The sequence below is a fragment of the Anabrus simplex genome, chromosome 3, assembly GCF_040414725.1.
Source record: "Anabrus simplex isolate iqAnaSimp1 chromosome 3, ASM4041472v1, whole genome shotgun sequence".
NCBI lineage: Eukaryota > Metazoa > Arthropoda > Insecta > Orthoptera > Tettigoniidae > Anabrus > Anabrus simplex.
The window spans coordinates 20,697,199-20,769,287 of record NC_090267.1 but is presented as its reverse complement, the minus strand read 5'-3'; the positions used below and the strand labels follow the sequence as shown (position 1 = coordinate 20,769,287).

Below are 72,089 nucleotides of genomic sequence, written 5' to 3'. Positions count from 1 at the left end.
TGGGGAGAAAATAAACAGAAAAACGGGGTAAGGGCCCACTCCACTCCTTGTAAACGGCACGCCGGAGTCCACCTTCCCGGCAAAGGCTGAAGTTCGGCGACCCTACCGCCAACTCAACTGGGGACTGTACATATACTTCTAATCTGCGGCGACGATCACCACGACCACCCCTCTCACAATAGCGGGAGAGGTGCATGTCAGAGTACTTGAGGAGTCCGGGCGACCTCAGCTGGTTGTCGGTTGCGGCGGCAGGACTTGCCATCAAACCTATCAACGTGTATTCAACTTTCTACAACAACAAGGACACTCTAAAGCTGGAGTTAAAATGTTTCTACCTATCAACTTCATAAAACTTAGAAATTGTTTTCCTCAATTGAAAATGTTTTCTCGAAATTCTTCTGCGTCACCCCAAGGAAGGACATTTGGGGAGGGGTGAGGTCTGTACCGGGAGGTGCACCTCAACGCCGTCCATTCAAATTAGCGCCTAAATGAACCCTTCTATCGAACTAAAGTGGAAACTAATACAAATGGAACTTAGAACTTTAATCAGAAGATGTCACCACCGAAATATTATGTAATTTCGTTATTGTGCAGTTTCCTAAACTGAGTGAATTTCTCCTTGTTTCGTTTTGATATTCATCAAGAAGTTTGAACATTTTTCTACAGATGGCAGAACTAAAAAACTATGATCATGCACCATGGTGCGAGATGTAAGAACTTATAATTTAAAAGTTTTATTTCTAGGTTTTTGTAGCTGATTGATGATCATTTATTTTTGGGTTGGGAATATTTCCTTTTTCTTTCCGCCAGTTTTGAATCTAGCCAATCACTAATTCATGTAATTAATTTTCAACCTATCACAGGCTTCTTGTTCTATTCTGAGTGACATTTTTGAATTTAACCAATAAAGTTAAGAGGGTGTGTGCTGATTAGTCTTGAATGATCTCGAACCTTCCCTGAGCGTTTACAAACTGTGGCTCTTTACGTTTCTTGGCCAATTGATCGTCATCTTTCCGAGTGTGTGTGTTAAGAAAGAGGCGGGCGGCCTCTTTCTTCAGCAGCTAGAACATCTATAAGATAATGGCCATATAACTTTATTCTTTCTTGCTACCTCTGCAGTTCAATCCGAGGAAAAGGTCCGAATCTTTAACTATTTAACCTACCTTTCTAAAATGTATATCATCTTTCGGCTGATGTAAAAACTTCGTAAACCCTTTAATTGTAAATCGGGGATAGAGAGTGATGTACTCTCTCGAGCTCCCCTTCATCCTGGTTTGAGGCGACTTCGTTTTGTGACGGTTTCCTTCTGTAATGTGTTAAAGACATTTCTATACGAGTCACTTCAGTAGTTTGGGAATAGCTCCTGTTTCAACGGCCCAGAGCCCTGTGGGATTTTAAGTATTCATTATCTTGGAACGCAGTGTGCGTGTAAGTTCAATTTGTAAGTGGTGGTTTCGGAGGCAAGTGATTGATATAAGGTTCTCTTGAGTAGGCCGAAAGGAAATGAGAGCCTGTTTGCTCTTTTTCTAAGTTTTTGTAAGGTGTACCAGTGCCACTGGAAGGCTAGAAATTGTATGTTTAGGAGCGAGTGCTCTGTGAATTAAGGGATTTCTGCCCTTGAATAAATTTGTGCCCTTTTGTAAATTTGAGCTGGGAGCTCAGGAATTTGTTAAAGCGAGGGGCGTGAAGTCCAGGATTTGTAAAGTTCTCTAACCTTGTATTTTCCTTGACTGGTTTCAAGTTTTGAAATTATTTTGATATTGTAGATAGGCCCATTCACCCCGGCACCTTCTTTAACCTCTTTTGCTCCACGGGCAGCACCGTAACATTTTCAATGGATGGTGGATGTCTCGTTACCATGATGTTTTAATGGAAGGTAGAATATTATATATCTGTTCACCGTCCTGTCCTTAATGCAATGTAGAAAATCATGTCTGGTGAATGAATATTGAATTTTCACGACCGCATTGTAATCGAAACCGACTTTCAACCTATTAGGTCGTGTTACGTACATTTAGTACGTGTTCAAGAGATGTTAAGTATAGAACAAAAATGGCCAACCAGACACCAGTGGGATCCGAACCCACAACCTCCCGATTTCGCGTCGGTTGCTCTACCAATTGAGCTATGGTGGCCTAGGCCATCTTTGTTCTGTTGGAAAGGATCTGAGCTACAGGTCTGGTACTACTACCATCACACTGTAGAGTGCGTTTAAGTTGCCCGTTGAGGGCCAAGTCAATGAATATTGAATTTTCACGACCGCATTGTAATCGAAACCGACTTTCAACCTATTAGGTCGTGTTACGTACATTTAGTACGTGTTGAAGAGATGTTAGGTACAGAACAAAAATGGCCAACCAGATACCAGTGGGATCCGAACCCACAACCTCCCACTGGTGTCTGGTTGGCCATTTTTGTTCTGTACTTAACATATCTGTCCGCCTCTGTGGTGTAGTGGTTAGCGTGATAAGCTGCCACCCCCGGAGGTCCGGGTTCGATTCCCGGCTCTGCCACGAAATTTGAAAAGTGGCACGAGGGCTGAAACGGGGTCCACTCAGCCTAGAGAGGTCAACTGAGTAGAGGTGGGTTCGATTCCCACCTCAGCAATCCTGGAAGTGATTTTCCGTGGTTTCCCACTTCTCCTCCAGGCACATGCCGGGATGGTACCTCACTTAAGGCCACGGCCGCTTCCTTCCCTCTTCCTTGCCTATCCCTTCCAATCCTCCCATCCCTCCACAAGGCCCCTGTTCCGCATAGCAGGTGCGGCCGCCTGGGCGAGGTACTGGTCATTCTCCCCAGTTGTATCCCCGACCCAAAAGTCTGAAACTCCAGGACACTGCCCTTGAGGCGGTAGAGGTGGGATCCCTCGCCGAGTCCGAGGGAAAAGCCAACCCTGGAGGGTAAACAGATTAAGATAGAAGACTTAACATATCTTCAACACGTACTAAATGTACGTAACACGACGTAATAGGTTGAAAGTCGTTTCGATGTCTGGTGAACATTTTATTTTTAAAGGAATGTTGAACATAACATGTCTGATTACCTTTTTTTCTTAAAGGAACGTAGAACATTACACGTCTGATCACCTTGTTATTTATTGTGGAAAGTAGATCACTATAAATCAGATTACTTCTTGTTTTTAAAGTGAGGTAGAACACTACAAGTCTGATTACCTTGTTGTTCTAATGGATGGTAGAACATTACATGTCTGATTACCTTGTTGTTTATAATGGAAGGTAGACTATTACATGTCTGATCACCTTGTGGTTTATTATGGAAAGTAGACCATTACATGTTGATTACCTTGTTGTTTATAATGGAAGGTAGACCATTACATGTCTGATTACCTTGTTTTTTAATGGATGGTAGAACAGTACACGTCTGATTACCTTGTTGTTTATAATGGAAGGTAGACCATTACATGTCTATCACCTTGTTGTTTATTATGGAAAGTAGACCATTACATGTCTGATTACCTTGTTGTTGATAATGGAAGGTAGACCATTACATGTCTGATTACCTTGTTGTTTTAATGGACGGTAGAACATTACATGTCTGATCACCTTGTTGTTAGCTGCCTCTGTGGATCCGTGGTAGAGTGTCGGCCTCCGGATCCCAAGATAGCGGGTTCAAACCCGGCAGAGGTAGTCGGATTTTTGAAGGGCGGGAAAAAGTCCATTCGACACTCCATGTCGTACGATGTCGGCATGTAAAAGATCTCTGGTGATACATTTGGTATTTACCCGACAAAATGAATTAAATCTCAGCCATAGACGCCCAAGAGAGATCCGGTTTACTCTGTCTGCCATCTAGCGGACCTAGAGTAAAACGGAACGTCGAAATTGACGAGCAGACAGCCAGATGGCGTCAAATCGAAATGTCTGCAAACGGTAGCTGAGGCCATACGATTATTATTATTATTATTATTATTATTATTATTATTATTATTATTATTATTATTACCTTGTTGTTTATAATGGAAGGTAGGCCATTACATGTCTGATCACCTTGTTGTTTATTATGGAAGGTAGACCATTACATGTCTGATCACCTTGTTGTTTTAATGGACGGTAGAAAATTACATGTCTGATCACCTTGTTGTTTATAATGGAAGGTAGACCATTACATGTCTGATCACCTTGTTGTTTATTATGGAAAGTAGACCATTACATGTCTGATTACCTTGTTGTTGATAATGGAAGGTAGACCATTACATGTCTGATTACCTTGTTGTTTTAATGGACGGTAGAAAATTACATGTCTGATCACCTTGTTGTTTATAATGGAAGGTAGACCATTACATGTCTGATCACCTTGTTGTTTAATATGGAAGGTAGACCATTACATGTCTGATCACCTTGTTGTTTAATATGGAAGGTAGACCAGTATATGTCTGATAACCTTGTTGTTTTAATGGACGGTATAACATTACATGTCTGATCACCTTGTTGTTAATTATGGAAAGTAGATCATTGCATGTCTGATTACCTTGTTGTTTATAATGGAAGGTAGACTATTACATGTCTGATCACCTTGTTGTTTATTATGGAAGGTAGACCATTACATGTCTGATCACCTTGTTGTTTATTATGGAAAGTAGATCATTACATGTCTGATTACCTTGTTGTTTATAATGGAAGGTAGACTATTACATGTTTGATCATCTTGTTGTTTATAATGGAAGGTAGACCATTACATATCATATTACCTTCTTGTTTTTAAAGGAAGGTAGAAATGTCTGATTACCTTGTTCTTTTAATGGAAGGTAGAACATTACATGTCTGATAACTAGAGACCAGAATTATAGGCACTAAAAACAGTCAAAATAGACAGGCATGTAGGCTCTTAAATCAGACAAAATAGGCATTTAAATAGGAACTAACGTGTAAAATAGGCAAGAAAATGGGCGTGAAATAATTACTTATAATTTGACAACACAATCAATTACAATAAAAGGAATTTAAAAGCAACGTTTCAAAGTTTTCCGGTAACAAACTTGTTCTCCTCTCATGCATAATGTTTTTGAACTGAGAGAAAGATCTCTCAACATCACAAAAGTTGACTGGACAAAACTTCAATGAAGTCACTTCATCTGGTTTGATTTCGCTGACAGCGGCTGCCTTCCCAGAGGTTTGGTCAAAACTTCCCTTGACTTCTTCCAAAATATGAAATGAAAATATGAAATATGAACTTTTTGATTGCTCCGGGCAGGTTGTTGAATTTTGAAGATCCTCCGGTTTATGCAGGGGCATATTAACTCCCAACATTGCAGTGCATAGGTCTGAAGAAAATGGTTGTTGGTCGAAGGCCGAAGTGGACTGGTAGAAAGGCTGCGTTATACAGATTTCTGTGCTCGTATCAGATGCATCGCAGTATTTCCAAGTTGATCTATGTGGTATTTTTCTCACATTTAATCTGAAAAATAACAACAATTTCCACTAAGTACATTCTCTCTATAGCTTAAATTTCTAGAGTTGGGCTAATTAGCAATAACTCTTAGTATTTATCATGCATTTATTCCATAAAGAAAGACTATTAGAGATGATGTTTCTAGAAGTACAGAACTTTAAAGTAGGAACACGGAAATTGGTAATTTACATGGAAATATGTCCTCAAGGATTTTCCGTTATAATTTGACAGTATCGTGCTGAGTTCACTATAAATCTCAGATTTGTGAACATTTTATTTGTTTCTAGTCACCGGCTTTGGTCAGCCGGGTCAGCTGTCATGAAAACTATTTTCTGTTGCCTGCAATAGATCCTGCATCATGTGTGCCCACAAGGCCGCCACCCTGGTTAAAAATTAAAAACTGCATAATTTGAAATTATAACATGCGCCCACAACCTTATTTTTGTCACAATTTAGCAATACTCTAGAGGGGATGCTAGAGGCTTCTCAGACTAATTAGTAAGCACAAAGTTTACTAACCGGACCTCATCAATCCAGACCAACTGTTTTTTCGCTGGCCTGGTCTTGTAAAGGTAGCCTTGGCAACCGCGTAAAACACGCTGTGGCATCGTCCTAGCCGGGCTACATTGGATCTGCAACCTATGTTTCGCGAAGGCTTAGCGAAAGTGTAACAGAATTCACGACTTTTAAAGGGAGTTTTAAAAATTACATTTTAGTTGTAAATCCCTATTTTCACAGGAAATGAATCACAGTTCAAACTGCCGATATAATATTCATCCATTCTGTGACAAGAGACCACCGTCGTTCTAACTCCTCATTCAGTAATTTAATGATAGCAATATAAATTATTGAAAGTTCACGACTAATACAGCATTGAAACAAAACAACTTGCCACAATACATACATTAATAGGCCTATATTTGCTACAATGAAATGCGATCATAAATCTCAATTACAGAGAAGATATCAAGTAATCAATAATGATCTGCATTTACTGCAGTCGCCCAGGTGGCAGATTCCCTATCTGTTGCTTTCCTAGCCTTTTCCTAAATGATTTCAAAGGAATTGGAAATTTATTGAACATCTCCCTTGGTAAGGTATTCCAATCCCTAACTCCCCTTCCTATAAATGAATATTTGCCCCAGTTTGTCCTCTTGAATTCCAACTTTATCTGCATATTGTGATCTTTCCCACTTTTATAAACGCCATTCAAACTTATTCGTCTACTAATGTCATTCCACGCCATCTCTCCGCTGACAGCTCGGAACATACTACTTAGTCGAGCAGCTCTTCTTCTTTCTCTCAATTCTTCCCAACCCAAACATTGCAACATTTTTGTAACGCTACTCTTTTGTCGGAAATCACCCAGAACAAATCGAGCTGCTTTTCTTTGGATTTTCTCCAGTTCTTGAATCAGGTAATCCTGGCGAGGGTCCCATACACTGGAACCATTCTCTAGTTGGGGTCTTACCAGAGACTTATATGCCCTCTCCTTTACATCCTTATTACAACCCCTAAACACCCTCATAACCATGTGCAGAGATCTGTACCCTTTATTTACAATCCCATTTATGTGATTAACCCAATGAAGATCTTTCCTTATATTAACACCTAGATACTTACCTAGATATAAGGAACAAACGACCTACATCCTTACAGAAAGCTTGTCAGATCCGTAGTGAAAGTGGGATCGCCTGCGAAACACTGCTTCAGCTAGTAGGACTTCGAAGATTATTTTCGGGCACTGCCGCACACACACACTTCTTATTCTTCTTCTTATCCCACTTCAGAATAAATCATAACACGTTCTGAACATAAGGGGTACGCGTACAACAGTTCGCATCAAAAGGGAGGTACAGGGCACATGGGTTATGCAACATAGTTCGCCGTTGACTGGTTCTCGGATATGTCTTAGGAGGTTGGAGGGATTGAAGGCTTCGCGTCAAATTGTTCCTTGTTCCTCCTGATGGAAATTTCCTTAGAATAATTTCTGGTGACTTCTGAGAATTCCGATTTTTGTTCGAGGGGTAAAAGGATATTGAGAAAAGAGAAAACACTTCTGTCGAGCACATTGGAAGAAAATCGGCTGTTTTAAAGTGCAGTCAACAGGCATAAAATATGCAATTATAATCGAAATAGGCACAAACCCCTGGATTGGCATGTATAAACATTATAAAACAAATGAAATATGGCCAAAAAGACACTAAAACGGATTTATGCCTCAAAAGTTTATGTTTCTGAATACAGGAATAAAATAGGCAAATTCCCGTGTCTACTGATAACCTTGTTGCTTTTAAGGGAAAGTAGTGCACGCATTGAATTAAGCCTCATTTCATTGTAATATATTTTAATGGATATCATACGTGAATTATTTCCACACAGAAGAATGCTGTCGTTCTCACAGCTCTGTATTGACAAAGCCCACTAAGTAGCATCTTTAAGCTACACAAGTCTTCGTAAGGCACGTTACGTTGTGGGCAATAAAACAACACTTCACCACCACGCCAAACCTAGGGGAAAATTGAGGTCACGGTTGAGTATTTGTCCGCTGTTTGCTAGAGAGAGACCCACGGAGGAGCGCAGAGAGGAATCATCCAAGCTGTCATGTCTGAAAACGTCTCAGCCAATCACCGGCCACTATACTGAGTATTTCTAAACTAGCGCTCTATATTATTCAGTCATTCTAAGACATCCTACAGTAGTTACTGATGTTTTTGTGGAAATTATACTCCGATTTATATAGCGTCAATAGTGAGTAAAGAAAATGTATTAGATGAGTAGGTGATAATTAATAAAGGGAGGATGCGCCATAAGATAAGTGAGAGTGAGTACGCCCACCATACGGTCCGCGAGGCAAAATATTCCTACCGAAGCCATCACAATTATGTAAAATTCTGCGATTAATTTCGCAATCATAATATGATATCGGAATTACCGCCAATTTATGTGTTACAAGTGATATCAATGAAGTGACAAATGGTGGTGCATAAATAAAAGACGCTCTGATAATCATAAAATCTCCGAAAAAGCCAAGTAATATTACTCCGCACAGATGTCCGGTGCTTCAAACAGACGCTAACTCTGGGAGGACACTCGTTCTTTGGAAATCGTGAGAAGACGTGAAGTGAAGACGCTCGTGTACGGTCTTATAGTCAGGGGACTCTTTAAAATATTTGTGCAGTATGTAAAGCATTGAATAAGTCCATGTGCTTGTATAATGGCATTGTAATAGACATAAGGCAAATATTAAGCGCAAGTAGAGGAACATTTATTAATTTTGATATGATAAGAATTGACAGTAACATTGATTTCATTGTAAATCACTTCAATATACTTATGAACAGCAGGCAGTTCGTAAAAGAGGGAACTTTGTCAATGGCGATCAGACAGTAAGCTAATTGGTGAGCAAATAACCATCATTTTCAGTTATTGAGACCACATAATTAGCGAACTAATGGTAAACAAACAGTTGTACTACAAGGAGACCATTACGAGAGGGGTGACTAACATTTGTAACAGGATTAACGGAACTTCGCCGAGAGCAGGTAGCCGGTGAAACACATTCACAAGACGACAGCAGTCCTGCTTACAAATATTCACCACGCATGATATTTCAACTCGTGTGGAAAACATACGATCTGTGATAGGAGGAAAAATGTGTAGAGATAATTTAAGTTTAAAGTAATAAAGTGTGTGCTAGTAATAAGGCAGCAAGAGATTGTGAAAGTGTGAAAATGGATACGCCAATATTGTGCTAATCTGTGAAACCAAAGCTAATATGTTCTAATTCACCAGCGACGGACGCCCGTGGCGCGGGCAAAACTTCATTGTAATAATGTGAGTAGACCAATTATAATGATAAATCTAAGACGTAGTTTACTGTTTATTTAGGCTAGTTGCGCGAGTTGTCAGTTGGATGTGTAGTTATTGTTGTTTATTCTAACGTATAGCACAGAGGATATCTCTAGATAGGATGTTTTGTTCACGCACAATGGTGTCAGTACTACATATTTTATTATTATTAATGTTAATATTATTATTATTATTACCGGTATTATTATCAGTTTTACTAATTTGGATTGGTGTTAAGGCCTGCATTCAATCTAAATTAGAGGCCGTTAGAAGGAATTCTGCGAGATTGCACGTTATAAAATCACATTTTGTAGCTGTAATAAAGTAGATTAAGATTTTAATTGGTGATAAAATGTTACCATAACATAGTTATATGTTCAGTTTCCGATATATTTCTTCAGTCAGAGTATGCGTCACCTGAATACTAGAAACATGGACAGGTCAGGATAAATGAAATTTTCAACAGGTTTTCAACAGGCGATATTTGATATTGAGCATCGTCTGGTAATTAAGTGATGAGTAGTTCAGTGGAGTTATTATAAATACTGTATTGCAAGATAACGATTTGAAGCTGCCAGTTGGGAAGTGAAAAATGATGTATTGAAGTAGTATGGGAAATGGATGCAAGGAAACGATGTTGTGTTATAAGGCTTTAGTTTCAGAGAGAGAGAGTGATAAAAGTGATAAGTTGATAATAATATATGCCAGCCGCGGAGCTGAAGAGAATGGATTCCAGCCAAGAGCTGATGTAATATTATTTCAGAATATCCTAGCCGTTAGAGCTGAGGTGACAAACGCCGGCAATGTTTGCCGAGGATGTCATGTAACTGAGCGGGAGGACAAGTCTCCTAGTGTAGCTGTGGTGCACAATATAATTTGTGATTATCACAAATGAAGAATATGAGGCAACATGACACACCAATGTTAACTAACGTAATTGTACGTCAGCCATAGAAATTGATTATGATTAGTATTTATGGATGTAATCTGAAAAACCAAATGACATGCGAAGATCGTGTTACAGTAATTTTACTTATGATTTTATATTTAATTTGATATTTGGTAAGTCAGTATTACTACACGTTTCCAGAATTTTGTTTTATTGCAAGTTGATTCTTGTTTAAATTATTCCTGATTTTTATATATTTATCTATTGCTGCAAAGTATTAATGAAGCCATGAAAGACTGTTATGATCATGGAAGAAAAATGTCTGCACTCAGAGATTTGTTATTATTGGACTCTGAGCCGGATAACTTGTTTTTTATCTTTTATGCTTAACGGTGGAATCTGAGGCCAATTATATTTTACTTATAAACTGGATAATGTGTGTGTGAATAAAAATTCGTGTGAATATGGTGAAAATAGGTAGGACTTAGGATGCTGTTTTTTTTTTAGCCATGGCGTTTTTTCCTTAGTGTTTATGAGTATAATTAGGTGGTATTCCTCTGTGACTATAATGTAATGTAGTTATTTTATTAATTTCTCTTTTAATTTTGTGTGATAATCATCAGACACGTTTATGTTAGAAAAGGAAATGATAGCTCGCGTAACAATAGGTAAACAACGTAATAGATTTACTATTTCTTTTCACACAACAATGCACAACAGAGTTATAGGAGTTACTGAACTAAGAATTATATTATATTATATTTTGTTACTAATTATATGATTAATGAATAATTAATGTTTATAACAGTAAATCTTTGAGAATATTCAAATAGGATGTTATAGATCCCACATTTTTGTGGAAACAAAAATAATAATAATAATAATAATAATAATAATAATAATAATAATAATAATAATAATAATAATAATAATAATAATGTTAAAAATAAAGTTCAGTAATTTCCCAGTTTTTCATTAATAACAGTTTCGGAAACCTGTTGTCAAATGATGGAAAGTTATACAGTGATTTTATTTGAGTTTATTTTATATTTATATATTTTGATCATCATTTTTAATGAAAATTTACCATAAAAATAATAAACAAAGGTTAAGGAGAAATGACGCCAGAAATCTAATTGGAATGTTCTAAGGTGTTGAAAAGCTAGTAACCCATGGTGTAAAATTATAAACTTATTATTAGACCACAATTGGTGAAATTAGTGTCAGTCACATATTTTAACTGGTAGTTATTAAGCCAGTGTAATGCACTTGAGATCATTGATGGTCATAATAATTGTACCGGTTGGTACACCTATACGCCGCACATTTGAATTTCGCGCCTTAAAGTACTCCTCTACAGCTGAAACTCTGAACTTTGAAACTGAATTAATTCAACCGTTTATCAAAAGATGTCGCTGTGTTAATTTCGAATTACTTTTGTTTACTAATATGGTTCATGTTTGTTCATGTTTGTGGGTTACTGTAGTCGTCAACCATGGGCAACGGCTGAGTGGCCTAGTAAGTGGTCCTGAGAGTCGGGATACCAGTTACTATGGAATGGGAGTGGGCATCTCGGACATATTCTGAGTCCTGGCCCTCCTGGCCCTCCTGGCCCTCCTTGTGCTCAGGCGGCTAGGACTATACAATCCACCGGTGGTCCATAACCCGTTAGAGGAGAGATCCTCACTTGGACTATGTGTAAGTAGGGTAGCATCCTGCTTCATGAATCTACCGAGCTCAGAACAGTTTAAGCAAGCCTCGGACCTATGGGAGTAATGGAGTCCCACTCCCATTTGACAGGCGAGGGACTCCTTGGAAACAACTTGGCGAACGAAATGGAATTCGATGGGGAGCTATCAATATTAATGGGGCTTATGGAAGAAAAAAAGTAGAACTGGCTGAGTCAGCAAAGGGGATGCATCTGGATGTGTTAGGAGTAAGTGATATTCGGGTAAGGGGAGATAACGAGGAAGATATAGGATATTATATAGTGTACTTGACGGGTGTTAGAAAGGGTAGGGCAGAGTCTGGGGTAGGGCTCTTTATCAGGAATACCATTGCATGGAACATAGTTTCTGTTAGGCACGTAAATGAGCGAATGATGTGGGTATATTTGTCAGTTGCAGTAATTAGGACTAGAATTGTGTCCGTGTATTCACCATGTGAGGGTGCGAATGAAGATGAAGCTGACAAGTTTTATGAAGCATTGAGTGACTTCGTGGTCAGGGTCAACAGCAAGGATAGAATAGTGCCAATGGGCGATTTCAATGCGAGAGTTGGGAATAGAACTGAAGGATACGAAAGGGTGATTGGTAAATGTGGGGAAGGTATGGAAGCTAATGGGAATGGGAAGCGTTTGCTGGACTTCTGTGCTAGTATGGGTTTAGCTGTTACGAATACATTCTTCAAGCATAAGGATATTCACCGCTATACATGTGAGGCTAGGGGTACCAGATCCATAATAGACTATATCTTAACAGACTTCGAATTCAGGAAATATGTTCGGAATGTACGAGTTTTCCGCGGATGTTTCGATGACACAGACCACTGTCTGATCTGTAGTGAACTAAGTATCTCTAGGCCTAGGGTAGAGAAAGTGAAATCCGTCTGCAAACGAATAAGGGTAGAAAATCTCCAGGACGAGCAAATTAGACGGAAGTACATGGATATGATTAGTGAGAAGTTTCGAAAAGTAGACATTAAGCAGGTTCAGGATATAGAAAGTGAATGGGTGGCATACAGGGATGCTGTAGTAGAAACAGCAAGGGAATATCTAGGAACAACTGTGTGTAAAGATGGGAAAAGGCGAACATCTTGGTGGAATGATGAAGTGAGAGCAGCTTGTAAACGTAAAAAGAAGGCTTATCAAAAATGGCTGAAACAAGGGCCGAGGCAGACAGGGAGTTGTGCGTAGATGAAAGAAACAGAGCGAAACAAATAGTTGTTGAATCCAGAAAGAAGTCCTGGGAAGATTTTGGTAACAACTTGGAAAGGCTAGGTCAAGCAGCAGGGAAACCTTTCTGGACAGTAATAAAGAATCTTAGGAAGGGAGGGAAAAAGGAAATGAACAGTGTTTTGAGTAATTCAGGTGAACTCATAATAGAACTGGAGAGGTGGAGGGAATATTTTGAACATCTTCTCAATGTAAAAGGAAATCATTCTGGTGGTGTTGTGAACAGCCAAGCAAATGGGGAGGAGGAAAATGATGTTGGTGAAATTATGCTTGAGGAAGTGGAAAGGATGGTAAATAAACTCCATTGTCATAAGGCAGCAGGAATAGATGAAATTCGACCTGAAATGGTGAAGTATAGTGGGAAGGCAGGGATGAAATGGCTTCATAGACTAGTAAAATTAGCGTGGAGTGTTGGTAAGGTACCTTCAGGTTGGGCAAAAGCAGTAATCGCACCTATCTATAAGCAAGGGAACAGAAAGGATTGCAACAACTATCGAGGTATCTCATTGATTAGTATACCAGGCAAAGTATTCACTGGCATCCTGGAAGGGAGGGTGCGATCAGTCGTTGACAGGAAGCTGGATGAAAACCAGTGTGGTTTCAGACCACAGACAGGCTGTCAGGATCAGATTTTCAGTATGCGCCAGGTAATTGGAAAATACTACGAGAGGAATAGGCAGTTGTGTTTATGTTTTGTAGATATAGAGAAAGCTTATGCCAGGGTACCGAGGGAAAAGATGTTCGCCATACTGGAGGACTATGGAATTAAAGGCAGATTATTAAAAGCAATCGAAGGCATTTATGTTGACAATTGGGCTTCAGTGAGAATTGATGGTAAAATGAGTTCGGTGTTCAGGGTACTTACAGGGGTTAGACAAGGCTGTAATCTTTCACCTTTGCTGTTCGTAGTTTACATGGATCATCTGCTGAAAGGTATAAAATGGCAGGGAGGGATTCAATTAGGTGGAAATGTAGTAAGCAGTCTGGCCTATGCTGAATATTTGGTCCTAATGCCAGATTGTGCCAAAGCCTACAGTCTAATATCTGGGAACTAGAAGATAGGTGCAATGATTATGGTATGAAAATTAGCCTCTCGAAGACTAAATTGATGTCAGTAGGTAAGAAATCCAACAGAATTGAATGTCAGATTGGTGATACAAGGCTAGAACAGGTCGATAATTTCAAGTATTTAGGTTGTGTGTTCTCCCAGGATGGTAATATAGTAAGTGAGATTGAATCAAGGTGTTGTAAAGCTAATTCAGTGAGCTCGCAGCTGCAATCAACAGTATTCTGTAAGAAGGAAGTGAGCTCCCAGACGAAACTATCTTTACATCGGTCTGTTTTCAGACCAACTTCGCTTTACGGGAGCGAAAGCTGGGTGGACTCAGGATATCTTATTCATAAGTTAGAAGTAACAGATATGAAAGTAGCAAGAATGATTGCTGGTACAAACAGGTGGGAACAATGGCAGGAGGGTACTCGGAATGAGGAGATAAAGGCTAATTTAGGAATGAACTCGATGGATGAAGCTGTACGCATAAACCGGCTTCGGTGGTGGGGTCATGTGAGGCGAATGTAGGAGGATAGGTTACCTAGGAGAATAATGGACTCTGCTATGGACGGTTAGAGAAGTAGAGGTAGACCAAGACGACGATGGTTAGACTCGGTTTCTAACGATTTAAAGATAAGAGGTATGGAACTAAATGAGGCCACAACACTAGTTGCAAATCGAGGATTGTGGCGACGTTTAGTAAATTCACAGAGGTTTGCAGACTGAACGCTGAAAGGCATAAGAGTCTATAAGGATGGTGTATGTATGTATGTACTAATTATCAAGAAGTGTGGACATTCTCTCACAGATGTCTCTAACAAAAACTATGATCATGCACCCTGGTGCGAACTGAAGGAACTTTTCTTGAAGATATTTTGTATTCATAAGTTTGTTCTTTACTAAATGTTGTTCTTTCATTTGTGGGTTGGCAATATTAATCTTTTTTCTGCCAGTTTTGAAATTAGCCAGTCAATAATTTCTGTCATTTAGTTTCAGCCAATGGCGTCTTTCTTCTCCAATGTTGATGTGTAACTGTAAGCTACCCAATAAGCGACTGTGGGTGTGTCTTAATCATTCCTGAAAGGTACAGAATCTTCCCCGAGGGTATAAAAACTGCTGATTTTCCTGGCTCTCCGCCACTCGTACAACATCTGGTTTAGTGTGTGGAAGTATAGCAGGAGGCGGGAAGCGCCTCTTTCATCCGCCAGCAGCTCTTCTACAAGGTAATGGCCTTTTAACATCTTTATTTCTTGCTAGCTCAGCAGTTTAGCCCTCGGGGAAGGTCCGAATCCTTTTGAATGTAAACCTACCTTTCTAAAAATGTAACTTAGTGCCGGCTTATGTAAAAGTTTCTTATTACTTTAACTGTAAATCGGGGATAGAGAGTGCTTTACCCTCTCGAGCTCTCCTTCATTTTGAGTTGAGGTGACTAGGTTTTCATAACCGATTTTCTACTCTTACTGTATTAAATTTTTCTCATACGAGTCACCTCCCTAGTTTGGGAATAGCCCCTGTGTCATCGGCCTAGTGCCCCTTAGGTTTTATAAGGTTTCATGTAGGAGTGCAAGCAACGCCTCCATCTTGGTATTTTGGGCCATTTAATTAACCTATTATTTTTCTTTTAAGGCCCTGTAGGCTGGGTACGAGATACCTCTGTTTAATTCTCATAAGTTGTGCCTCGATGGCAAATTATTGTAAAGTCTGGTATTGCCTTTAAGAGGCTTGAAAAATTGAGAGCGGGTCAGCTCTTTCTTGTGTTTGAAAAGTTCCTCTGTGAGGCTTGAGGTTAAAAGTTGGGAGCAAGCGCTCCTTGAATGAAGGGGTTTTCTGCCCTTTGAATAAATGAGTGTACGTTGGTAATGTTGGGCTAGTAGCTCAAGGATTGTGAACCTGAGGCTCGAAGCCAGAACTTGTAAAGACCCCGAAACGTGTGCTTTCGTTTTTAAAGTTATCATTGTACCTGTGTTTTACTGTTATTTCACCTAGTGAAAATTAGTTAAATCTTGTTGTCTACTGAAAATGTAACCTGCATTGAAATTTTAATTCATCTTTCGGACTTGTAGTTAGACCCATTCCAGCCCGCGCCTTCTTTCACCTCTGCAATCCAGGGATAACTCCGTAACAAGTGGTAGCAGAGCGTGGTTCAATGGGTCTCATTTAAGCCACTTTTGACGGCTAAACATTGCTTTTGTTTTGAACTCTAACAATTTTCTTCGTCGCTGGAATTTTCTTTCTTATTTTCTAAATTTGTCAATCTTTTGCCATCATGTCCGGCCCTCGCGATGTCCTCCATCCCGGCTATTTTCGCAAGGAGGAATTAATTTATGAATTAGCTATTAGAAATTTTCAATCTGGAGGCACAGTTGTGGCCGATACCACTAAGCTTAAAAATTCTCTTGATTTGCTGATTAGTATCCCCAACTTGGGGGAGAAAGATATTGACGACGCTCTCTCCACGATTACTGATAATACTACTGAGCTAACATCTGTAGTTAGGTTTTCTGAAGGGGTTGATCCATCTACTAATCAATTTAAACGTGAGCAAGCTAGATTGTACCATTTTTATAATAGGGTGAGTGATCTATTGTCTGTTAAATTAAGTGACCTTCAGGGGAAGGAGGCTAGCGCTCTTGTTGAACACCTGTATAAAATGTCCAATAAGATTAATCAGTTGTTAACTGGGGCAGCGGCTCCCAAAACCGACCAGCCCACTGTGGTAAACATCGCTAGCGAGGAGGGTTCCCAAAAGGGGAAGAAAGTACTACGTATGCGGTTACCCAACAGAAGTCCGCACCTTTCGAAAAGGAGCCTAATCGTCGAACTTCTATCCCACCCTTCTTTGTAAATAATGTAGGCAGTGAATCAGCTTCTACGCCCGTTAGGCCTTTACCTACTATGTCACCCGGGTTCAGTAGTTTGCCTCATCCTTTAGCGATGTTGCTTAGGGGTATATCCAAGTTTTCCGTTAACTCTACTAGTGATGTAATTTCATTTCTAAGATTTTTGGTCGAGTTTCAGGATCATGCTCTTGTGTTTTCGCCTTCCCCGTGTCAGATTCTTCAAATTATTTAACCCTACGCCATAGGTGTCCTCTCGGACAAAATAGTAAGAGCAATTGCTGAACAGTCAACTATTGAAGATTTTCATGCACACCTCCTGGCAAACTTCATTCCCGCCCAGGCTAGGTCATCTCTAATTCACAAGTACTATTACCGTGTACAGCGTATGGATGAAAATCTTGCCGACTTCATCCAAGACATTAAGTTCTATACTACGGTATTTGCTCTCCATTTCCCAGAAGATCAAATTGTTCACACCTTTGTGGAAGGAATTTCACCATCCTATATGTCATACTTGTGTTTTGCGTCGCGTCCGCAAACTTTTGCCGAGTTAGAAGCGATGGCTGTCTCAGCCGAAGGGGTTAGATATGCGGACACACTACGTGTCGCGAGGGAGCCCCCTCCTTCTTCAAGTAATCTTCGGCCTCCACCCCGCCGAACCATCGCAACTCGCAAATGTTATGCTTCTGGGTCCGCAGATCATCTCCGGATCAAGTGCCCTTTGATCAAATCCAACGGGGCAAAGAATGGAGCAGGGTCATCTCGAGGCTGTGTTAAATGCGGTGCTTTTTCCCATATTGCTAAGAATTGTCCTAATACTAATATCACCCCTTCCTGCTCAACTTCTGGTGCACCTTCCAACAACAATCAAGAATGACTAGCGGCATCGGCTGAGTCGGCGTGCCCACCTTCTTCAGGCTCAGCCCTGTTAAATCCGACAAAAACTCAGGGAAAAGTCAGTTTTCTAATTTATCATTTGAAGGTCCCAAATAATGTCTTAGGATTGCGGCGGATTCCCCCGATCCCGTACCATTTCTCAAAATTGAATTGAATAATGAACCTGTAACTGCTCTATTACACTCAGGCAGTGTTTGTTCCATTATTTCGGCTGAATGGTGCTCTAAATTAAAATCTGTTTGTAAATCTTCTGATTTTTGTTCGTCTTCGGTTCAATGTGTTTCGGCTAACTCATCTCCATTGGAAATTTTAGGTTCCCAGTATGCCAAAATTCGAATTTTGAAATTCACTTGGAAAATTAAACTGTTTGTGGCTAAGTAATTGTCTTGCCCCTTTATATTGGAGGCGGATTTCATGTCTTACACCGGTCTAGTGCTCGATATTCAGAGCAAGTCGTGCACTTTCAAATTTGCAGGTAATTGTAAAATTCCTTTGTTAAAATGTAGTTCTGTGTCATGTTCATCTGTTTTGCCTACCCAGGATATGATGAGCAGTCTAATAGTATTCGTAAGTTGTATCAGTCATTTCCAGAGGTCTTCTCCGAAACTCTTGGCGTTACTGACCTTATCGAATACAAGATCGAGGTTACGGATTCGATTCCTGTCCGATTTCCTCCTTATAGGTTATCTCCACCTAAAATGAAGGCTCTGAAAGAGATCATAGATCAGATGTAAAAAGATGGTATAATTCGACCCTCTAAGTCGGCGTATTCTTCGCCTATTTTTCTAGTTCCAAAATCCCAAGGTGGCTTCAGGCCTGTGATTGACTATAGGGCTTTAAATCGGAAGGTGGTGTTACAATCTGTGCCCCTTCCAGACCTTCACTCTTGTTTCTCGTGGTTTGGGAAAGCTAAATTCTTCACCATCTTAGACCTCAATCAGGCGTATAATCAGATCCCTCTAGCTGAAGAATCTAAATATCTGACAGCTGTTGCCACGGATTGGAACTTGTATGAGTACAACCGCGTGCCTTTTGTGCTCCCCACGGGAGCATCTGTGCTTACGCGATTGCTAGATAGGGTCTTCTCCGACATCAAATTTGAGTACTTATACCATTATCTTGATGATTTCGTCGTATTTTCTGAGACCTTTGAAGAACATCTAGATTATCTGAAAGAGGTCCTGAGTCGCCTTCGTAAGACAGGGTTAACGGTGAAGTTGTCCAAGGTGGCTTTCGCTAAGCCTTCCATGTCATTTCTAGGATATATTGTGTCGCCCGATGGTGTCGCTGTAGATCATTCCAGAACACAGGCCATCCGTGATTTCAAATATCCTAAAGACATCAAAGGTATTGCCAGATTCATTGGCATGGTGAATTTCTTCAGGAAATGTATTCCTAACTTCGCTAATAGAGCGGCGCCCTTGAACTTGCTCAGTAGGAGAGGCGTGAAATTTGAGTGGGGACCTTCTCAACGAGCCGCTTTCGAAGATCTCAAATTAGCTCTGTGTAATGTCCCAGTTCTTGCCATGCCTGATTTCTCGAAGAAATTTATCGTCGAAATCGATGCGTCGTCGTCGGCGGTGGCTGCAGTCCTTCTTCAAGAGACTGAACTAGGGAGGCGACCCATCGCCTATGCATCTGGGACATTATCGGCTCAAGAATCCAAGTATTTCATTTTATGAACTTGAAGGTTTGGCAGTCTTGTTTGGACTAGAAAAGTTCCGCCTCTATCTGGAACACGTCAAGTCCGACTTGGAGACAGATAACCAAGCCTTAAGTTGGGCCTATGTAGGCCGCGTCGCACTGGTCGCATAGCCCGCTGGGCCATCAGAATTTCTGCCTTCCAATTTGGTGTTAGGCATATAAGAGGAACTGAAAATGTTGTGGCCGACGGACTAAGCCGTATGTTTTCCAATGATGTAGAGCCCCTTGAACAAGAACACAGTTCTTCACTTCCCGAGTCCATATCTCCTGGTGTAAATGCCATACTAACCGATGCTCCCATGTTGTTTAGGGATCTTGAAAAATATCAACGTGAAGATCCAGTGCTGGCTCCTATTATGGAAACACTTTCTTCTGGGGAACATGTCGTCCCTTATGTATTGAGGAATGGTGTTTTATGTTGCCCGTCGGGGAATGATAAGAAGATGAAAGTTGTGGTTCCAGCTGTCCTTGTACATATGGTCTTCAAGTACTACCATGAGACCCCATTAGGAGGGCACTTAGGCATTTTTAAAACCCGAGAAAAGATCCGAGAAATGTTCGTTTGGAAAGGTATGGACGGTGAAATTCGTGAATTGGTAAAAGCTTGTAAAACTTGTTGGCTTAGTAAACCTACCATGTCCACTAAGCAAGGGCTTTTGTCTTCTCATCAAGCGTCGCGCCCCATGGAACGCCTCTATATCGACTACGTAGGACCCTTCCCCCAATCAAAGGGGAACGCCAACAAATTCATTCTTGTGTGTGTGGATGGTTTCACAAGATTTTCCTGGTTATTTCCGACTAAGCAGGCTACCGCTCAGTCTACTATTTCTTGTTTAAATTCAATCTTTGCTTCTTTTGGTCCGTGTCAATACATAGTTTCTGATAATGCTAAAGCTAATGCTAATGCTAAATTCTGTTTTGATTTATCCATCTCACATGTAACTACCTTAGCGTACTATCCTCAATCATCTCTGGCTGAACGGGTGAATCGTAATCTGAGATCGGCTCTTATTGCCTACCATCATGACGATCACTTCAAGTGGGACACATCTCTGCATTGGTTAGCCTTCGCTTTGAATTCGGCTGTTCATGAATCTCATAAGTTCACTCCAGCTTCACTGATGTTTAAGTTTGTACCCAGCACGCCGCTCTCTAACCTTTGGTGTCTTAGTGATATTTTACCTAAGACAATAGATCGAGATAATATTAGAGATCTATGGAAGAAGGCTAAGGCCAATCTTAAAGTTTCTCATGAAAAGGTTAGGGAAAGATATGATCGTGGACGGAGGCCCACCAATTTAAAGGTAGGAGACCAAGTTATGGTCAAAAACTTTGTTCCTGCGGGCAATCTTGCCCCCAGATTTCATGGGCCGTGCACCGTTTTGGATTTCTTAACTCCGGTAACATTATTAGTGATCAATCCAGCCACCGAGAGGATCTTTAGGGTTCACCTGTCTCAGGTGAAACCTGTGTAATGTAATTGTTAACTTGCCATCTGATCTGTGCCTGGCAACGGTGTAAAGGTTTTATTTTCTATTAATGTTAGGCCTTCTGCCCTTTGTTTTCTCATCTGCTCTGTATAAATATGTACGACCTTCCTCTCCGGTTACATGTCTGATGACTTTGTTGTGTTTAAAACAATGTTGAACTTTACGTGTCTGAGACCTTGTTGTTCTTAAAATAATGTATAACAATACATGTCTGAAGATGTTTTTGTTCTTAAAGGGAGAAAGAACATTACATGTCTGATGACCTTGTATTTCTTAAAGGAATGTCAAATATTCATATCTGATGACCTTGTTGATTTTAAAGGGAGGTTGAATATCACATGCCTGATGAGCTTGTAGTTCTTAGAAGAAGCTAGACCATTACATGTCCAATTATCTTGTTGTTTTCGAAAGAATGCGGAACATTACATGATTGATGACCTTGTTGTTCCTTAGGAAGGTAAATCATAAAATGTCTGATAACTTTGTTGTTCTTAAAGGAAAGTAAGACGTTACATATCTGATGACGTTCTTGTTCTTAAAGGAAGCCATAGTATTACGTTTCTGATGATTTTGTTGTTTTAAGGGAAGGTAGAACATTGCATGTCTGATGTGCTTGTTGTTATTTTATTCTTGAGGGAAGTTAAAACATCACATGTCTAATGACCTAGTTATTTTTAAGGGAACATAGAATATTACATGTCCTATGTCCTTGATGTTTTAAAAGAATGTAGAACATGACATGTCTGATGACGTTGTGGATTTTATAGGAAGGTGGAACAATAAATGTATGTTTACCATGTTCTTTTTGATGGAATGTAGATCATTACATGTCTGATTACCTTGATGATTTTATAGAAATTTAGAAGATTGGATGTTTGATGACCTTGTTTTTTAATGGAAGGTAGAAGATAACATGTCTGATGACCTTGTTGTTCTTAAAAGATGGTAGAACAGTGCCTGTCTGATGACCTTGTTGTGTTGAAGGATGGTAGAATATTACACGTCTGATGATCTTGTTGTATTGAAGGATGGTAGAACATTACATGTCTGATGACCTTGTTGTGTTGAAGGATGGTAGAATATTATATGTCTGATGACCTTGAGTTTTAAAGGAAGGTAGAACATCACATGTCTTATGATCTTTTTATTCTGAAATTGCCCTGTATTTGGTGTTGAAAGAACGTCACGACTTATTTAGAAGGATCTTTATTACATTTCAGCACTCTACTATACATGAGATCTCTTCACAATGCGAACTCACAGAGGTAGGGCCAGAGATCATCGCAAGGCCTGTTTGCCACCCGGCCTGTGGAGTCAGCGGTGCCGCACCTGTCATTAGGGATGTCATCCGGTAGTCTAGGCCGCCACCAACTGCTGCGAGCTGGCTCACCTGGAAACAGGACATAAGTATCGTACTTTAACTTTCTTTAGATTATGCCAGTTATTCCTGGAGGCAGTGAAGCCACCCGGGCCCATTTTGGTTTTGGCCGCAGAATTACAGCCGGATGCCCTTCCTGACACCACGCGCTTTTCGAGATGAAAATATCGAACCAGTATAGTACGGGTTTGGAACCTCGGCCTTCTCTCCCCAATGAATGAGGAGTTTGAAGACCATCCACGGTATCCCCTGTCTGTCGTAACAAGAGACTGAAATTTCATCACTGGATATCACTTGAGACCGTGGGTTGACTACCATGCGTCTCCAGCTAAGCCTGGCATCTTTTCCACTTAATTTTGGGAGCCTCCTTGCTCTCATCTTCCCTATCCGACCTCTCCTGTTCTACTCTTGTCCTCGTCCGGCTTTGACGACCTAGAGAGGATTGTAAGAGGAAATATTTGTCTTGACGTCGCGAACAACACAGCTCACAGATTAGTAAGGTCAGCCTCTAATATTAGTAAGGTACATTCTGATTGGACGAAAGCAGTAATTGCACCTATCTGTAAGCAAGGGACGGACTGCTAGAAACATCAAAGCAATTCAACGACACTGTTGATGGTGACTCATCCGTGCACCAGCTAAGGTGTTCACTGGTATTTTGGCAAGGGGAAACCGATGAATTTTTGACAGTAGAGGTAAGCCCCGTTATACGCGATGAAATGCAATGAAATGATCAATCAATCAATACTGATCTGCATTTAGGGCAGTCGCCCAGGTGGCAGATTCCTTATCTGTTGTTTTCCTCGCCTTTTCCTAAATGATTTCAACGAAATTGGAAATTTATTGAACATCTCCCTTGGTAAGTTATTCCAATCCCTAACTCCCCTTGCTATAAATGAATATTTGCCCCAGTTTGTCCTCTTGAATTCCAACTTTATCTTCATATTGTGATCTTTCCTACTTTTATAAAAGCCACTCAAACGTATTCGTCTACTAATGTCATTCCACGCCATCTCTCCGCTGACAGCTCGGAGCATACCACTTAATCGAGCAGCTCTTCTTCTTTCTCCCAATTCTTCCCAGCCCAAACTTTGCAACATTTTTGTAACGCTACTCTTTTGTCGGAAATCACCCAGAACAAATCGAGCTGCTTTTCTTTGGATTTTTTCCAGTTCTTGAATCAGGTAATCCTGGTGAGGGTCCCTTACACTGGAACCATACTCTAGTTGGGGTCTTACCAGAGACTTATATGCCCTCTCCTTTACATCCTTACTACAACCCCTAAACACCCTCATAACTATGTGTAGAGATCCGTACCCTTTATTTATAATCCCATTTATGTGATTACCCCAATGAAGATCTTTCCTTGTATTAACACCTAGATACATACAATGATCCCCAACAGGAACTTTCACCCCATCAACGCAGTAATTAAAACTGAGAGGAAATTTCCTACTTGTGAAACTCACAACCTGACTTTTAACCCCGTTTATCAACATACCATTGCCTGCTGTCCATCTCACAACATTTTCGAGGTCACGTTGCAGTGCAACGCATATACGCGAGTCTGGATTTAAGTCTAGTGCTGTCATCTGTTAACAGAACGTGCAAAGGCGGGTACAGACGTGCGTTCCGAACTCTGTAACGTACACTGCATTGCGCGCCGAGCGCATCTTCCGTCGTGTTTTGTCGAGACGTGCAACGTCAGTTCCGGTCAGTAGAGCTGTCGCAGGTTTCGTATTTAAAATGTCGAGTTCAAGGAAAGTAAGGAAAGAAGCGTCGTTAGAAACAAAGTTGGATTGCCGTCAGAAAGGTGACATTCAGCGTTCTTTGGGGTTTAGTGAATCCACTGAAAGAACTATTCATGACAATGCGCAATCAATTCATTATTTAAATAATGTAAGTGTAACTAATGACTAAATCTCGTTCGTAAGCGATGGAAAGAATGGAGGAAAATGCTAAGCCATTGGTTTGAGCATGACAAGCAACAACACCTGCCTCTCACTGGATCTCTTATTCAAGCTAAGGCGAAGAGTTCAGTTTATTATTGTGTGTTTCAGTGTTAAATTTTTAAATGTATAAATGTTGCATTAAAATGCGTTTCAGAAACACGATAATGTTTTTCTAATAATAAGAGCTATTTCAAACGTAATATGTGAGCAAACTGAAACCTAACCCCATATTTTAAATATAAAATTACTCTCGATTTACGCGAATTTGATACGCGCGGCTACTCCACGGACCATAACTATAGCGTATAACGAGGCCTACCTGTATTTTGGATGAAATCCAGTGTGATTTCAGACCTCAGACCGGTTGTTTTCAGTGTGAACCAGATAACTGAAAAGTGCTGTGATATGAATAGGAAGTTTCATAGATCTAGAGAAGGCATATGGGAGACTACATAGGGAAAGAGTATTAGCCATACTGAGAGAATATGGGATTAAGGGTATTTTATTAAAAGCAATCAAACTCATCTATGTTGACAATGAGAGTTTATGGTAGAATTAATTCTTGTTTCAATTTATTTGCAGGGTTGAGACATTGACCTGCGCCAATTACTTGGTGTTTATGCTAGACAGAGCTGAGAGCCAACAATCTAATTTCTTAGATCTTAAAATAGATGCAGTATGATATTAATATTAGCATTACTAAAGTAATGTCGGCAGGTAAGAAAGTTCCGAGAACTGAATGTCAGGTGGGATATACAAAACTGGAACACTTCACCCGGGATGGTAGAACAGGAATCAAGGTGGAGTAAAGCTAATGCAGTGAGCTCTGTAAGAAATCAGGCCCGGGACGAACCAGCCTGCTTTCCGACCAACTGGGAGTAAAAGGTGGGGGGACTCTGAATATCTTGTCCATAAGTTAGTTGTAACAGACATACAAATAGCGAGAATGATGGTTGCAAACATCACCTGGGAACAATGGCAGAGGGTATTCGGAATGAGAAGATGAAGCCTAAGTTAAGAACGAATTCGATGGATGAAGCGGTGTTAAGGTCGTGGAGGATGATGGGACACCTAGGAGAATAATGGAATTGGTCATGGAAGGTAAAATGAAATGAAATGGCGTATGGCTTTTAGTGCCGGGAGTGTCCGAGGACCTGTTCGGCTCGCCAGGTGCAGGTCTTTCGATTTGACACCCGTAGGCGACCTGCGCGTCTTGATGAGGATGAAATGATGATGAAGACGACACATACACCCAGCCCCCGTGCTGGCAAAATTAACCAATTATGGTTAAAATTCCCGACCCTGCCGGGAATCGAAACCGGGACCCCTGCGGCCAAAGGCCAGCACGCTAACCATTTAGCCATAAGGTAAGAGCAGTAGAGGGAAACCAAGACTCAGTTTCTAATGTTTTAAAGACAAGAGGTATGGAATGAAACGAGGGCACAGCAGTCAGTTCCTACCATGACCCCAGTGAGTCCTGGTGCAGCTCACTCTAGTGGTAAATAGCCTACAGTAAGAGGTCTGCTCAAGGCTTGAAGTCCCCATCCGACGACCGAATGTACCTCGCACCCTCACGGTTTTAGGTTCTCGGCAGTTCATGATCCTTTCGACATAATGAATGCTATTCGTTTTATGTTCTTCTAACTACATTCATATGGTCTCGGGACACGCCGATGTGCCGGAATTTCGTCCACCAGGATTTATCTATGGACACGAGTGTGACGTACCACGCGACTGAGTGAGGTTCGAACCTGCTCTACCAACTCAGCTACTAAGGGTAGGACTTCTTCATTCCTCCCCTGATTATAAAGAATTGTGCAAATTATTAAACTCACCATCGTATTTTCACATTTTTTTTCTGTTATGTCTTAATAAATAAGGGCGGAATGACTGATTTCGTTTCATTGAGCTTTGTTGATGTGTTGCTCATTGTATTAAGTACATGTGGCAGGTAAGTTTCTTTTTCTGCAGGTGGCAGCACTGGTTGTTTCACTTCTCTACACAAGCTCATCTATTCAGCCTCTTGGTATGTAATTTGCTTTGTTGAGGAGTATGTGATAATGTGTCGTCAGTAGGATTGTTTCTAGTCATTTACAAGGTTTCATTGTTTCGAAAAAGGCGGTACCATTGTTGTACTTGATACTTCAGTACTGATTCTTCTGTGAAGTTCCTTTTCTGTTAAAAAGTGGTTATGGGGAAGACAGCAGACTTATCACCAAGGAAAAAAGCCTTGGTTGCATGCCTCTTGAAGGAAAATGTGTATTCTCAATGAGATATTTCAAGAAAACTGGATATTTCTCAGAAATCAGTAATCCGAATCAATGTGGCAATCAAGGCTGGTGATGAACTTGTTACAAAACGAGAAGGTGACTGTGGTCGAAAGCCTAAAATGAGCCCGCGAATGACCAAAAAATGTATACAGGTAGCTAAAGCGAACAGAGGACCATCCAGTAAGGACATTTTGGACAATCTGAAATGGTATGGTGTGGAGATATCACGGTCTATTGTTCGGAGACGACTTTGTGCCGCCGGTCTGTTAGCACACAGGCCCCGTAAGAAGGCAACAATCACGCTTGAATGGCCACAAAAGGCTGATTTGGGCTGAGAAAGTTCAGGGGAAATTTGGTAGAGACTGGAGTAGGTTAAGTAATATTATTTTTTAAACCAGTAGCAGGAAGGTAGTTGCAGTTCATGAAGTGAATATATAACTCACAACAGTATACATATTTGTCTTGTTTTCAAAAGTTACTCTAGGATGATATTTATGGTTCCTTTTAATTCTTTTTTAGGTCGTCTTCTCTGATGAATCAATATTCTCTATAAGCCAAGGAAGCCCTCAGTACGTTCGCCGAGCAAAGGATGAGGAGTTCCATCCCCAGTGAATCGCAGAGGCAGTGAAGCATCCAACCTCTCTGATGGTATGCACCTGCATGCCATCCAAGGGAACTGGCAGGCTGTATCTGGTATGAAGAGTACAAGAAAGTGCTAGAAACTCGACTATTTCATCAATTGAAGGAACGGTTTACGGATTGAGATTTCATCACATGCAGGATGGAGCACACGGTCATAAAGCCAAATCAGTGCTCAAATTCCTAGAAGAAAACAATGCAAACATCCTTCCCTGGTCCGGTAACAGCCCGGACGCAAACCGCATCGCGAACCTGCGGGCAGTAGTTAAAAAAAGCTGAGGAAGTAGACGATTACGAACAAGATTCAGCTTTTGGAGGGACTTGTGAAGATATGGCACAGGGACCATGATATCTAGGAAAATTGTAAAACACTTATGAACATCATGCCAAACCGTATAAAATGATTATTAAAAACAAGGGATACCATACTAAGTGGTGAGCAAGTATACACAGCCTCTCTCAGCCAACTTTCTCGTGGTGCTCCTTGTTATCACGGACTGGGTCGATGGCGGTATAACCGAGGAAGAGGAGAGGAAATGCTCTTACACCAACAGTGCCTTGGCCTTAAGGTTTATGGGCCAATAACTCGTAAGCTCTTAAATAAAGCTGACGACCTTTTAGCACGAAACAGGTAACACGATTTGGATGTTGGAATGTTCGTACAATGAGAAAACCTGGAAAACTGAAAGAGATCATCAAAGACATGGAGAATTATCGACTGGATTTTCTTGGTTTAAGTGAAGTGAGGTGGGATAACTTTGGAGAAATGAAGTGCCGGAATGGAATGGCCCTCTTGTACTCAGGGCGAAACCATGGAGGCTGCAAGGGACGGTGTTGGACTGTTGCTGAGCAACAGAGCAAAGCAGGGACTCCTGGAATGGCAGAGCGAATTATCATAGCTCGTTTTCAGAGTAATATACGCAATATCTGCGTAGCGCAGTGTTATGCCCCAACCGAGCCGTCTGTAGAGGCAGTGAAGCAGGATTTCTTTGTAGCATTAACAGGTGTTATAAAAAATTAAAACGAAAAGAAGTTGTCCTGCTCATGGGAGACTTTAACGCAAAAGTGGGAAGAAGTGGAGCACATGATGGGCGAGCGGAATGGGAACTGCGACATGGTCCGGTTATTGGAGGGACGCTTTTCCCACATAGGAAGTGCCACAAAGTCGCATGGCTGTCGCCCAGTGTGGCAGTAAGTCGTAAATGGAGGGGCTCGCTTCACGATGTGAAAAATAAGAGAGGAGCAGACGTTGGATCTGATCATCACTTTGCGATGGCTTGGTTTAAATGTAAGATATCAGCAAACACAAGAATCTTCAAGAGGCCAAGTACTCTTCATGTCATCGGCAAGCTGAAGAAGCAAAAGATAGTAGAAAATGTTAAGTTAGAGTTGAAGTCTTAGATCTAGAAGCAATTGAAGGAGTAGCCATTAAAAGGACTTTAACAGAGACCTGCAAAGATGCATTAGGTCATAGAGAGTTGCTGAAGAAAGACTTGATGTCAGATGAGACATGGGAGAAGATTAAACAGCGGAGGGAGACGAAGCAACTTATCCTCAACTCTAGGACAAGGCATATAAAAAGGAGAACTTGAGAAGTAATACAGTGAGTTAGACAGAGAAGTAAAGAGGAGCGCTCGCAATGACCGACGTAGGCAGGTCGAAGAATACGCAAGCCAAGCCGAAATAGCAGCAAATATAAATGATGTGAAGGAACTCTATGGGATAACGAGGACATTATCTAGGAGGAGTAATAGGCAGAAGCGTCCCATTCGTAGTAAAGGAGGGACTATGCCTGCTGGAGACCATGAACAATTGAAGGTCCCTCCGGAATAAGGGTCTATGCCACAAATCTAAAATGTTCAGGAAACAGAAAAAACTTCTAAATAATGAGAAAATGATAAATATATATTTTGAAATAAATCAGAATGCTTAAAGGCCACTTGAAAAACGAATTATCACAAATTAACCTTATTAATGTAGTAAAAAAGCATTTTCTCATTTTGAAATCATGGAATAAGGGTCTAAACCACATTTTTACAGTTTAATGCAGTGTTACTTATTGCCAGATGAATCACTTCAAATCACTATAGAATCCCCTGAATTCTTGATACATATAGTCACACATTTTCAGTAGCCTTTCTTAATGGAAAGTGTTGAGCCGTAGAGTTGTGGCAATTCTTGAGGCAGGAGGAGTGGCTGATTCCGTCCATTCTTGACACCTTTAACTAAGGTATATCTCTACCGAGGAGCAATCAAATTGCGGGATCTTCCCATAAAAACAGATGTGGGATAATTTTCAGAAAACTTCAGTCACATTGCTTCAGTAACCTAGAATTTGGGGTCTTTAACCAACATTCCACGTTTTGGAAGTTAGAACTCTGGGCAGATAGACTAAAAATGTCTGAGAAAGGTCTTTCACATACCTGCAGCGAGCTACTGTCACTACCTTTTGCTGAAATGTGGTACGGTATTCAAAAGAATATTTCCGACTAAAGTGGCATCTGTTCTCTGATTACACCTCCTTTTCGATTCAGAGATTTTGAGGCACGTATTCACAAGAAACGAAGACTGCTCATAAAGGTCCATGGAGTAATATTCCGTATACCACTCCTCCTTTTCACAGTCAGTGAGCTGAATACACCCATTCCTGTTACAGATATCTCGATCATACACACAGCCTCAAAACAACGAAGAAGCAGAAAATTATTATAATGTTATACCCTATACAATTTTAGCGTAATTATAATTAAATTAATGATTCGTGTAATGTATTATGTATTAAAAAAGACCACATTTATTCTAAGAATCTTCCTTAGCACAACATAACCAATTTATTATAGACCCTTATTCCTCGTGTTTGCTTCTTGTATAACGCCTTTCCTTGTTGTATAAGCCTCACCCCTATTTCGTTTCCTTTTACGTTCATTCTTCCTTTTTCTTGTTTTATTCAAGTTTTTTAATTCGTTGGACGAACCATCTTGAATGAGTGGCATAGACCCTTCTTCCAGACAAAGAAGTTTTTTCAACTGTGCCGGTTGGCACACGATTTTAGCCTTTCCCTACAACATTTTTGGCCTGGGGAAAATGCCATTGAAAAGTGTGTCGCTTGGAAATCTTTTTCCTATTTTCTTTAATTTTGTGTACTGTGCGACTATGTCGCTAACTGTACCTCTGTATTTCGTCCGTCTGTTTGCGGAGTACTTTTAGTTTAATTTGTTGTACGTCACTATTTCCCCATTATCTACTGGTCCGATCTCGGGCCAGCTCTGGAGCGAGTCTGTCTCCCGCGGCTCGCCCGCTGTCCGGCCGAGTTGGGCTTCGCGTAGCTTATTGGTGTGCTGGGAGTTCATTGTCGTCCATCATGGATGTTGGATGTGTTTTGCGTTGGCTCATGGCTAGAGCATTGAAATACCACACATGCCTGGGTAATTCATAAGGTATGAGGGCTTATGCCCTCAAAAGTTGTATATGATTCTTCTGGGAGTGAACGTCCGCAACTTACGTACTTTGTTTTTAATTGGGAAAGCTGTGAGTATATGATCCCGGCTGACGCCATGCGTTAATGCGTTAGCTTATGTGCAAGGACCCAAAAGTAAGTTACGTTTTTCAAGATTATTTTATGTTCTTTTCTCCTGTTCCTGGATTGCCTCGCCTCAAAACTTGATTAATTTTGTGGACATTATTTCGCCCTGCGAATAACATTTCTGACTGATGTTCTTCCGAAAGACCTTGGAATTTTGTTAAGTGAAAAGTACTCGGCTTACTGGCTGCACCTTTTCAAACTCCGTACCGCAGGAAGAACCTTATCAAAACCTGTTTATCTCTCTGTATTTTTCTGCGAGAAATAACTTCATTGTAAATCTTAACTGTTTTTCGGATCATGTAAGAGATATGTTGTCAATAAGAAATGGCATAGTTTTCTAAAGTGTAGTCGCCTGCTGTAATATTTGAGACCACGTGATTTTCACAGGAAACCTGAATTTTCTTATTCTTTAAATTTCCATTCTCTAGTTCTCCTTTTCTGTATGCAATATATATATTTAAAGAAATAATTATGGTGCTTGCTTTGTTGTTTGTTTCTATGGTAACTTGGTGATGTCTTGGTGGATGATGTTGATGATTATTTCCTAAGGGAGTACACTGATGTGCTAATTTGGCTGTTGCCTGAAGTTTGAGTTGTTGCTCTTTCCCGTTAGTTTATTATTTTACTGGAGTGCATTCGCTCTGAATTAATCATTTATATGATTGTGTTGATGTGTTTAAAAACCCTATATCTTTGGGGTTTGATGATTTACTTGCGCTGGTTGTCCCCCAAATTGGTGGTACCTGGTATCTTTGGTGAAGCGCAGTGAATTTTGGGTCATGTTGGTGACCTGTTTAAACTAACCTTGGTGTTTCTTTGAGTTTGAACTTGTACTCGATCTACTTCCCTTTACTTTTCGTGGAGTCCCCTTGAATTCTGGTTTCCTGAGTGATTCCGTGGCCTCTCATTTTTTATAGTCTGGTAATAACTTGAAGGGCAAGAAATCCTGTAATATTTTGAAGTTAATGTGCTGGAAATCCTTTTTGGGGGGGAGGAGTTTCTGCCAGGAGATAATTTTTCTATCTAATTATTTTATTATTTAAAATTAATTTTACCTTTTAACTTAGTGGGCGTCTCTCTTCTCAGTGGAAAATGTTTTGATTTAATCCATTCCTTTTAATTTAATTAATCTCTACCTTTTAATTTTAACTTGTCTTAAATGGTGCACCGCAAGTTTTAAAGAAGGAGAAGAAAGGTATACTTTGAAATAATTGTAAAGTTCTTGCAAATGAATTATTAATTAAATTTTAATTGTTCGGAGAAAGAAATGTTGTTGTTTTTCCTTCAAAACTTTATTCATTTCATACCGTGCCTATGCTTAGTTTTGGATCCAACTATTCTCTGTGTTATGGGCCGTCAGCTAACTTGTAGGTGAGTATTTTCTGACAATTTTGATGGTTAATTATTTAATGGTTTCTCGTCATATTTGTTCTTGTTTACTTGTACCAGTGATCGCCGGTACGGCCGGTGCACAACAAACAAATGACCTATTTATGTTATAGTTCGTATGCAATAACCTGAGATGATATAGACCCTTATCCGCAAAAAACTCAACTTGCTGGAAAATGTGGTTTAGACCCTTCTTCCAGGGAAGCCTTCAATTAGCTAGATGGAAAGAGTATTTTGAGGAGATACTCAACCGAGGAAACGATCAGTTAGATGAAGTCGAAGAAGAGGAATGGGACAGTGATGCTCGTATCCGTGTTGATGAGCCTTCGATAGAAGAGATTAGAAAAGCACTTAAACAGATTAAAGACGGGAAGTCTCCTGGATTAGACAACATTCCACCCGAAGCCTTGAAAGTTGAAATAGATGTAACAGCTGCAGCACTATATCATTTATTCAAGAAAATTTGGCAGGAGGAAAAGATGCCAAAGGAATGGAAGAACGGACTCATAGTTAAGCTGCCCAAAAAGGGAGTCATAACTAACTGCAAGACCTGGAGAGGAATTACATTGCTATCTACTCCCAGTAAGGTAATCACCCGTATCATCCTCAAGCGCATTAAAACAACAACTGAGCAGAAGCTAAGGAAGGAGCAGGCTGGCTTCCGGGAGAGTCGTAGTTGTGTAGACTTGATTAACTCTCTTTGGATCATCATTGAGCAGAGTTGTGAATGGAACTCTAATATGTACGGTATATGCTGTTTGTGGACTTTGAGAAGGCTTTCGACTCAGTCGACAGGGACGTCATGTGGCGCCTGTTACTGAAGTATGGAATTCCACGGAAGATAGTCAACCTGATTAAGGAGACATTCAATGACTATGAGTGTCGGGTGGTTCATGAAGGCAAGCTAACATATGCATTTGGAGTGATCCCTGGAGTTAGGCAAGGGTGTGTCCCGTCGCCTGTCATCTTCCTCCTGATGATAGATGATATCATGAGGAAGTGTGTGGCGATTCTTGACTTTAAGTTTCTTACATGGTATACAATCATCACCGTTGATTGGTAAACAGGATGTTTCAAAAGCAATGCGCCACCGATTCCTCTGACAAGATAATCTCATCAATATCTCATGTAAACAAAATTAGAATCAATCAGAGTGACAGGAAGATACACTGAGAGGGAGAGGTCCGTGGTAGGTACACAATAAAAAAGGTGACAACCATTTGATAACGAGGATAAACAGCTGTATTAGATGAATATAATTGACTCTGCGCAGTACTCACACACACATATCACAGATAAACATAGACGAGTTCCATTACTTATTTTCCTACTTTCTGTTTTTTCTTTAAGAGAACATAAGTTACAATATTCACCTTGAAGGTGGAAGTACAATAAGAATGGCAGTAAAAGAAACAACCTGTCAATAATTTACAATTTTCGAAATTGTACATACATTATCGTGTTTATAGTATTCTTTTTAGGAAACAGGCGGAAAAGTTTCAAGAATGACATTTTACCATAACAGTACAATATTTGGCCACATATGAAATACATGACCTGCAGCCTGTTTTATAAAAGCCTAACAACTGAGCTAAAAACATCAAAGTGATAGAAGGGGGGAGGGAAAAAGGAGAATAGTAAAGGAGAGGAAAGTTCGTATCCGACTGCGTAACTTAAGGTTCATCCACCCGTTACCGTCATTATTAAATGCACTGAGCCATTATGTCCACGATGGTTACTCTCAGTCCACATTAAGACTTTTCAAGACACATGGCGTGAACATTTTGAATAAGCTGCAGATGGTAAATAAGAAGCTCCAATAATAAAAAGCTGTTAAGGCACAGATCAAGGCCTCCAAAACCTAGAGATTATAAACAGCATGCCTGAAGGGCTAATTTAGAGTTCCAAAGAATATTATGCGGATTTTTAGCTCACCCAGATCCCAAGACGCTGATATTAGAGTTCCAGTTGGACGGAAAATATTACGTTCCGCACGGACCAGGCACACGAGGTCAATAGCCCCTCACCAGGCTGACGAGATGAGCGAGGCTGTCCGTAAGGAAGCGGACACTAGTACGTTCGAGAAGTTTTGATGACGTAGCATATGACTCAGGTAGTAGAAGGTAGACGCAGAGACGCAGTAAGTTACAGGAGCGGAGAGACGGGTGAGCAGAAAATGTTAAGTCAATAACATCAAATAATTAATACGTAGAAGCGTAAATCGCAATAGCAGGTTAGAAAATTAAGGTAGACAGTAGAGGATCCTGTAGAAACGTAGATACGAAGATTATGCCAGGAGAATGTACAAACGTACGTACGAAGATTATCGCAGGAGCACGTTACAAGAGTACGCAGAAGAGAAGGGGGTTTGCAGTGGGGACTGCTAGAGAGACTGGAAGATCTGGATTATGCAGACGACATTTGCTTGCTGACACACACTTTTCAGCATATGAAAGAAAAACTCCAAGAGCTAGAAACTGAGGCACGAAAAACAGGACTCAAGGTTAATTCCAGTGAGACCAAAGATATTAGGCTGTTCTCAAATACCCAAGAACGATTCTGTGTAGATGGACAGGAAATTGAAAATGTAGACCAATTGTGCTACCTGGGAATATGGTAGACAAAAAAGGCGGGGCTACACAGGATGTTAAGTAACGCATAAGGAAGGCTAATGGTGCATTTGTGTAGCTCTCTCCACTGTGCCATATCTCAACGAACGAAATTCAGGATCTTCAACAGTAACGTCAAGTCAGTGAGACCTGGCAAGTCACTACAGGAATTATTAAGATGCTGCACACCTTTGTGAACCGGTGTTTGCGCAGGATCTTAAACATTCATTGGCCGGACACGATTAGTAACGAAGAGCTATGGAAAGTGACAGGGGAAACCAGATCAAACAGCGGAAGTTGAGGTGGATAGGACACACGTTGAGAAACAAGCCCTGGAATGGAATCCGCAGGGACAACGAAAGCCGGCTCGACCACGGCAGACCTGGAAGTGATCCGTATTGGAGGCAGGAAAGACCTGGGGAGATCTACGTTGGATGGCCAGCAGCAGAGTCCGCTGGCAAAAATTCATCGAAGCCTTATGCTCCTCAAGGAGCCACAGGAAATAAGTCAAGTAAGTAAGACCATACTAAGTATTAGGCATTACGTAGAGTGTTTTAATAAACGTCTTTTGCAAAAGAAACTGGGTTGTATGTAATTATTTCTAGTTTAATAATTTGCACACCTCTCTAGTTAATAAGGGGTGATTATCTATTCCTCACGCGCTCATCAGCCAGTGAAATCGCTAACTACAGCTAAATGATTCCTTGTTGGCAGCTGTTGTTCAATATGACAAACGTCTTCCCTCCGAAATTCGGTATTTCATGAGTAGAAGAGAGAAGAACTCACCTCTCACAGATATCCAACGATCTTCATGTTCAAGCTTGTAAATTCCCAACCAGTGGGTGAGCCCGGGATGCGTACTCATGTACATTGGATAGAACACCTCCTTCCTCTCTTGTTCAGTTTCCGCCACCATGAGATCAGCACCGTCTCTTTTGCACTGATCCCTGGCGACACCCCAGGTCGCTGGTACTTTGTATCCCTTATAACAGTTGAAATGTTTAAACTGTCGGTAACCTGCGGGCAATTAGAACACCACATTTAGACAACCTTACGAGTGAAAATTGTTTTTGTCGTACTCATTGAGGCATGACATAGTTAGGAGACACCGTAGCGTACACAAGAGGAGTTAATGAGTGAAGTCAAGGACGTGATGTATGATAGCAGAAAAGTGGTGCTGGTATGTAGCCTACTTCTGTCAAATAGCACCAAGGTGTTTGTTGATGGCTTAACTTCTCCATCCGACGAATGAATCACCATCAAAAGTGCCATATGCCCCCACTGCGAATGTGCACGGTGGTGAGCTTTGGAATGAATCGAAGCGTCTGGCATGCAATCCACTGATTAGAAATTGTATACCAGCACCTCTCCTACGCTGCCAAGTAACATTCTGATCGTTCCGACCTCTGGACACAAACCGGCTGACCACGGCTTCGGAGCATTTATCAAATCAAAACAAATCAAATCCGGTGGCAAATGGTACACTAAAATACATTATTGTCAAGCACTAAATTTTAAATTAAGAAGGGAAGAAGAAAATTTTCCTAGAATACATTATTATACAATTTACGCTAACAGTTTTTTGTATTAAACACACAGCTCTAAATTTATATTGTTTACAAAAGTATTCTTATAATATCTCCTGTACTTACGAAAGTCATCTCATATACAGTATGTGGACTTACTTCAAATAATACTATACAACTGGTATAAGATTAAAATTAATATTCCATTTATTTACTTATTTATTTTTACCCATTTTGGAACGTAAGTAGCATAACTACCTGCTGCGTCTTAACCAGAACCCCCTTTTGCCACCACTTTTCAGAGTTCCTGAAGGGCCTTCACAGCTACGGTAGCAGTCCCAGGGCCCTCGAAGTCCCCACTGTACTTCACCCCTACAGGCAGTCCCCTACTTTGGCTGTCTAAACTCCTTAGCCCATGGGATGGAATTAATTTATTCACACACACTTTTTTTTTTTTTTACAATAACCTGCACTGGTCGAATGCCCTCTAACACTTCATTTATTTTCTCTGTTGCTGTTTATTCTCTTCATGAATATCTATACAGATTATGGAAAAGGATCAAACACTACCCCTGGTAAACTGTTCCACTCCTTCACGCCCTTCCCAATGAATGAAAATTTACCCCAATCGCTTCTGCTAAAATTCCTTCTAATTTTATACTTGTGGTCAGTTCTGCCGATATAATTATTTTCCAACTGAAGCCTTTCACGCATTTCTCCCCACGCTTCTTCCCCTTTATAGGCTCTGTATAATCCTATAAGTCTAGTTTTCTCCCTTCTCTTACTTAAAGTTCCCCACACAAGTTCCTCTAACATTTCTGATACACTACTCTTTCTCCTGAAATCCCCTGTTACAAATGTTGCTGCTTTCCTCTGCACACTATCTATTTCTTTTATTAGGTATTCTTGGTGACAATCACAAACACTGTATGCATATTCCAATAATGGGCGAAGCACACATAAGTAACTTTTCTCTTTAATTCTTTCTTGCATCATTTAAGTGACCTCTTTATGATATTTAACGATCTGAATGCTTTCCCAACAATGTCATCAATATGACCATTCCAGTGCAAATTATCTCCAAATATCACACTTAAGTATTTGTACTTGCCATCTTTTGGGACAATTGCCTCATCCATAGTATACTTAAATTCAGTTTTTAAGCTCCTGTTTGTAAATGTAACAGTTGATTTACCTCCATTAACCTTCATATTAATTTCTTCAACCCATTGTTGGTGTTCCGGGGTCTGAGAAACGCAGATATGGTGAAAGAAGGGGCGGGATTGAATGGTTCTAACTATAATATCAAAATTAATTTAAAACCTAAACTGAAGGTTATATTTTCAGAACTTCAAACTTAACAACGAAACATCAGGTACAGTGATAATCATAAAACAAGTCTAGAAAAAGACAAGACTAGTGGTCTTAACAAATCTTGGGCTTCAAGCCCTCGCTTTACATTTCCTGAGTTCCTGGCTCAAATTTACAAAAGAGCACAAATTATTCAAGGAGCAGAAATCCCCTAATTCAAGAGCACTTGCTCCCCAAAACAAAAATATCTAGCCTTCCAGAGGCACTCTTTACTATTACAACGCTTGAAAAGTGCTAACAGGCTCCCAGTTTTCCAAGCCTACTCAAGGCAACATGAACTTGCAATTACTGGCCTCCCAAGGCACAACTTACAATTTGACAATAATTTATACAGGGATATTAAATACCCAACCCACTGGGCCTTCGTGGAAAAAGAACAGGTTAGATAACTGGCCCAAACACAAAGTGAATGGAGGAACACTGCACTCCAATATAATGAACACTTAAAAACCTAAAGGGTTCTAGGCCGATGAAACAGGGACTATTCCCAAAGTACTGAGGTGACTCGTATAGAAAATACATTAAATAATGACAGTAGGACAAATAGCTAGAAACCGTAGTCACCTCAAACCAAGACGAAGGGGAGTTGGAGAGAGTACATCACTCTCTATCCCCGATTTAAGTTAAAGATTTTATGAAGTTTTACATTAGCCGGGAAAAGATTTATATTTTAGAATAGATTGTTACATAACTAAAGAGTCGGAACTTTCCCTCGGCTTAAGCTGCGGAGTTAGCAAGAAAGAAAGACGTTATGTGGCCACTACATTGTAGATGTTCTGTTGACCAACGAAAGAGGCCGCCCGCCCCCTTCTTTGACACACACACTCAGTGAGTGACGACCAATTGGCCAAGAAACGTGAAAAGCCGCCGTTTATAAACTCTGAGGGAAGGTTCGAGATCATTCAGCATTAAACTAGTCACGCTCTTTCAATTTTATAGTGGAATTCAATGTAACACTTAGAGTCGAACAAGAAGTCTGTGATAGGTTGAAAATTAATTACAGAAATTAGGAATTAGCTGGATTCAAAACTGGCGAAAAATAAAAATGAATTAGTGCCAACCTAAATAAAATGAACGTCATTCAGTTACAATAACCGAGAAATACACAACTTCTTTAAATTATAACTTCTTACAACTTACATCAGGGTTCATGATCATAGTTTATAGTAGTGTCATCAGTGGAAGAATGTCCAACCTTCTTGATGTATAGCAAACAAAACTAGTAGGAATTCAGTCAGTTTAGGAAACTTCACAATAACAAAATTACTCCACATTTTAGTGGTGACATCATCTGATCAAAGTTCCAAGTTGGTGTAGTTTCAGTTTCACTGTTTTACCAATAGAGGAGTTCATTTAGGCGCTAGATTTGAATGCGGGGCTTTTGAGGTGTAATTCTCGGTACAGACCTCCTTCCCCCAAAGACCTTCCTTGGGGTGAAACAGAAAAATTCTGAGAAAATATTTTCAGTTGAAGAAAAGAATTTCTAAGTTTTTTTTATTTTTTGGGTAAAAACTTATTTAACTCCAGGCTTTAGAATGTTCTTATTGTTGTAGAATATCAACAACATGTTGATAGGTTGGACGGCAAGACCTGCCGCCGCAGCCGATACCTAGTTGAGGTCGCCCCGACCCCTCAAGTACCCTGAGATACACTTCTCCCGCTACTATAAGATGGGTAGTCGTGGTGATGTTCGCCGCCGATTAGAGGTATATGTACAGTCCCTACATGAGTTGGCTGTAGGGGCACCGCATTTCAGTCTTTGCCGGGAGGTGGTCTTCGGCGCGCCGTTCACAGGGAGTCTTCACGGGAGTGGAGTGGGCCCTTACCCCACTTCAGTTGCAGTACGGCGGCGAACGGCTGAGGGGGCACTGAAACAGTAAGATCTCGGCGACAGAAAGGTCTTGTTGGAGACTTGAGAGAACGATCTTTATTGGTGATGTAGAGGGACGGGCGGCGTGGAAAATGCTTTATTGCCAATAGTGCGGAGATGCAGGAGACGGGGGCTTGGTAATGGTCACTAAGGAATTGACAGCAGGAAAACCAGAGGGGAAGATCGTACATACAGAACATATACAAAACTGAATAACATAATCGGGGCAGAAGACGTTGAATAATAGTAAAAAAGCATAACATTCAAACTCCTGCTCAATTTTAATGGCAAAAAGGTACTTCCGTTATACTGCTTTCACCTGAGATTGGTGGACTCTAAGGATCATCCCCGCGGCTAGATTGCTCACTAATAATGTAACGGGAGTCAGCAAATCTAATATAATGCACGGCCCATTAATTCTGGGGGCAAGCTTGCCCGAGGGAACAAAATTTCTAAACAAAACTTGATCTAGACCCTTTAAATTGGTGGGCCTCTGTCCACGATCATATCTTTCCCTAACCTTTTCATGAGAAACCTTCTGGTTGTGCTTAGCCTTTTTCCATGCATCTGTAATATTATCGAGATCTATTGTCTCTGGTAAAATATCATTAAGTAACTAAAGGTTAGAGAGCGGCGTACTAGGCAAAAATTTAAACATCAGCAAACCGGGCGAGTTGGCCGTGCGCGTAGAGGCGCGCGGCTGTGAGCTTGCATCCGGAAGATAGTAGGTTCGAATCCCACTATCGGCAGCCCTGAAGATGGTTTTCCGTGGTTTCCCATTTTCACACCAGGCAAATGCTGGGGCTGTACCTTAATTAAGGCCACGGCCGCTTCCTTCCAACTCCTAGGCCTTTCCTATCCCATCGTCGCCATAAGACCTATCTGTGTCAGTGCGACGTAAAGCCCCTAGCAAAAAAAAAAATCAGCAAAGCTGGAATGAATTGTGAAATTCATGAACCGACGAATTTAAAGCAAAGGACAACCAATGCAGGGACGTATCCCACCTGGAATGATCATCATGATGAAATGCGATGAGAGCCGATCTAAGATTACGATTGACCCTGCTCAGCCAGAGATGGTTGAGGACAGTACGCCGATGTAGTTACATGTGATATAGACAGATCAAAACAGAATTTTTTTAGTTAGTTGCTTTACGTCGCACCGACACAGATAGGTCTTATGGCGACGATGGGACAGGGAAGGGCTAGGAGTGGGAAGGCAGCGACCGTGGCCTTAATTAAGGTATAGCCCCAGCATTTGCCTGGTGTGAAAATGGGAAACCACGGAAAACCATTTTCACGGCTGCCGACAGTGGGGTTCGAACCTACTATCTCCAGAATACTGGATACTAGCCGCATTTAAGCGACTGCAGCTATCGAGCTCGGTAAAACAGAATTTAGGGAAGAGGTTGGATGTAAAGGCTTTAGCATTATCAGAAACTATATATTGACAGGGACCAAAAGAAGCAAATACTGTATTTAAACAATAAATGGTGGACTGAGCGGTTGCCAGCTTAGTCGGAAATAGCCAGAAAAATCTCGTGAAACCATCTACACACACTAGAAATAATTTGTTGGCGTTCCCCTTTGATTGGGGAAAGGGTCCGGCCTAGTCTATATATGGAAGTTCCATGGGACCCGACGCTTGGTGAGAGGACAATAGACCTAGCTTAGTGGACAAGGTGGGCTTACTAAGCAAGATTTACAAGCCTTTGCCAATTCTCGTGTTTCGCCGTCCATACCTTTCCAAACAATCATCTCTCGGATCTTTTCCCGAGTTCTGAAGATGCCTAAACGCCCCCCTAATGGGGTCTCAGGATGGTACGTGAATATCATCGGCACGAGAACTGCTGGAACCACTACTTTCATCTTTGGATCATGAAACAATGGGCAACATAAACCCCCGTTCCTCAACGCATATGGGACTACATGTTCCCCATAAATAGGGTTTCAATAATAGGGGCCAGCAAAGGATCTTCACGTAGATATTTTTCAATGTCCCTAAACAGCAGGGGGGCATCAGTTAGAATGGCGTTCAAACCTGAAAGTATGATCACGGGAAGAGAAGAACTACCTTCCAGTTCCGTGGTCTCCACATTTGAGAAAACACGCGGCTTAGTGCATCAGCAACAACATTTTCAAATCCTCTGATATGCCGAACATCAAACTGAAAACCAGAAATCCTGATGGCCCAGCGGGCTATACGACCAGTACGACGCGGCCTAGCTAAGACCCAACTTAAGGCTTGATTATCTGTTTCCAGGTCGAACTTGACATGTTCCAGATAGAGTGGGAACTTCTCTAATGCAAATAAGTCTGCCGAACCCTCAAGTTCATAGATGGAACATTTGGCCTCTTGAGCCGATAAAGTCCTAGACGCATAATCGGTGGGTCGCCTTCCGAGTTCAGTTTTCTGAAGAAGCACAGCAGCCACCGCCGATATAAGGCGTCGGTTTTAACAATGAACCTATTTACAAGAAGTTAATTTCAGATCTTCAAAAGAAGTTTGTTGAGACGGTCCCCACTTAAATTTAACCCCTTTCCTACGAAGTAAGTTCAAGGGCGCCGCTCTGTTAGCGAAGTTAGGGATACATTTTCTGAAGAAATTCACCATGCCGATGACCCTGGTAATAACTTTGATGTCATTAGGAGGTTTGAAATCACGGATGTCCTGTGTTCAGGAATCGATAGAAACACAATCGGGCGACATAATATGTCCTAGGAATGACATAGGAGGCTTAGCAAAAGCTACCTTAGATAACTTCACAGTCAACCCGGCCTCACGAAGGCGATTGACTGCTTCCTTCAGATGATCTAAGTGTTCTTCAAAGCTCTCGGAAAATACGATGTCATTATCAAGATAATGATACTAGTATTCAAATTTCAAGTCGGAGAAGACCCCATCTAGCAGTCTAATGAGCACGGCTGCCCGCATGGGGAGCCATAAAGGCACGCGGTTGTACTCATACAAGTTCCAATCCGTGGCAAAAGCTGTTAGATGTTTCGATACTTCAGCTAGAGGGATCTGTTTGTACGCCTGATTGAGATCAAGGATGGTAAAGAACTTAGCCTTCCGAAACCATGAAAAGCAAGAGTGAAGGTCAGGAAGAGGCATAGATTGTAACACCACCTTCCGATTTAACACCCTATAGTCAATGACAGGCCTGAAGCCACCTTGGGGTTTGGCAACAGGAAAATGGGCGACGAATACGCCGATTTACAGGGCCGAATAATACCATCTTTTAACATCTGGCCGATGATCTCTTTAAGAGCCTTCATTTTGGGTGGAGACAGTCTATAATGCGGAAATCTAACTGGGATCGATTCCGTAACCTCAATTTTGTATTAAATAAGGTCAGTAACACCAAGAGTATCGGAAAATACTACTGGAAACGACTGGCACAACTTACGAATACTATCAGCCTGCTCCTGAGTTAGATGTCTTAGGTCAAACAATATCTAATCCTGGGTAGGCGAAACACATGAACATGACACAGAATTACCTCTTTGCAAATGAATTTTACAATTATTAGCAAATTTGAAGGTGCACGACTTGCTCAGAATGTCGAGAACTAGACCAGTAGAAGACTTGAAATCCGCTCCCAATATTACGGGGCAAGGCAAGGGCTTAGCCACAAACATTTTTATTTTACATGTGAATTTAGAAAAGCGAATTTTGGCAAGGATGAAACTTAAAATTTCTAAAGGAGACGAATTAGCCGAAACGCATTGTACTGAAGACTCACAATAATCAGGAAACTTAGTTTACATACCATTCAGCCGAAATAACAGAACAAACAGTCCCCGAGTCTAATAAGCTGGAGCGGTAACGTGTTCACTATTTAACTCAATCTTAAGAAATAGTACGAGTGCGGGGGAATCCGCCGCAGTTCTGAGGCATTCTTTTGGGCATTCAAATGCGGGGTTATAAGAACTTCTACCCTGTTCCGAGCTTTCGGTGGGTTTAACGGGGCTGAGCCTTGGGAAGATGAATTTGCCGACTCAGCCGACGACACTAGTCACTTCTTTAGATGATTAGGGTTCGTGGAGGTTGCACCAGAAATTGATCAGAAGGGGGTGCTATTGGCATTAAGTCAATTCTTGGCGAAGTGATTAAAGGAGCCCCACTTGAAACATCCTTATGATGAACCTGCCCCATTCTTTGTCCCACTCGAGTTTATCACGGGGCAGTTCTTCCGTAGACGATCCGTAGACCCACAAGCGTAGCATTTGCCGATGGTGATTGTTCGGCGAGGTGAAGTCCGAAAACTATTAGAAGATGGAGGGGGCTCCTTAGCGACTCGTAAGGTGTCGACATACCTGACTCCTTCGGCTGAGACCGCCGTAGCCTCTAATTGTGCAAATGTGTGGAGACGCGACGCGACGCGAAACACAGATGTGACTTATAGGGCGGGGAAATGCCTTCAACAATCGTCTGCACAATTTGATCTTCAGTAAAGAGCGAATACCCTGGTGTAAAACTTAATATCTTTGATGGAGTCTGCCAGATTTTCATCCAATCGCTGTACTCTGAAATAGTACTTCTGTATTAGGGAGGACATTGCCCTCGATGGAATGAAATTCGCCAGAAGGTGAGCATGGAAGTCTTCTATCGACGATTGTTCAGCTATTGCTTTGACTATTTTGCCGAGAGGACACCTATGGAGTAAGGTAAATAATTTGAAGAATTGTGGAATGAAAGAGAGAAAACACTAGAGCGTGATCTTGAAATTCAACTAAAAGCCTTAGAAATAAAATGACCTCGTTAGTAGAATTTACAGAAAACTTCGAAATTCCCCTAAGCAACATAGCCAGTGGATGAGGCAAACTACTAAACCCAGGTGACATAATATGTAACGACCTAGGGGGTAGAGAAACTTCAGACACAGCATTATTCAAAAAGAAAGGTGGAATTTGCTTGGGATGACCATACTCTGTTTCCAATGGGGCAGGTGTTTGTTGAATAGCCACAGATTTTGTACCTTCTACACCCTTGGAAGGCTCCTCCTCACTTACCTTGTTTATCGCTAGGGCTTGGTCGGTTTTGGGAGTAGCTGCCCCAGTCAACAATTGAATAACTTCATTTGAAATTTAGAAATGTTTTCAAACAAGTTACTAGCCTCCTTGGAATGGTCTACTTTTAACTTGAGTACAATAGGTCCCTAACCCTATTATAAAAATGGAACAATCCAGCTTGTACTCTCTTAAGTTGATTAGGAGATGGATCACTCACTTCAAGAAAACTTACTACAGAAGCTAGCTTCGTGGTGTTATCAGTGATAGTGGAGAGAGCCTCATCAATTTCTTTCTTAAAGCTAATTCTAATGACTCTTTGAGCTTCGTGGTATCTGCCGCAACCGTGCCTCCAGATTGAACATTTCTAATAAGTATTTCATAAATTAATTCCTCCTTGCGCAAGTAGCCGGGATGGAGGATTTCGCGAGGGCCAGACATGATCAAAGAGAGGATATAAATTTAAATGAAAAAACTTTCCAGTGACTGAGAAAATTCTTACAGTTCGGTACGGATATGTTTAGCCATCTAAAGTGCTTAATTGAGACCTATTCAACCATGTACGCACGGGTCCAGCTCGGAACTGTTTTAGTTCGTACTAGTCCATCCACGGCAATTTGAGAAGCGAGATAAGTGAGGTAAGTATCTGCGAGTATATGTCGTGCATTGTGTTGGGTTAGGGATGTTAGAAAATTCACAATAACAAAATTACTCAATATTTTAGTGGTGACATCTTCTGATTAAAGTGCCAAGTTTATGTAGTTTCAGTTTCACTGTTTTACCAATAGAGGAGTTCATTTAGGCGCTAGTTTTGAATGTGCGGCGTTTGAGGTGTACCTCCCAATGCAGACCTCCCAGAAAACTGAGAGCCTGTTTGCTCTTTTTCAAAGGAAGATTACTCTATGCGTCTTGAAGGCCCGATGTTGTAATTGAGGGAGCAGGTGCTCCATGTATTCGGGAAATTCTGCCCTTGAGTAAATTTGTGATCTTTGTAATTTGGAGCGTGTAGCTCAAGAGATGTAAAGCTAGGGGCTTAAAGCCCAAAGTGTTAAGGTTCTGAATCTTGGATTTTTTACCAGTCTTATTTAACGTTTGCTACTTGTAAAAATTGTCAAATTTTGATGTCCAAAAATGTAACCCTCAGTTTAAGTTTTAAATTCATTCTTGACATTATAGATAGACCCATTCATCCGGGCACATTGTTTCACCTCTGCGATCCAGAATAAACCAGAGCAAGCAGGAAATCGGTAGCTACTCAACAGCTTCTGACCCATTAGGAAATTAGTCTGATCGTTGTACCTCAATTCCCCCCTTCTTTTTAAATAATGCTGTGTCTGAAGCTTCCTCACCCCCTAGGCCGTTACTAACTCTGTCACGTGGGTTCAGTGTTTGCCTCATCCTTTTTCTATGTTGCTTAGCGGAATCTCTAAGTTTTCTATTAATTTCACTAACGATGTCATATCATTTTCAAGATTCTTAGTTGAATTTCGAGATCATGCACTAGTGCTTTCCCTTTCTCACTCTCAAATTCTTCAAATAATTTACACTTACGCCATCGCGTAATCTCTGACAAAATAGTCAAAGCAATAGCTGAGCAAACGTCTATAGAAGACTTCCTCGCTCATCTCTTAGCTAACTTCATACCGGGTCGGGCAATATCATCATTAATTCAAAGGTAGTATTTCAGAGTACAGCGACTGGATGAAAACCTGGCAGATTTCATCCAAGATATGAAGTTCTACACCAGGGTATTCGCTCTTCATTTCCCTGAAGTTTAAATCGTGCAGGCCATTGTGGAAGGTATCTCCACGTCCTCAAACCTTTGCTGAATTAGAGGCTATGGCGGTATCAGCCGAAGGAGTGATTTATGCCGACAACTAAAGAGTCGCTGAGGAGCCCCTTCCATCTTCTAATAGTTTTCGGCCTTCACCTCGCCGAACTTTCACCACCCGCAAATGCTATGCTTGTGGGTCTACGGATCATCTGCGGAACAGGTGCCCAGTAATAAAATCGAGTCTGACAAGGAATGGACCAGGGTCATCACAAGGATGTTTTAAATGTGGCGCGTTTTCTCATATCGCCAAGAATTGCCATAACGCCAATAGCACCCCCTCCTGTTCAACGTCTGATGCAACCTCCGCGAACTCTAATAATAGGAAATGACTAGTATCATCGGCTGAGTCGGCGTGTTCAGCTTTTCCAGGCTCAGCCCCTGTTAAACCCAGCGAAAGCACAGGTACGGTTCAGCGTTCTTCTAATTTATCATTTAAAGGTCCTAAAGAATGCCTTAGGATTGCAGCGGAGCCCCGCGCTGATACCTTTTCTCGAAATTGTGTTGAACAACGAACCGGTCACTGGCCTGTTAGACTCAGGGAGTGTTTGTTCCATTATTTCGGTTGAATGGTATTCAAAATTAAAGTTTGTCTGTAAGTTTTCTGATTATTGTTCATCTTCGGTTCAATGCGTTTCGGCCAATTATTTTCCATTAGAAATTTTAGGTTTCCTATTTGCCAAAATTCGTATTTCTAAATTCACCAGGAAAGTAAAACTGTTTTTGGCTAAGCACTTGTCTTGCCACGTAATATTAGGAGCAGACTTGATGTCTCATACCAGTCTAGTGCTCGACATTCAGGGCAAGTCGTGCATTTTCAAATTTGCTAGTAACTGTAAAGACCCTTTGCTTAAGTGTAATTCTGAATCATGTTCATCTGTTTCGCCTACCCAGGATGAGATATTGTTAGACCTTAGACATCTACCCGAGGAGCAGGCTGAAAGTATTCGTCAATTGTGTCAGTCGTTTCCTGATGTGTTTTCTGATACTCTTGGTGTTACTGACCTTATTGAATATAAGATTGAGGTTACTGATTCGATCCCGTTAGATTTCCTCCTTATAGGCTATCTCATCCTAAAATGAAGGCTGTTAAAGAGATCATCGACCAGATGTTAAAGGACGGGGTTATTCGACCCTCTAAGTCGGCGTATTCATCGCCCATTTTCCTTGTTCCGGAACCTCAAGGTGGCATCAGGCCTGTGATTGACCATGGGGCTTTAAATCGGAAGGTGGTGTTACAATCTGTGCCTCTTCCCGACCTTCACTCTTGTTTTTCATGGTTTCTGAAAGCTAAGTTCTTCACCATCTTAGACCTTAATCAGGCGTACAATCAGATCCCTCTAGCTGAAGAATCAAAACATCTGACAGCTTTTGCCACGGATTGGAACTTGTATGAGTACAATCGCAAGCCTTTAGGGCTCCCCACGTGGGCAGCTGTGCTCACGAGACTGCTGGATAGGGTCTTCTCCTACATCAAATTTGAATACTTGTACCATTATCTTGATGATGTCGTCGTATTTTCTGAAACCTTTGAAGAACACCTTGATCATCTAAAAGAGGTCCGTAATCACATTCGTAAGGCCGGATTGGCTGTGAAGTTATCTAAGGTAGCTTTTGCTAAGCCCTCAATGTCATTCCTAGGGCATATTGTGTCGCCCGATGGTGTTTCTATTGATCATTCGCGAACACAGGTCATCCGTGATTTCAAACCTCCTAGGGACATGAAAGGTATTGCCAGGTTCATGGCATGGTGAATTTCTTCAGGAAATTTATTCCTAACTTCGCTAACAGAGCGGCGCCGTTGAACTTACTTCGTAGGAAAGGCGTTAAATTTGAGTGGGGGCCGTCTCAACAAGCAGAATTTGAAGACCTGAAATTAGCTCTTTGCAACGCCCCTGTCCTTGCTATGCCTGATTTCTCGAAGAAATTCATCGTTCAAACAGACGCCTCGTCGTCGGCGGTTGCTGCGGTGCTTCTTTTGGAAACTGAACTCGGAAGGCGACCCATCGCCTAAGCATCTAGGACATTATCGGCTCAAGAAGCCATATATTCTATCTATAAAAAACTTTAGGGTTTGGCATTCTTATTTACATTAGAGAAGTTCCGCCTCTATCTGGAACACGTCAAGTTCGACCTGGAAACAGATGATCAAGTCTTAAGTTTGGACTAACTTAGGCCGCTGTGTACTGGTCGTATAGCCCGTTGGGCCATCAGTTTTTCTGCCTTCCAGTTTGATGTTGGGCACATCAGAGGATTTGAAAATTTTGTGGCGGATGGACTAAGCCGCATGGTTTCTCATGATGTGGGGACCGCCGACCAGGATGATAGTTCTTCTCTTCCCACGTCCATACCTTCGGGCATTATTGCCATTATAACTGATGCCCCCATGTTGTTTAGGGATATTGAAAAATATCAACGTGAAGATCCTGTGCTGGCCCCTATTATTGGAACCCTCTCTTCTGGAGAACATATCGTCCCTTATGTATTGAGGACCGGGGTTTTGAGTTGCCCGTCGAGGCATGACCAAAAGATGAAAGTAGTAGTTCCAGGCGTGATTGTACCTATGATCTTCAAGTACTATCATGAGACCCCATTGGGGGGGGCTTTTAAGCATCTTCAAAACTCGGGAAAAGATCCGAGAGATGTTCATTTGGAAAGGCATGCATGGTGAAATTCGTGAATTGGTAAAAGCTTGTAAATAGTGTTTGCTTAGTAAACCCACCTTGTTCACTAAGCTGGTCTATTATCATCTCACCAAGCGTCGCACCCTACGGAACGTCTCTATATAGACTTCGCCGGACCCTTCCCCCAATCAAAGGGGAACGCCAATAAATTCACCCTATTGTGTGTAGATGGTTTCACTAGGTTTTCCTGGTTATTTCCGACGAAGCTGGCTACCGCTCAGTCCACCATTCCTTGTTTAAATACCATATTTGCTTCTTTCGGTCCTTGTCAATGTATAATTTCTGATAATGCGAAATCCTTTACATCCAACCTCTTCCGTAAATTCTGTTTTGATCTGTCTATATCTCATGTAAGAACTTCGGCGTATTATGCTCAACCATCTCTGGCTGAGCGGGTCAATCGTAATCTTCGACCGGCTCTCATAGCATTTCATCATAGAGATCATTCCTGGTAGGATACGTCCCTTCATTGGTTGGCCTTTGCTTTAAGTTCGTCGGTTCATGAGTCCCATAAGTTCACATCTGCTTCTCTAATGTTTAAATTTATTCCTACCACGCCGCACTCTATCCTTTGGTCACTCAATGATATTTCACCAGGGACAACAGATCCCTATAATATTAGGGATCTATGGAAGAAGGCTAAGCACAACCTGAAGGTTTCTCATGAAAAGGTTAGGAAAGATATGATCGTGGATGGAGGGCCACCAATTTAAAGGGTCTAGATCAAGTCTTGGTTAGAAACGTTGTTCCCGCGGACAAGCTTGCCCCTAGATTTCATAGGCCGTGCATTATATTAGACTTTTTGACACCAGTCACCTTATTGGTAAGCAATCCAGCCAGAGAGAGTATCTTTAGAGTGCACCTCTCTCAGGTACACTTTTTTCCGCTAAATTTAGCAGGACTTTTAAGGTTATATACTTTTTTTCGAGATCTTCCGCCCCGATAATGTTATTAAATTTTGTAGATGATCTGTATTTACGATCTTCCCCTCTGGTTTTCCTGCAGTCAATTCCTTAGTGGCCATTACCAAGCCCCCGTCTCCTGCATCTCCGCACTATTGGCACTAATGCACTTTCTACGCCACCCGCCCCTCAGCATCACCAATAAAGATCGTACTCTCAGGTCTCCAACAACACTTTTCTGTCGCCGAGATCTTACTGTTTCAGTGCCCTCTCAGCTGTCTGCCGCCGTACGGTAACATCTGGTGAGGGACACACGAGAAAAGAAAGGGCCCTCTTCGCTCTAGTAAGGCCTCCTTCTGAACGGCGCGCCGGAGTGCATCTTCCCGGTAAAGGCTGAAGTGCGGTGACCCTACCACCAACTCATCTGGGGACTGTACATATACTTCCAATCTGCGGCGTCCATCACCACGACTGCGCCTCTCATATTAGCGGGAGAGATGTATCTCAGAGTATACGGGGGTCCGGGCGACCTTCATGTGGGAAGCGGCAGCGGCGGCAGGACTGGCGTCAAATCTATCAACATGTATTTAATATTCTACAACCACAAGGGCACTCTAAAGCTGGAGTTAAACAAGTTTCTACCTATCAACTTAAAAAAACTTAGACATTTTTTTCTTCAACTGAAAATGTTTTCTCAAATCCTTCTGTGTCACCCCTAGGAAGGACATTGGGGGGGGGGGTCGGTCTGCACCGGAAGGTACACCTCAACGCCGCGCATTCAAAACTAGCGCCTAAATGAACTCCTCTATTGGTAAAACAGTGAAGCTGAAACTACACCAACTGGGAACTTTAATCAGAAGATGACACCAGTCAATTTTGAGTAATTTGGTTATTGTGAAGTTTTTTGAACTGACTGAATTTCTCCTAGTTTCGTTTGCTATGTATCGAGAAGATTATACATTTCTCAACAGATGACACTACCAAGAAACTATGATCATGAACCCTGGTGCAAAGTGTAAGAACTCATAATTTAAAAAAGTTTTGTATTTCAAGGCTTTTCACTGATTGATGTTCATTTATTTTTGGGTTGGCAATATTTCCTTTTCCTTTCCGCCAGTTTGAATCTGGCCAATGAAAAATTTCTGTAATTAATTTTCAACCTATCACAGGCTTTTTGTTCGATTCTGAGTGTAACTTTGAAATTGACCAATTAAATTGAGAGGGTGTGGCTGGTTTAGTCTTGAATGATCTCGAACCTTCCCTGAGGGTTTATTAACTGCGGCTTTTCATTTTTCTTGGCCAATTGATCGTTGTCTACCTGAGTGTATGTTGAGCAGGAAACGGGCGGCCTCTTTCGTCGGCAGCTAGAACATCTTCAAGGTGATGGCCACATAACTTTATTCCTTCTTGCTACCTGCGCAGTTTAATCCGAGGGAAAGGTCCGAATCTTTAACTATGTAACCTACTTTTCAAAAATGAAAATAACCTTTCGGCCAATGTAAAAATTTAATAATATCTTTAACTGTAAATCGAGGATAGAGAGTGATGTAACCTCTCGTGCTCCCCTTCATCTTTGTTTGAGGTGACTTCCTTTTGTGATGGTTTTCTGCCTGTCATGTGTTAATGTAATCTCTATATGAGTCACCTCAGTAGTTTGGGAATAGCCCCTGTTTCATCGGCCTAGAGCCCTTTAGGTTTTTAGAGTTTATTACCTTGTTGTCCAGGGTACGCCTCCATTCCTTTTGGGTTTGGGCAACTTATTTAACCTGTTCCTTTCCATTAAGACCCCGTAGGTTGGGAATTAAATACCCCTGTTTAAATTATTTTCAAACTGTAAGTTATGCCTTGAGAGGCTAGTAATTGTAATTTGATGTTGCCTTGAGTAGGCCTAGAAAACTGAGGGCCTGTTAGCTCTTTTTCAAGTGTTGTAATAGTAAAGAGTGCCTCTGGAAGGCTAAATTTTTCATTTTGGAGAACAAGTGCTCTTGAATTAGGGGATTTCTTCCCTTGAATAATTTGTGCTCTTTTACAAATTTGAGCCAGGTGCTCAGAAATTGTAAAGCAAGGGGTGTGAATCCCAGGATTTGTAAAATCACTAAATTTCGGATTTTCCTTGTCTTGTTTAAAGTTTGTCATTGTACCTGATCTTTCATTGTTATGATAAATTGTTTAGTTTGAAGTCCTAAATGAAATGTAACCTTTGTTAAAGTTTTAAATCAATTCTTGATATTGTAGTTAGACCCATTCACCCCGGCACCTTCTTTAACCTCTTTCTGCTCCACGGGTAACCCCGTAATATATATGAAAAACATATAAAGTTCCAATAATAATGAGTTTAGAAATTCCTCACTTAATATTATTACAGGGTCAGATAAAAATTAGTCTACTGTAATACTCTTAGTTCTCGTTTCTAGAAACGTAGCCACCCATTCAGTCACTCTTTTGTCTATTCCAGTTGCACTCATTTATGCCAGTAGTCTCCCATGATCTACACTATCAAATGCCTTAGATAGGTCAATTGCGATACAGTCCGTTTGACCTCCTGAATCCAAGATGTCTGCTATATCTTTTTCTAATCCTACAAGTCGAGCTTCATTGGAATAACCTTTCACCAACCCGAAATGCCTTCTATCGAACCAGTTATTAACTTCGCAAACATGTATAATGTAATCAGCAAGAATGCTTTCCCAAAGTTTACATGCAATGCACGTCAAACTTACTGGACTGTAATTTTCAGCTCTATGTCTATCACCCTTTCCTTTATATACAGGGGCTATTTAGCAACTCTCCATTCATTTGGTATAGTTCCTTCATGTAAACAATAATCATATACCTACACGAGATATAGTACTATATCCCAATCTACTGTCTTTAATATAACCCCGGAAACCTTACCAATTCCAGCTGCTTTTCTAGTTTTAAACTTATATATCTTACTGTAAATATCGTTGTCATTTTAATACTTCTTCAGTATTAGTCACCTCCTGTATCTGGACATTATCCTTGTAACCAATAATCTTTACATACTGCTGACTGAATACTTCTGACTTTTGAAGACCCTCACATACACACTTCCCTTGTTCATTAATGTCCTTCTTGGAACCTGTCTCTGCCTTAAAGTACCTATACTTAGAACGTCTCTTGAGAGAATGAGTTCGAATATGAGAGCCATAAGTAAATATTCTTCTAGATGCATATATCCAAGGGAGACATGTATGCTGGTCTCTCGTACACCATTCACTGATAATCCGATTAACTCACCTCTAGGACATGCATTTCGTTTAGTAGTTTTAATAGTAGTTGTAGCTGATGTTGAAGTGGAAGGCGTGACAGGATCCATATCTTGAGACATCGAGGTACCAAGAACAAAAATACACACGAAATAGTTAATTTCTGATAAGCAATAATCCTGAAAATCTATCAGAATCTGTGTACATAAAATCAGTACAGAATTATTTCACGGTCACCGGCAATGTCTACTTCAAAATATGGTTATGTTTAAAAACAGGTCTATACAAAGATTTTGTTATGTATGTGTTTCCCTCTTCCGTGTAACGATTTGTTATTATCGTGTGCAAACATTACTCGTTATGATAATATTGATCCAGAAGGGTCTATTAGGTTTGTTTTATCATTCTTGAAGTTGAAGAAAGGTTAGATATTTTACCTAGTTACTGTTACAGAGAGTTACAAGGTTAAAACCTAGAATGTTTAGTTTGATGACAAATAAAGGTATTCACATATGATATTACTGTATTTTCAAAGCAGGGTTGTACAGCAAGGGGCATATAATATCTTAGTTCTCTTTTACACAGGACGTAAATTCCTGTGTCAGTTTTACCGGAAGTAACCATAGTTTTCCAGCCTGACTTAATCGTCTCAATTGTAGCTGATACACGTAAATCTCTATATATAAAATGAGAGTTTTGTCTGTACATTGGTCAGAATTTGAAACAAAAGTTATTTCTGTATCGTTCACGTCCACAGTAACAAAGAGAAGCACTTTTTACTTTGCCGTAATTTCTGTCTGTCTGCCTGTATGTACACGCATCACGAGAAAACGGCTGAAGAGAATTTAATGAGCATCGGTACGTAAAGTCGGGGGATGAGCCACAACAATCTGTGCTATAAATAATTTTATTCACGCTGAGTGAAATGGTAGTTTAGAGTAAGGTCTCAAATTTAATTCTCAAATATCGATATCATTAGTGGCCCTATCAATAAATACTACATAACTGAAGTTATATAGAATTACATTTTAAGCTATCCTTGTACCTATGGGAGTAACGGAGTCTCACTCCCATTTGACAGGCGAGGGACTCCTTGGAAACAACTTTGTGAACAAAATGGAATTCGATGGGGAGCTATCAATATTAATGGGGCTTTTAGAAGAAAGAAAGTAGAACTGGCTGAGTCAGCAAAGAGGATGCATCTGCATGTGCTAGGAGTAAGTGATATTCGGGTTAGGGGAGATAACGAGGAAGAGATAGGAGATTATAAAGTGTACTTGACGGGTGTTAGAAAGGGAAGGGCAGAGTATGGGGTAGGACTGTTTATCAGGAATACCATTGCACGCAATATAGTTTCTGTTAGGCACGTAAACGAGCGAATGATGTAGGTAGATTTGTCAGTTGGAGGAATTAGGACAAGAATTGTCTCCGTGTATTCCCCATGTGAGGGAGCAGATGAGGATGAAGTTGACAAGTTTTATGAAGCATCTAGTGACATCGTAGTCGGGGTGAACAGAAAGGATAGGATAGTGCTAATGGGATATTTCAATGCGAGAATTGGAAATAGAACTGAAGGGTACGAAAGGGTGATTGGTAAATGTGGGGAAGATATGGAAGCTAATGGGAATAGGAAACGTTTGCTGGACTTCTGTGCTAGTATGGGTTTATCAGTTACGAATACATTCTTCAAGCATAAGGCTATTATCAGCTACACATGGGAAGCAAGGGGTACCAGATCTATAATCAAATATACCTTAAACGACTTCGAATTCTGGAATTCCATTAGGAATGTACGGGGTTTTCGGGGATTTTTCGATGACACAGCCCACTACCTGATCTGTAGTGAACTAAGTGTCTCTAGGCCTAGGGTACAGAAGTGAAATCTGTGTGCTAACGAATAAGGATAGAAAACCTCCAGGACGAGGAAATTAGACAGGAATACATGGATATGATTAGTGAGAAGTTTCGAACAGTGGACAGTAAGCAGGTTCAGGATATACAAAGTGAATGGGAGGCATACAGGGATGCTGTAGTAGAAACAGCAAGGGAATGCCTAATAACAACTGTGTGTAAAGATGGGAAAAGGCGAACATCTTGGTGGAATGATGAAGTGAGAGCAGCTTGTAAATGTTAAAAAAAGTCTCATCAGAAATGGATCCAAACAAGGGCCGAGGCAGACAGGGATTTGTACGTAGATGAAAGAAACAGAGCCAAAAAAAAAGGAAGTTGTTGAATCCAAAAAGAAGTCGTGGGAAGGTATTGGTAAAAACCTGGAAAGGCTAGGTCAAGCAGCGGAGAGAACATTCTGCTAAATAGTAGAGAATCTTAGGAAGGGAGGGAAAAGGAAATGAACAGTGTTTTGAGTAATTCAGGTGAACTCATAATAGATCCCATGGAAACAATGGAGAGGTGGAGGGAATATTTTCAACATCTTCTCAATGTAAAAGGAAATCATCCTGGTGGTGTCGCGAACAACCAAGCTCATGGAGAGGAGGAAAATGATGTTGGTGAAATTACGCTTGAGAAAGTGGAAAGGATGGTAAATAAACTCCATTGTCATAAAGCAGCAGGAATGGATGAAATTAGACCTGAAATGGTGAAGTATAGTGGGAAGGTAGGGATGAAATGGCTTCAAAGAGTAGTAAAATTAGCAGTGAATGTTGGTAAGGTACCGTCAGATTGGACAAAAGCAGTAATAGCACCTATCTATAAGCAAGGAAGGATTTCAACAACTATCGAGATATCTCTTTGATTAGTACACCAGGCAAAGTATTCACTTGCATCTTGGAAGGGAGGGTGCGATCAGTCGTTGAGAGCAAGTTGTATGAAAACCAGAGTGGTTTCAGACCACAGAGGGTCTGTCAGGATCAGATTTTCAGTATGCACCAGGTAATTGAGAAATGCTATGAGAGGAATAGGCAGTTATGTTTATGTTTCGTAGATCTAGAGAAAGCATATGACAGGGTACCGAGGGAAAATATGATCGCCATACTCGGGGACTATGGGATTAAGGGTAGATTATTAAAATCAATCAAAGGCATTTATGTTGACAATTGGGCTGCAGTGTGTATGGATGGTAGAATGAGTTCTTGGTTCAGGGTACTTACAGGGTTTAGGCAAGGTAAAAAGGTGGCAGGAAGGGATTCAGTTAGGTGGAAATGTAGTAAGCAGCCTGGCCTATGCTGACGACTTGGTCTTAACGGCAGATTGTGTCGAAAGCCCGCAGTCTAATATCGTGGAACTTGAAAATAGGTGCAATGAGTTTGGTATGAAAATTAGCCTCTCGAAGACTAAATTGATGTCAGTAGTCAAGAAGTTAAGCAGAACTGAATGTCAGATTGTTGATACAAAGCTGGAACAGGTAGATAATTTCAAGTATTTAGGTTGTGTGTTCTCCCAGGATGGTAATATAGTAAGTGAGATTGAATCAAGGTGTAGTAAAGCTAATGAAGTGAGTTCGCAGTTGCGATCATAAGTATTCTGTAAGAAAGAAGTCAGCTCCCAGACGAAACTGTTTTTACATCGGTCTGTTTTCAGACCAAGTTTGCTTTACGCGAGTGAAAGCTTGGTGGACTCAGGATATCTTATTCATAAGTTAGAAGTAACAAACATGAGAGTGGCGAGAATGATTGCTGGTAAACAGGATGGGAACAATAGCAGGAGGGTACTCGGAATGATAAGATAAAGGCTAATTTGGGGATGATCTCGATGGATGAAGCTGTACGCATAAACCGGCTTCGGTGGTGGGGTCATGTGAGGCGAGTTGAGGAGGATAGGTTAGCTAGGAGGATAATGGACTCTGTTATGGAGGGTAAGAGGTGTCGAGGGAGACCAAGACGACGATGGTTAGACTCAGTTTCGAACGATTTAGAGATAAGACGTATAGAACTAAATGAGGCCACAGTACTATTTGCAAATAGAGGGTTGTGGCGACGTTTAGTAAATTCACACAAGCTTGCAGACTGAACGCCGAAAGGCATAACGGTCTATAATGATACTATATGTAATTATGTGTCACACATTTTACCGGCTATGATAACACAGATATTCATGAATTTGTATTTTTGTTGCTAAGTCCATATCAACGCCGAGCCACGAGGAAATGGGTCCACAGAATTGAATGAAAATCGATATATAGAGTCGGGAAATAAGAAACTACAGTCTAACAATTTTATTCACCCGGGATGAAACGGCAGTTTAGGGAAAGACATCTAAAATTTAATTTGTAAATACCTATGTTATTGGTCCTATCGAAAATACTACATAACAAAAGTTATAGAGAATACAAGTTCCGATCACTTAACTGTAGCGACTATTTCAGAGTCGGAAGAAAAGTAAATGTAAAGACCTACGACATTACACTGATCAATGTTCGTTATGATGTTCTTTGCCTCTAATGCTGCTACTCATCTCCGATAGATGGGATTACTGCTGGGGAGTAAGAAAAGTTTCTTCTTTAGTTCATCATAGTATTCCAATCAATCAATCAATCAATCAATCAATCAATCAATCAATCAATCAATCAATCAATCAATCAATCAATCAATCAATCAATCAATCAATCAATCAATCAATCAATCAATCAATCAATCAATCAATCAATCAATCAATCAATCAATCAATCAATCAATCAATCAATCAATCAATCAATCAATCAATCAATCAATCAATCAATCAATCAATCAATCAATCAATCAATCAATCAATCAATCAATCAATCAATCAATCAATCAATCAATCAATCAATCAATCAATCAATCAATCAATACTGATCTGCATTTAGGGCAGTCGCCCAGGTGGCAGATTCCCTATCTGTTGTTTTCCAGGTGTTCGATCCCTACTCTGACGCACTGTTTTGAATGAGCAGTGTGCGCACTTAAGGCAGAGGCTCACTTGGTAGTGGTAGTATGACCTGGTATAGAATTTTATTAAAATTTAGGCCTATTCCAAATTATAGCACAACAATTCACTAAATACCTCTAAATTTAACCCTCAGAAATCCGTTTCTTAAGAAAAACTTCTTCACTTTTATTAAATTCTACATTCATTTTACTCCGAATTAGCAGTGAAGGCGAGGTTTCTCCTCTGGCTTGGAGGAAGAATTTGCCTCCATGTCAGATAGATTTTCCCCCCGCCGGTGTAGTGAATTGAGATTTTCCGACTCATCGGGTACTTTTAGGAAATATATTAGTGAAAGGGCATAGTTTTTGCCCTGGGACTCTCCACTAATCGACCCCCAACCACGCCGAAAAAAGACGATGAGTGTTCTCGGATCACGACTGTCTGCGGCCTGGTCATTCCAGCTCTTGAAGTTTGGACTCTTAGATCGGTAGCGTAGTATGGTTCGTTGTAAGTGAGAAAATGTGTGGTTTTTCATTTGATCGAGAATTTCATATGAATTTTGCCATTCCTACTGTTGTAATGACGTATGTTAATTTCAGTTGGGAAAACCACTAAGGCAGTCTTTCTTAGGACATAAAAAAGGCAGGTGGAGATGAGTGCCTGCCATTATAACGAATACTCCCAACCTGATTTGACTCATGGTAGGCAAGCGGTCATACCAATACAAGGAAAATTCCCTAATCCAGTCTTCAAATGGGAAAATACATTTGCTGACTTCCCCGTCGCGTTTCTAGGGTAACGTTAAGAGCTATGCAATTTAATACAATCTTGCTCATAACGTGACACTACCTAACCTAGAATTCCGTAGCGAAGCACGGGTACATCAGTAATGTCGAACATTTTATATTCGGTCTGACCTGAAAGAAAAGGGAGTTCTGTGCTGAGGAAATAGCTGTAACTAATAGGACAGGCACATTTTAAACAGCTGGTTCCCGTGTGGTGACGTGTATTCGAAGTGTTCACTCGAAACTCCCGGAGAGTTACGTGTACCATTCTGTTTGGAACACACCTAAGAACATGTGGCCTGCTCCTCCTCTCCTGCAGTAGTGAGCCCAAGAAAGTATGAACTGTCACTTAGAGAGGGAACACTGACAAATAGGTACCATCCCAGCATTCACCGAGCAGTGAGCTCTCCCAGCACCACGTGCTTCTTACGGAGACTCAAAATGCTAAAAAAGGAAACTTTCTTATATTTCCGTCCTTCAAAGTAATTAAAAATGTTGTGAGTACCGTATTGTTGTGTGAAAGTCAGAGACAGCTTAAAGGGAAATCTTATTTCGAACGTTTAATTCCGGTAGAGTGGTCTCAGCTCAGAGTTCTGGGTAGAGGATCTCCTTCCTCGCTCGCTTTTAACCACAAAAAAACCAGCAGGAAGTCGAAACTACAGCCGAAAGAAAGGTAAGAGCCAGAACGGACATAAAATTGAATCACTCCTTAGGCCAAGAGACCAACGGAGGTACACCTTTCACTGTCAATTACTCTTCCAATTAATCTACATACTAACCTTCTTGCTACAGACCCTCCAGGTCTCCGTGCTTACCAAGGTCACCACACTATTGACATTCTACGTCATTTTTAATATAAAATCAAACCAAATTTGAGACCCGTTGTCGAGGGGACAGTAGAATACACACAAGGTATCCCTTGCATTTCTAACAAGCAAATGAACTGGTTACCATCCGACCTCTCTTGGTCAACACTTGTTCTCTTCCGTCCCTGAGGGTATAAGGAAGTATTTCATCTTCCTCCTTATCTCTGTAAATAGAGGATTTACTTCCTCTTAAAACACCACCTTAATTCCCTAAACCATATGAACCTTTACCATACTTACAATCCAGTCTATAGAATTCACCGTATGCATTAATATCGATCAATACGCTGTTTGACGTTTATAACGTTGCGTTTATCATATTTATTCCTAGCTACGGCTAAAACAGTTTCTTGATCATCTATACCGTCTTTCATCGTATTTTCTTAAAATACACATCTGGTTTACCACCATCACATCAATAATATTCCTTCATCTACTCGATTCCGTCACTTTCTGATCCACTTCATCCTCCAAGGTTAATTTAAATTGCTGTCATTCGCATCACCTTCCGAGGTAACAGTTTGCAAATTTTGAACAATCACTACAATCGCATTATTTTCTGTGACGTTACCTACATCGCTGATTACCTGAACAATTTTTTCCGCGTCTGCATCAATCTACCCACGTCTGTACACCCCAAAAATATCATCTCTTGAATTTCATACTTGTCATCTTTAACTTTTTAACAGCTAACCGATTTTCCTTTCATCCGTATAAACACCCCCTTCCTATCGATTACGTCCTATCTCTAGCGTAAACACTCCAGTTTCGGAAGAAATGTCCTCATCATTTTGTCACTTCATAGCCATGATTAAACTCTTTATATAACATGTGGTAAATTTATATCTACTGAATTACTTCATTGTACTCTTTCCCTTACAACCCCCATGTCCCTGTACTCCTAACTTACACATACACACGCACTAAAAGTCTCCCTCCCAGTCTCACACGTACCTACTCCTTAGTACCCCTGCACTGAGTATCCCTCCTAGAAAGTATCGCAACGACAATACTCTCCTCTGCCTTCAACTGCATGAGAAGATCCCTCACTATGTTGGTAGTTATGCCTGCTTTCCGTACGTTGTTCGTGCCGACATGATCCTTACCGTCCTCTTTCCTCAACTTCTGTCTTAACGTATTGGTTCCCGTTCCTCCCGGAGGAGAGTCCTCAATTGACCATCCACCTAATTAGATCCCCTCCCCTACTCTTCCCTGATGTTTGCAGATCCCACTTCCTCCTCCATTTTCTCCATCCTCCTATCCTCTACTCTACATTTCTCCTCCCTCCCACCTTCCCTCTGTGTTTTCGAAGCGTATACCCTCGTGAAAACTCCCCTTAACTTGACCCCTTAGTCTTTCGGAACTTCCCCTCCGACCGCACCCTGTACATTGTTCCTGTTCTCCGTCAAAATCCTAAAATGTTTTTCATACTTATCTCACATCTCCCTCCTGTCACCTGCTCTTCGTTTGTGTATGATCGTCCAATCTCACCTTAACCTCCGTACTGTAAGGATTAGCGCAATGCAAGTGAGCCCACGCCTTTTTCCCACGACTTTCAGAAATTTAATGTGGGCAGGACTGCAGGTATACGCTCACCTCCATTGGGAAAGAACTACGCAACCTCGAGGCAATGACAAGCGATTCCAGTACTTCTTGTATAACACCACATACCAAAGGCCTCAGTTCTCTTTCTGTGATAAGCATGTCTCTGTATCATGCTGCCTCACGTTCCAGATAAATACTTCCACTGAATTGTGTATTTATGGTGAGGAAGGATTCATTTAGCAAATGCTGTTCTTCGGTATATGGCCTGCTAGTTTCTTCTGCCATTGGTTATGTTAGTTTCTAGCTACCCAAATTCTTCAACTACTGTAATAAGTACATTTCCTGATCTTATCTATTACATTCCAGGATTCCCTCAGAACTATGACTAGTGGAGAGGCCTCGCTCGCATCTCTTACTGCTGTTTCTATTACTCTCCGTTCCCTGTAATTCATCGAAATCCTATCAAGCATATCAGAACATGTAGTCCATTGTTCCCTAGCACCTGGACACACACACGATGTGGGCTCCTACAGTTTTGAGTTAAGGAATACCGAGTGTGAATGAGAGTTGTATTTCCAACGATCACGAACTACTACACTCGGTCTTACCGTATAGTGGTGGATGTACAGAAACAACGTGCTCGATTTCCCTGCTACTGACCCATGGTCTTCTTTCTTGGCCGACATTCACTACAAATTTCCTTTGGTTCTCCCTCAATGTGAGTCCTCGCTCGTCAACCTGTAACGAAGGTCGAAAATCTTAGACATAGAAAATTATAGCCTACATTTAGTTCACAATCAACTGTAAATGCAAGGTGAGTATGGAGCACCTACTTGAAAAAATTCTTCCTCCTCACACTCAAACTCGTGTTTATGTTCTCTCACGTCACAAGAGTACGATTTACCGTTTGTTCTAAATTTAAAGGTAAAAGCACGGAATTTCGGTTTCTCTGGACACCATTCTCCTGCTGTAAATGGGGGAAGCAGGTCCCCAACAAGCCATTTAGTTATCAAAAGAGGCTTCGGCTGTATCCATGTCCGGCTTCAGTGACCGAAGCTCCGAGTTAAACCAAGGCCAGTTCCACGTAACTATGTCCACAAATTAGCTTTTCAAATATTAACGCAGAATTAGCGTTCCGTTTCTCCGTGTGGCTGCAAAAATCTTAAGCTCACTGAGAAGATTGACGACGCACTGACCTGCTGACCACAACTACCAGTAGATATACCCTTGATGGTCTACTTCTTATGGATACAGGCAGTGTAGCAGTAGATATCGCCTGGATGGTCTACTTCCCACAGCTACATGCAGTGTAGCACTAGATATCGCGTGGATGGACTTCTTCTTATGGATACAGGATGTACAGAAATAGTTATCACCTGGTTGGACTACTTCTTATAGATACAGGCTGTGTAGCAGTAGATATCGCCTGGATGGTCTAATTCATGTGATACAGGCTGTGTAGCAGTAGATATGGCCTGGATGGTCTACTTTATGTGGATATAGGCTGTGTAGCAGTACATTTCGCCTGAATGGTCTACTTCTGGAGGATACAGGCTGTGTAGCAGTACATATCGCCTGGATGGTGTACTTCTTGAGGATAAAGGCTGTGTAGCAGTAGATGTCGCCTGAATGGTCTACTTCTGGAGGATACAGGCTGTGTAGCAGTACATATCGCCTGAATGGTCTACTTCTGGAGGATACAGGCTGTGTAGCAGTAGATATCGCCTGCATGGCGTACTTCTGGAGGATACAAGCTGTGTAGCAGTACATATCGCCTGAATGGTCTACTTCTGGAGGATACAGGCTGTGTAGCAGTAGATATCGCCTGGATGGTGTACTTCTTGAGGATAAAGGCTGTGTAGCAGCAGATGTCGCCTGGATGGTGTACTTCTTGAGGATAAAGGCTGTGTAGCAGTAGATGTCGCCTGGAATGTCTACTACCTACAGCTACAAGCTGTGTAGCAGTAGATATGGCCTAGATAGTCTACTTTATGTGGATATAGGCTGTGTAGCAGTACATATCGCCTGGATGGTCTACTTCTGGAGGATACAGGCTGTGTAGCAGTAGATATGGCCTGGATGGTCTACTTTATGTGGATATAGGCTGTGTAGCAGTACATATCGCCCGGATGGTCTACTTCTGGAGGATACAGGCAGTGTAGCAGTAGATATCGTCTGGACTGTCTACTTCAAAATCAATCAATACTGATCTGCATTTAGGGCAGTCGCCCAGGTGGCAGATTCCCTATCTGTTGCTTTCCTAGCATTTTCCGAAATGATTTCAAAGAAATTGGAAATTTATTGAACATCTCCCTTGGTAAGTTATTCCAATCCCTAACTCACCTTCCTATAAATGAATATTTGCCCCAGTTTGTCCTCTTGAATTCCAACTTTATCTTCATATTGTGATCTTTCCTACTTTTATAAACGCCATTCAAACTTATTCGTCTACTAATGTCATTCCACGCCATCTCTCCGCTGACAGCTCGGAACATACCACTTAGTCGAGCAGCTCTTCTACTTTCTCTCAATTCTTCCCAACCCAAACATTGCAACATTTTTGTAACGCTACTCTTTTGTCGGAAATCACCCAGAACCAATGGAGCTGCTTTTCTTTGGATTTTTTCCAGTTCCTGAATCAGGTAATCCTGGTGAGGGTCCCATACACTGGAACCATACTCTAGTTGGGGTCTTGCCAGAGACTTATATGCCCTCTCCTTTACATCCTTACTACAACCCCTAAACACCCTCATAACCATGTGCAGAGATCTGTACCCTTTATTTACAATCCCATTTATGTGATTGCCCCAATGAAGATCTTTCCTTATATTAACACCTAGATACTTACAATGATCCCCAAAAGGAACTTTCAGCCCATCAACGCAGTAATTAAAACTGAGAGGACTTTTCCTATTTATGAAACTCACAACCTGACTTTTAATCCCGTTTATCAACATACCATTGCCTGCTGTCCATCTCACAACATTTTCGAGGTCACGTTGCAGTTGCACAAAATCTTGTAACTTATTTATCACTCTATAGAGAATAACATCATCCTCAAAAAGCCTTACCTCCGATTCCACTCCTTTACTCATATCATTTACACTGACTGACAGAGCAAATGCAACACCAAGAAGGAGTGGTTCGAAAGGGATGAAAGTTGGGGAAAAAACAGAGACGGCACGGACGAATAATTGATGTTTATTTCAAACCGATATGCAGGTTACACAATGCGCACGGCATCGACTCAGTAGGATGTAGGACCACCGCGAGCGGCGATGCACACAGAAACACGTCGAGGTACAGAGTCAATAAGAGTGCGGATGGTGTCCTGAGGGATGGTTCTCCATTCTCTGTCAACCATTTGCCACAGTTGGTCGTCCGTACGAGGCTGGGGCAGAGTTTGCAAACGGCGTCCAATGAGATCCCACACGTGTTCGATTGGTGAGAGATCCGGAGAGTACGCTGGCCACGGAAGCATCTGTACACCTCGTAGAGCCTGTTGGGAGATGCGAGCAGTGTGTGGGCGGGCATTATCCTGTTGAAACAGAGCATTGGGCAGCCCCTGAAGGTACGGGAGTGCCACCGGCCGCAGCACATGCTGCACGTAGCGGTGGGCATTTAACGTGCCTTGAATACGCACTAGAGGTGACGTGGAATCATAAGCAATAGCGCCCCAAACCATGATGCCGCGTTGTCTAGCGGTAGGGCGCTCCACAGTTACTGCCGGATTTGACCTTTCTCCACGCCGACGCCACACTCGTCTGCGGTGACTATCACTGACAGAACAGAAGCGTGACTCATCGGAGAACACGACGTTCAGCCATTCCCTCATCCAAGTCGCTCTAGCCCGGCACCATGCCAGGCGTGCACGTCTATGCTGTGGAGTCAATGGTAGTCTTCTGAGCGGACGCCGGGAGTGCAGGCCTCCTTCAACCAATCGACGGGAAATTGTTCTGGTCGATATTGGAACAGCCAGGGTGTCTTGCACATGCTGAAGAATGGCGGTTGACGTGGCGTGCGGGGCTGCCACCGCTTGGCGGCGGATGCGCCGATCCTCGCGTGCTGACGTCACTCGGGCTGCGCCTGGACCCCTCGCACGTGCCACATGTCACTGCGCCAACCATCTTCGCCACAGGCGCTGCACCGTGGACACATCCCTATGTGTATCGGCTGCGATTTGACGAAGCGACCAACCTGCCCTTCTCAGCCCGATCACCATACCCCTCGTAAAGTCGTCTGTCTGCTGGAAATGCCTCCGTTGACGGCGGCCTGGCATTCTTAGCTATACACGTGTCCTGTGGCACACGACAACACGTTCTACAATGACTGTCGGCTGAGAAATCACGGTACGAAGTGGGCCATTCGCCAACGCTGTGTCCCATTTATCGTTCGCTACGTGCGCAGCACAGCGGCGCATTTCACATCATGAGCATACCTCAGTGACGTCAGTCTACCCTGCAACTGGCATAAAGTTCTGACCACTCCTTCTTGGTGTTGCATTTGCTCTGTCAGTCAGTGTATATATATATATATATATATATATATATATAAGAAAACATAAAGGTCCGATGACACTGCCCTGAGGAACTCCCCTCTCAACTATTACAGGGTCAGACAAAACTTCAACTACTCTAACTCTCTGAGATCTATTTTCTAGAAATATAGCAACCCATTCAGTCACTCTTTTGTCTAGTCCAATTGCACTCATTTTTGCCAGTAGTCTCCCATGATCCACCCTACCAAATGCTTTAGACAGGTCAATCGCGATACAGTCCATTTGACCTCCAGAATCCAAGATATCTGCTATGTCTTGCTGGAATCCTACAAGTTGAGCTTCAGTGGAATAATCTTTCCTAAAACCGAATTGCCTTCTATCGAACCAGTTATTAATTTCACAAACATGTCTAATATAATCAGAAAGAATGCCTTCCCAAAGCTTACATACAACGCATGTCAAACTTACTGGCCTGTAATTTTCAGCTTTATGTCTATCACCCTTTCCTTTATACACAGGGGCTACTATAGCAACTCTCCATTCATCTGGTATAGCTCCTCCGACCAAACAATAATCAAATAAGTACTTCAGATATGGTACTATATCCCAACCCATTGTCTTTAGTATATCCCCAGAAATCTGATCAATTCCAGCCGCTTTTCTACTTTTCAACTTTGTATCTTATTGTAAATGTCACTGTTATCATATGTAAATTTTATTACTTCTTTAGCCTTAGTCTCCTCCTCTATCTCGACATTATCCTTGAAACCAACAATCTTTACATACTGCTGACTGAATACTTCTGCCTTTTGAAGATCTTCACATACACACTCCCGTTGTTCATTAATTATTCCTGGAATGTCCTTCTTGGAACCTGTTTCTGCCTTAAAATACCTATACATACAATTCTATTTTTCACTAAAATTTGTATGATTGCCAATTATGCTTGCCATCATGTTATCCTTAGCTGCCTTCTTTGCTAGAATCAATTTTCTGGTAAGTTCCTTCAATTTCTCCTTACTTCCACAGCCATTTCTAACTTTATTTCTTTCCAGCCTGCGCCTCCTTCTTAGTCTCTTTATTTCTCTAATATAATAAGGTGGGTCCTTACCATTCCTTACCACCCTTAAAGGTACAAACCTGTTTTCGCATTCCTCAACAATTTCTTTAAACCCATCCCAGAGTCTGTTTACATTTTTATTTACCGTTTTCCACCAATCATAGTTACTTTTTAGAAACTGCCTCATGTCTGCTTTATCAGCCATATGGTACTGCCTAACAGTCCTACTTTTAAGACCTTGCTTTCTATCACATTTATTTTTAACTACCACAAAAACAGCTTCATGATCACTAATACCATCTATTACTTCAGTCTCCCTATAGAGCTCATCTGGTTTTATCAGCACGACATCCAGGATATTTTTCCCTCTGGTTGGTTCCATCACTTTCTGAATCAGCTGTCCTTCCCATATTAACTTATTTGCCATTTGTTGGTCATACTTCCTGTCGTTCGCATTTCCTTCCCAATTGACATCTGGCAAATTCAGATCTCGCGCTACAATCACATTTCTTTCCATGTCGTTTCCCACATAGCTGACTATCCTATCAAATAATTCCGAATCCGCATCAGTGCTACCTTTTCCCGATCTGTACACTCCAAATATATCAAGTTGCCTATTATCTTTAGAAATGAGCCTTACACCTAGAATTTCATGTGTCTCATCTTTAACTTTTTCGTAGCTTACAAATTCTTCTTTCACCAGAATGAACACTCCCCCTCCCACCCTTCCAATCCTATCTCTACGATACACACTCCAGTGCCGTGAGAAAATTTCTGCATCCATTATATCATTTCTTAACCATGATTCAACTCCTATTACAATATCTGGTAAATATATATCTATTCAATTACTTAATTCTATTCCTTTCCTTACAATACTTCTACAGTTCAACACTCTCAATTTTATGTCATCCCTACTTGATTTCCAGTTCCCTGTTCCCTTATCACCGCTCCCTAGGCCATCCCGTTTCCCTGAATGTACCTCCCTATTACCCTTCCAAACAAATTTCCTAACTTATACGTACCACTGCGGTTTAAATGAAGGCCATCTGAGCGCAGATCCCTATCTCCTAACCACGTGGATAGTTAGGTGAGCGTTTAAGAAAAGAAAATTTAAGAATTAAGAGAATCAAATTTCAACTCTCTACCAACCTCGGTGTTACAGATAATAAAATAATAGTTATTATAATAGACTGTATGATTTTAATTTCATTGCAGATAAGCATTAAATTTAACAGAGGGGATTATTATTTAGCGTATGGCTTATACAGACAATATCAGTAATATATATACATATTTACAGCTGGTTATTGAACTTAATGTGAGGTGGCCTTGGAAGCGACATGATGCTCATATCAGGTAGAATTTATAAAACCAACACCAGAAGAGAAGAAGAACGATTCCATTACGAGGCAACAGCCAAGGCAGGCAGGGATTACATTTCAAGCGTAGAAAATACTGGTAGAATAAAATTCACCATAATAATAAGGATAAGTTTTCCCAAAAAATCACGAGTAAATGTTAAACAAAGCAAGAATCCAAAATAATTAAAAACTTATAGGGTGACTTTTACACCCACAGGCCCATGCATCGAGATTCGAAATTACCTCAGATATCCCATTAATAACATAGCAACTTTCACGTAAAATGGTTTCAGACAACCAGAAGTCACGATCTAATGCATGTTAAACAACGTTTCGGTCGGTGAAAAATATTCAAGCAAAATCAAGTGCAGGAAGTCGCTGTCGAAAAGTCCTTTTTAATTAGTTACATTTTAACGTTACTTTCTTTCCACGGCGTCATAGATGATTTGAATTTATTCCATAACGGTTTTCTTTGTTAATTAATTTAAGGTAATATCTTCTTGAATAAACCGATGGATAGTAGAGTTCCAGTTCCAAATATTTAAAAATTTGAGATTACTTACATCAGCCTCCATGAATTTTAGAAACGATAATCCAAACCTTCACATAGCACTCACTTGAAGACCGGCACACAGTCGTAAGCATATAATAGCACACATCATTACTATCCACACAGAAGTAAAACGAAGAAAATAAAACAATTTTGTACATGTATATATGGCCTTAAATATCGGTTAGTTTATCGTGGAGTATCACACTCCATTACGCCGATTACCAGACGTGCACACATCCATCGTGGATCCCAGACAGAACACTAGTGCAGGGATGAACATACTCTCCCCAAGAAGACCCACCATTCAGCGCATGCGCGAAAGTATTGATTTTCCAAGGTACCAATAGCGTTCATCTCAGTCACGACGCAATAATTACATATCACAAATTTAATTAATGGTAGAATGCACCAATTAAACGGTCACACCAAACAATGGACAATAACACGGTAAGTTAATAGTATCCCAGTACACAAATCCAGCATGTTCCAAAGAATAGAGCTTCACTTATTCAAATTACACTTTCTTCTCGGGGATTCCATCTGCGCCGAATACAACTTTGAGACTTCACCATAAAGAGGGGAGCGACCAGTACGAGGGATTTCCAGCCAGACCGATGTTCCTTGAATGAATTCTTAAAGTACAGGACTAGTTTCTCCCTCATCTATTTTCTATATCTCCACAACCTGTATAGTACCGATATTTTTTAACAAACTCTATGCGGGCCTAACATAGGCTGTTTGTCACAAAGACAACCTGTGTGAAATGTCACAAAGTCTGTGAGATACAAATCCAGCTATGTACTACGTTCTAGTGCACCCCATGACGTGCTCGCGAACTAGAAGGATGCTTGCCTTGGGGGTAGCAGATTAGGAACCTGGAAGATATAATTTTAAATGCGTGCTTGTCCCTGCAATAACACAAGAAACTTGAGTAATTACTTCTGCAATGAGCTACTCCACTGCAATTAGTTGCATGTTCCTAAAGCCGATAGTGGTTAGCATATTTAAAGGAGGTTTCAGTTTGATACTCATTGGTATCAAGGACCTATTAGATTATTTCTGCAAACTGTATTGCTGTGGTTTGAAAGTTGGCTTAAATTGGAATGGCAAACGCAGATATGTTGAATACAAAGCAATAAGTTAATCACATAGAATATTATCCATCCAATACAGGAGCAGAACTCCGCATTTGAGAATATACGGTACCGTATTCACCCAATGTCGACTGGCGTCCTTGTGGCCAACGACAGACACCTCCGACTTCGAGCCCACAGAAGATGCAGTGCACGCCAGTGAAACTGCTAGCGTCAGGGGCAAGAGAACCTGGAACACGTACAGAGTTCAAAAGTTAACTATGACTAAAATGACTTTCCAAGAGAGGTTATGACGCAAAATGTGGTACTTCATTGCAGAATACTGATTTCAGCATCATTCGCTATCCTTCCTTAATCAAACAAATTTCCTTAGGACGTCAGCCAGGTTTGTAGAGTTTGGTGGTCAATTACCAAATCACAGCGCAAAATATTTCCCTGTGTAAAGTAATCGTCTCTTTCCCTCTATAGTCTTAGGTATTCTGACAGGATTTACGTACTTCGTCCTAAGTATTTGTTAATTATCATGATGAGAGCTTCATGAACATAGTGCTAAGTTTATGTGTGCATGCGTAAGAAAAGGGGCCATTTCTCGGTCAACAGTTCACGAATTAATTGTAAAAAGCCACTAAAGGGAGTAAAATGTCGAATTTTGTTTTTGATACCTATGTGAATTTAAAGGACCTCTGACAACAATCACACCTAAAACATGAGGTTTATTTAATACTAATAAAATGGACCACTTTCCGCTTCGTAAGCGAGGCTCCACACACTTACTCCCTCGCGCTCATTTAGCCGCGCGAATTACTCGGATACCTTATCCTAAACACTAGCTGGGCACTTTTAAAGGTTCCCTGTCTGCTCCAAACATTTCTAACACCGGTGCAGTCTTTCAGTGTATTTCATAGTGTAGATAAGTGTGATGATTTCCTTATTATTCATACAGTTGTGAATTTAAGTTCATTAAAACAATTAAATTATATTCGGTTCAAAATAAGGAATAAAATTTCTCACTATGTCAGGGACTAGCGACGCACCAGGTGTTATTAAAAATATAGATAGAGTGACTTGACGTCGTAACTATCGAATGTTATTTCGAACAACTCGACTTTGAAAGTGAAAATTGTGGTGAGGGTAGTGATTTTGTGGAAAGTGGACCTTCTGAAATTTCAACATCAGACGAGTTGCAGGAAGGACTCTGTTAATACGGACTTAAGTGTTCTACTGTACTCCGTCCAAGGTTCCGGTACATAAATATGTTATTGTAGTTCTTGAATATGACATCAGAATGAAATACCTTTCATGAAATCTTCGAGCTAAGCCCGGCGTTGAAAACCCACCTCTCCTACTACACTAACACGCTAGCTGAGTGGGTGAGCATTACAGGTCACATGGACCGTCCGAAAGAGGGCAGTGAGAGGAATACCAGTACACTAAGAAATGAAAATAATGAATTCAACTTTTCACAACACAAATTTAATAAATAAGAAAGCTCATGAATACTATCTGCACAGATATGCCACAACATTAACATACATGAAATTACTTACACATCAACTTCTCTTGAGCATACAATGTCTTTCTAGTCCTTTTCCTAGAATCGCATTTCACTCTATAGCTTTACAAGACTTGAGAAGGCGTCCCACTCTCTGACCAATTAACTATCGAAAGCACTTATCACTTTATACACTCACATCACTGCACACAAAATAATTAACCAAAAGGCATATCTTGTGATGTTTCGTTTTCTTTATACTGCTAATTTACATATTCAAAATGACAAATTAATTTGCCCTAATATTAAGTGAACTGAGGTGTTTGACATATCTATTATGAGCGCATTTTGAAGAGATATATGAAAGTCGTATCGTAGCATTAGCTTGAAAACTATCTATCTCATAAATGAACAAATCTTATAGGGTGCAATCTTCATAGGGATGTCACTTAAACACTAATTCACGAATAGGACGTTCACACAACGTTGTTTCCTGGAACAATACATTTAGTGACACCAAGAACCAATAGAATAACACGGTGAATGTCACTTCCTGAAATAAATTACAAACACAAATGCACTACATATTCACAGGACAAACCATGGACTGTATGATCCATCCGCAGTTGGCAACAGAGGTATAGCTTCCACTGCTGCTG

General features: G+C 41.1%; 1 protein-coding gene across 1 annotated transcript; it reads right to left on the bottom strand.

Moving 5' to 3' along the window:
• Window positions 1–22,329: 22,329 nt before the first annotated feature.
• LOC136866622 (hemolymph lipopolysaccharide-binding protein-like) lies at window positions 22,330–68,955 on the bottom strand. The gene is made up of 5 exons (XM_067143740.2): window positions 68,855–68,955; window positions 61,978–62,107; window positions 53,363–53,443; window positions 35,692–35,922; window positions 22,330–22,475 (listed from the first exon to the last, which is right to left on the bottom strand). The coding sequence occupies exons 1-5, from the start codon at window positions 68,864–68,866 to the stop codon at window positions 22,330–22,332; spliced, it is 600 nt and encodes a 199-aa protein (XP_066999841.2). The 5' UTR covers window positions 68,867–68,955.
• Between the last annotated feature and the right edge of the window lie 3,134 nt (window positions 68,956–72,089).

What these genes read in the sequence shown, in the direction of transcription:
- LOC136866622 (XM_067143740.2), bottom strand. An exon ending in ACGAAATGCATGTCCTAGAG is followed by an intron (nt 35,923 to 53,362) that starts GTGAGTTAATCG and finishes AATTGCCCGCAG; the next exon opens with GTTACCGACAGTTTAAACAT. An exon ending in TCGTTGGATATCTGTGAGAG is followed by an intron (nt 22,476 to 35,691) that starts GTGAGTTCTTCT and finishes TCCTGTTTCCAG; the next exon opens with GTGAGCCAGCTCGCAGCAGT.